Consider the following 67674-nt stretch of genomic DNA (forward strand, 5'->3'; position numbering starts at 1 on the left):
GTGCCTGGATGATAGATCAGGGACTAAAAGTCAGGATTCCTGACCCATTATTAAACTTTGGCACATGTTAACTTACACCAGCCAAAAGACACACTCTGCCCCAGTTCCCTGCTTTCCAGCAAGTGTAAGAGTCATTGCCTGCCCTAGAAAGAGCATTCTCCATTCATGTTTGGGAAGCTCCTGGAGAGCAGGAGCTGTGCAAGTGCAGAGAATTATTTCCTCAGCATCCTGCAAGAACATGCCAGCAACATTCAACCTCCCCTCAAATCCAGTGGCAGGTCACAGCGATTGGCGGGTCTCGCATGTGTGTGACTGTGAGTCACCCAGGATTACTGATCTTCATATTAATCTATTGTTGTAAATGACTTGGAGCTGCCTACAGACAATCCTTCAGAGTACGGAACAATGGAGAACCTGCACATCTGAATAAAGCCTCCTCTGCATGGCAACTTATTGCTATCGTAACCAGCATAAACAAGAGCAATTAAGACAATTTGAGAGCATCACCTCCTCCCTCTGGGGTCTTAATGAGAGCACGCTTAGAAGGGGGCTGGAGCAGAAGCAGCAAGGGCTGGGAGTTAACTTGTGCAGGAAAAGAAGGGTAGGGAGAATGTTGGATCTAGAGGATTGCTCCTCTCCAGTCCATGGTGTAACACAAAGGGCGAGCAGGGGGAGAGGTTCAATCAGCTCTGGGGTAGAAAAGGCTCTGAGAAGCAGAGCTTTCCTGCAGTCTAACTCTCACAGCAGCTGTTGTGACTCTGCAGATTTTGCTGACATATCCAGGTGACCAGAAGTAACCAGAAGGGGTGAGAAAGACACAGGCAGCACACAGAAGCATAACAGGGTTCCAAGCCACAGTTCTTGGTAGAATCAGGGTTGGATTGGACTGATGGCCTTCTAGGAGCAAGGTGTTCAGGAAGAAGCTCTTCAAAAGATGGTGATTATCCATCCCGGAAAATAAATACCAGCCTCCACACAGTGCTGTTGGATTAGTGTACAGGTTGCACATGCTCTATAAATCTTTGCTATATGCTACTGACCTACAAGCACTCAGATGACTGAGAAGCTGTTTGTGGGTGGCTGTGCAGTGAGGAGAGATGGAAAACTGGGAAGCTCTCCTTTGAGGAATCTGTCAGGAGATGAGAGGGACTGACCTGTACAAATACTCCAGGGAAGGAAGGGAGACAGCTCCTATCAGCTTGGTGATGGCACCTCTTTCTTTGGAAACCTGGCCTCTTGCAACGGAGAAGAAATGGATGGGGCTTTTGAGCAGAGCTTTTGTGAAGGTTTTCATAGGATTGAAGGAACTATATAATTTTCAACTGACTTTTTTCAAATGTAAGGCAGGAGTCAAAAACGAGGTTCCTGCACTGTCACAGTGTATAAATAGCCTGATGGAAGCATAGCAGCAGCTCAATTTGGTATGTATCGTGCAGTCAAATAATTTTATAAAAAAACCCACAGAATTCCATCCAGCTACTCCTGCAAGAAGCTCACCAGCTTCTGTTTAATGTGTGTGCAATGACAGCTACTTGTACTTCAGGTGGATCACAAAACTCACCCAAGAACCAAAATGGTTCTTTCTATTCTCTGAAGAGACAGTTTTTCCTTTTAACTTGAAATTTGCTATCATAGATTGTCTGCTAAAAAAAAAAAATGTGGCACATTAACTTGCAAAGAGAAGAAATGAGCTAAATCTGAGACCTCTTATCTGAATCTTCCCAATGCCTAAGTGCTGGATAATTGGAATTGCTGTCTGAGCCATAAAAGGCAGTTTTGCTCAGATGTTGCTAACCCCAGATAGTCTTCTCCTTTCTGCTTCTCCTTCAGAAGCACCCTGGTTCTGAGATCTCAGGAGATACGTGAAATCTGACCTTCAGTGGAGAAAGATCCTACTTAAACTTCCTAGAAGCCAGGAGGACATAAGTGCTTTGCAAAATGAGCAACCCACTTTCTTTGGAGTCAGGAGTATTTTGGAAGCACAGGGTCACTCAGCCTACCACATGGATCAGTTTTCCTTTAGCTAAGAGTTTTGACAACCAGAGTTCAAACCTTCCCAGCCAACACACTTCTTATCGCCAGGTAGGTTTTTAGGAGGGAAATAGCTGTGAAATAGTCACCTATAGGAAACTTGGTCTATCTGCTGTGCTCATTGCCGTGTGCTTATTCTGTGTGCATCACCTTGGATGAGTGTGCAGAGCTGGAGGCCACCTGAAAAACACAGATAACTCTATAAAGAGAAATAACTATTAGTAGTTCCTGATATTCAAGACAAGACAGATTTCCCCATGGATATCTTGTTTGGGTACTGCCTGGAGGGCAACTAGTGAAGACTCAGCAATTCTGAACGCCAGCCTACATATTTAAGAACCTCATGTCAAATGCGTCCTAAAATACAGCAAAAAAAAAAAAGGCCATTTGACAGAGAAAAATGGGGAGATGTGAACAGCTGAATCTGTTCTCTGCCACTGACTCACCAAGGGACAGGGAGCAAACCACTTTATTTTTCCACGATTCAAATAGCCCCTTGCAAAATGAGGCCAACGGCAAAGCAGGTCCAGCCCTTCCCATAGCGCTCAGGTTTGTACCTGCTGCGGTATGTGTGTCAGCTGGGGAGCACCAGAGTTTTCAGTTCACAAGGAAGGTCTGTAGAGAGACATCAGTGTTTGTTCATCCATGCTTTATAATGTTCTGACATCTGGAAGGTCAGAGCAGAATCGTTATTATTTGGATGACGACCACTGTGTCTCTTATTAAGAGGAAATTAAAAATAGGAAGTGGTTATAATTACCATTTTGGACACCATTTCAGTGGCACCATTCTCAACACAGTGCCAGGATTATAAAGTAATAGCCAAGGGAATGTCAATTTACAATTCTTTTTTTCAGTGCGGCACGAGTGTGAGCCAGTACGATCCCTGCTATCTCCTTCCCCGACATCCAGCCGTGCATTTCCCTGTATGGCTCATTGGGCTTTCTGAGGTCCATTGTAACATTAACAAAGGCAGCCCAGTGATATTGTTACATCCAAATGATGGGCAGAGACAGAGAAAAAACTCCCAGTACCTCTAGAGATGAACACAATAATCTTGCACCATTCCATATGGGAAGAGAATTTCCCAGATAAAGATTCACCTGTCTCCTGCTCTAAGGCAAAGTGCTATTGCTCATTCCAAGCTCACTGGCTTTGCTCTCCACTCCACACAAGGAAGCGAGAACCTGACTTTGGAAACTGCTAACCTTGTCCTTCATGGAAAAACCAAACGAGAGCACTTTGTTTGGGAAAGGCTTGCACTGGGATTCATAATAAGCCATCATTGACGTGACAGACCTTGTTGTTGACTCAGAGCCAAATCTTGAGGTCCTTCCCTGAAGGATCAGAAGGATTTGACCCCAGGACTGTTATTAGCCTTGACATCACCAGCTCCTGACATGGGATAGTTTTCCAGTGAACTTGCTTGAGAATGTTTAGAAATGTCAAGTGGCCGAGCCACGAGGACACAAGAACGAGAAGGTATCAAATTCGCCCAATTGAACGGGAGAATTTCAGTCCTCCCCCTGCTCTCACTGGCGATGGCAGCGCTGCTGACAACGTACGTCAGGGTTACACAGCCTCAGCAGGCCCCTCTCAGCCCAGCACCCTTTGTCAGCATGGCCCACGTGCACGATCCCAGCTAAGCGAGAGCAACGGGATCCCAGTGTAGGCTCAGGGACCCGCGAGAGAACTTTTCCAGCACTAATTGTGTTGTGGTGGACAGAGCTTGTACCAAACTGTTTACACAGAGGATGGACACTGTGTGAGCTGGACAAGAGCCTAGAAGTTCTGGTTGTGGTATGGTAGCATTTTGCCAAAGGATTCTGGTGTCACTTCACGCTGAGAACTTTGAGGATGGGGAAGGAGAGGGGCAGAGGAGACTGAAGAAGACACAGAGCTGTAGGCACCAATGAGCTTGTGAGCTGCAGCAACCTCGTACATTTACTTTTACTCCATGTAGACCAGAACTCCATGCTGAACTCCAGCAGAGGAAAGGCCATGTGTTAGGTAAACCTCTATCCAAACTTTCTCCATGCAGGGAATGGCTACAGCACTCATTTCAATACTTGCAGAACAACTTGTCTCACCATGGTTTAAACCAAACTTCTCAACAACCTTTGCCATTTCCCATTGTCTTCTCTGTGTTCAGTGCTGCCTGCTTTCCTTGGATATATCCACAGCACAGTAAATCTTCCTCCTGTGCGCCTTGACTCAAGCCGCCGTTCTGGTTGCTGACATTAGTCAAGGTCTAACAGGATCTACCATTCCATTCACGCCTCCAGAAGATTTGTGCAATCCAGATGTCCTTACTGAGTGAAACTCCCATTGTTTCATGCAGCTAAAATCAGTTCCACTAACAAAAATGACAAGGTGTCAGAAACTGTATCGATCATATATCCACCCATCTCTCTTGCCATCTCTCCGCAATTTCCGCAATCCTTGAGAGCACCACTTGTTAGTGTGCTGCAGGAACTCATCCAAAATGCTTTAAGATCCCTAAATTAATCATGGAGGATTCACCTTCTCTTCCATCAGGGAAAACAAAAGCTTGAAATTCAAGGGGAGGGCTGGAATCTCCCCGGCTGATTGGCTGGAGGATGCCTTCTCACCCACACATCCCACTCGGTAACATTTCCAAATATTTTTGAGCAAGCTGAAAACAATTGTGTTGGAGGGGCAGGGGGGCTGCTAATACCCTATCGGTTTCACATTCTTAGGAGAGTTCCCAGCCCACCAATCTGCCATCCTATATCAGGCAATGAGCCCTCAGCTGGAAACTTTACCCTGGCTCTACCTATTGTCCAATGTTTTCCTTCCTGCCAAATGACTGGAATTGCACCAGTTGTTAATTTTACACCTGCTGTTTGTGAATATCCCTGAGTGACCTTTCCAACAACAGCCACCCCAGGGGATTTCTTGGTGGAGAGATGCACACGCATGCAGGAGAAGATAGAAAGGGAACAGGAAGGGGCCTCCTGATGAATGATGAGGGATTAAAATAGCTCTTGCTGGGGCCATAGTGGGATGTTGGACAGCAGGAATGATGAAGCGGATGTTTAAAACATAGCAAAGTGTCGATCTAAGCACAGAGGGCAAAATAGTGTTAGCAGATCCCTTCCTCTTTCCAGCTCTCTCCTTGTGCCCAGCTGGCTGAGCAATGCAACTCCCAGAGCCTCTTATAAAAGAGGAATGGCTCCCTGAGATGCTGAAGCCAAGGTCTGTAGAGTCTGAAAACCTCAGATTTATTTGGGAATCTGAAAGGAATATTTGCCCTGTGGCCCCATTCATCACTTCTTAGCTTGGTGTAACTGACCCTAAAGCCAAATCTGGAAGGTAACAATCACCCCAAAAGGGATGTGTCAGTACAGCATGGACAGGAAAAACCATTGGCTTCTGAGTCCTGAATTCTAGCTGGTCTGAGGAAGTCACAGGTGCTCAGATATCACTGTGACCAGCTTTAATACTCAGATTAAGTTAAACAGATCTAGCCCACTTTAGAAGTGGATTAAGAGCACTCTGGTTATTAAAAACTATTTGTGGGGCCAGAGATGGATCACAGGAGAAACTGTCCATGGGCTGTAGGAACATAACATCGACATTTCCTACAGCAATCTGGTACTTGGCTGTAGAAAGTGGAGAAATGTACAAGTAGGAGCAGGAGATGGCAAATTTTCCTCTGAAAAAAGACTGAATATTGGATAAATAACACAGTGGTGGATGTCTGCTGAGTGGCAGCAGATGTTCAGGGACAGGCAAGACTGACCCTTATGGAGGAGAAATCAGTGATGTGGACATCAACAGAATTCTGTGTGCACAGTGCTCAGTCACAGGCATCCATCCCCCTGGTACAGCAGGGATCCATGTGCCAAGCAATCCCTCTTGAGAGATCTCAGCACAGGAGAATTCACCCTTTCACTGGAGAATGGCTCTGGCTCAGCCAAGTCTGTTCAGAGATGATGGGGCAAATCTTGCCTCCATCCTCTAACTTGGCCAAGCACAACTCAAATGGAAAAAGCCTTCTGAGATATGAACCCCAGGTCCAAAACGAAGCTGCCCCCAACTCCTATAACTTCTTACTACAGGATGAGGGGACCCCATGCTGTTCTAGAGACCCCCTTGCAAGTGAGGTTTTCCTCACATCTCAGCTAATGATCATCCCACTGTATCTTGTGCAAAATGGGAGCCCCAAGGGTTGGCCACTTCCCAATTTTGAAGAATTTTAACATTCTGACAATCTAAACTCCTGCTTTAACCCCAAAAGACATTGCTCACATCTTCTCCTGATCAAGTGAAGAAGACAGAGCCATTTCTGCAGAAAAACTGTCTAAAAATGCCAGGGGACTAATCCCAACACACCTCTAAAAGAAAGGATGTTCCTAATGCATCATTTTGCTGTGGTGTTCTTGTGAGTCCCTCTTCTGAGACTTTTAGGCCACCAAGCCACCACTTTTAAATACCCTTGGCCCAAAAACTCACTCAAATGAATGGACAGCTGCAGACAACACAACATGCCTTGGGTAGCATTGGAAAGGTCTGCGTGTCAGGTATCTCCAGACTCCTGGGAATCAGGGGAAAAATACTTGCAAGTGTCCAAAAAAACTCCTTAGCTGAGTGAAACCCATGATGGAAGAACAGGGATGGCAGATGAGCTTCTCTCTGCAGCCTCATCAACATGCTAATGGCCATCTGCATCTCTGGATTCAGCTCCATCCTTGGCCAACTCAGTTTAGAAAAGATTTTGTTTTTCTTGGGCTGGTTTTGTTTACAGCTGCTTGACCGAGGCAGAGAGTTCACCAGCAGCTGAGTGCAACCCAGGATCTCCCAAGTGAACATTCTCCAGTGAAACATCTGGTTACAAGGCAAGGTCAAACGGGCCTGAAATGGGAGAGGGCCACAGATTCTGCCCACTGAGATGCAGCCAGCTGGGAAAAAAACAGGCTTTTCTGGGTATGTTGGAAGATTTGGCTGGGAAAAGGAAGGAGAAAATGAAATATACTGCAGAAAAACTGAGGATCAAGAGGCTGGTTCCTTTATTGGTTAAAAATCAAGAGCACCCTATCTGTCACATGAATTGCTGTGTCTTATTTAGCAGAAATTCTAGTTGCTCCCAAACAGACAGAAGGTCTCTTCAAATTCCTCATTTATACATATTTCCAGTGTATGTATATGAATTCCTCTATTCCCCATTATCCTGGGATTACCTCAGACACACATCTCAGAACTTCTTACTCTGCTCTTTCTAATTTTCACCTCTTACAAGGCACTGGAGCCAGAAGGATGAAGACAGATCTGACTTGCAGCACATTGCAAACCTTGATCTCCTAAGTTCCTTGAGACAGGGGACCACCCAGCTGCTTGGTGTTTATCCAGCACCTGCACCACTGGTGCCCAAGCCAATGTCTGGATGCAATAATGACACAAATAACTACATTGTTCAAGACTGGTGTGCTTCTGCAAACCAAAGAAACCATTCAGGAAGCCTAAAGAACAAATCCTTCCATGCAGCCCCAGGGAATTGCTAGCAGCAAATATTTAGGTTTTCTTTGTTTTTAAAACAAGCCTTGTTCCTCTGAACAGGAATCAGAAAGAAAACCCCATGTGAATTGGATGAACCAAGCACACAGAACACCAAGAGAGGAAGCTCATCATGCAGACACAGCAGGAGCTGCTTGGTGAACCGGGATTGATTCATGGACAACCAAACAACAGTGGAAAACACTAAATTCACATTATGGTGTTTATGCAGCATGAGCTGACCAGTCTTAATAACACTAATGCTTAGTACATGACTTTCAGAGAGAAACAAGTGAAGAATAATTGTCTGAGCATGGGACCAAGCACTATTTCTGAGCTGTGATACTTCCTTCTTTGAGACTTTCACTAAATATCCTGACCTGTTTGTGCTTCAGCATCCTTCTCTAAAAGGATAAGGACAACAGCAGTCACTCACCTACTTTGGTGGGTAATAAATGACTCAGATAGCTCTCACCGACCTCAAGTCCTACACACAATACCCGATGTGTCATGCAGTACCTCACGACAGCCAGAAAGCTGTCACCTCTTAATGGGCCTGCCTTGCCAGCTTGACGGGCAGGGCAAAGCCTGTGCAAGGTCCTTTGGCACCTCTATCCAAGCTGGGAATGGTTTGCAGAAGGATCCACTATCCCATGGAAGTGGTAGAGAAGGAAGGGGAACATCTTGAGCAGGATGTGTGCTGACATTCCATGGGGTCCTGCTGGAATCTGGGCACAGCGGGCAGAGGTATCTCTTGAAGCTCAGCACATCAGCTGCTGCCTTCATGCACCAGAAATAAAGGACTCCAAATCCAAACCTGGAAGCCAACCAAAATACCAGAAGATTGTTGTTCTTCTCATGTACATAATCTGATGCCTAATTTGCATGCACCACTTGTGTATCTTAATCCCAGCTTTCCAGAGGATGCTGTCCCATCCCTGATCCCATCAACAGATGGACTCCATCTGCCCAAATGAAAGCTACAGTTTCACCCTGCTCAGAGTTTTCCCACCAAACTGCTGGATGCAGCTGTTACCCAGGCCCCTGCCTTACGCAGCCCTTGGTCTGAATGCAAAAGTTTTCCTACACAAGATCATTACCATTGCAGTCACCCTTCAAGTGGCCTGGACATGAGAGAGCTCTGATCTGCAGTCACTATACTCCAAGAAACTCCATCAACACTTCCAGCACATAGCACTGGCTGGAAAAGCAACCACTGCTTGCTTGAACACAAATGTTGCCTTTAAAAGCTTCCTTAAAATCCTTTTAAAAGCCAACCATGTGATTTTGGCAACTTCACACACCCCTCATGCTGTAGGTAATACTCACTGAAAAGACATGTTGTTCTGACCCCCTGGTATCTGCAAATAGCATTGGAGAGATAAAATGGAACCTGGTCCCATGCTTTTCCCAGAAAAGGGAAAACCAAAGACATATGTGAGGCCCTGGCACAGACTGCCCAGAGAAGCTGTGTCTGCTCCATCCCTGGAAGTGTCCAAGATCAGGTTGAAGCAGCCTGGGATAGTGGCAGGGAAAGGAGAGAGATGACCTTAAAGGCACCTTCCAGTCCACACCATTCCACAATTCTATTATTCTGTTTTTCATTCCCCAAATAACAAGCAACAACAGGAACACAAAGTCACATCCTTATTCCTGTCTCCCAAAACTGAGGCAGGGGAATTAGGAAAAGGTGCATTTGCAAACCCACAGAATTAGAGTTGCTAGGACACATTGAAGAGTTAAAAGGGTAAAAAAGCCAACTGAGAGCTCTAAGTATGTACATGTGGGAAGACACTGTAGAAACTGGGCTTGAGAAGCCACACAGTTAAATGTTGATTCATCCTCATCCCTTTCCTTCTCTTCCGTCTTTTCTCTCATGATGGGAGCAGTCTCTCTAGAAAAACCCCACCGTATCTTTCAGTTGTGATAAAAGAACCTTGCTGCCCACCCCAAACCCATGTCTGAGTGCTTTCAGAGCAGAGTTTTGTCATAAGGTAAAGGGTCAAATAGCTCCCCTCTCCCTTTACTCATTTACCCCATGGTAGGTAAATTTGGATCATTCCCAACCTCTAAGGGGCACAAGGGCTTCTTTGCCTATTGAGACCAAAGAAGCCAGTAAAGTTTGCCGAAGCCTCCCCTCTCTGCTGGGAGGAAGGGAACCACACTGGCTAAGAGAATGTCTGGGACTTGGGCACTTCCCTTCCTTTCAGAAGTGTTTTGATTAAACTAGTAAAACCATTCATTCTCTCTATCAATCCTTAACTTTATTTTTGTTACTTCTAGACAGCCTGGAACACCCTTTCCTAGGTAACGTTCACTAAATCTGTCTCAGAAGCCAAACCTGCTGCCTCCCTGCACCCAAGCAACAGAGACACTCCTGTGCAGTCAGATCTGGCATCACCTGGGGAGAACCAAAGAACCTACACACCTCCATTTCTCTGGCCCCTGGTTCTGGGAGTGCCATCCTCCAGCTGGGAATGATCCCTGCCTCACTCCACATGGCTCTCAGTCAGGAAGTGCCACCCCTGAGCCCCTGAGCTGGGAACAGGGAATGCTGTGGGGACACATCTGTGGCCTCCCCATAGCAGTGGTTTAAGGGTGCTGACTGAAAGCATCCGCTGTGGCCGGGCAGCTGTCCAAGCATGTTGGATGTAAGCTCAGTTGCACTTCCACAGGGATCACCAACTCCTGGATCGCCAGCCCTTGACTGCAGCGGGCAAAATCCTAACGTGGAGAAACTGCCCTTAAAGCTTGTTCCCTCTCTCGTTGTTCACAGCAAGGATAAGTAAGGCCTCATCTATAATCACCTAAAACCATCACATGATTCCTGCTCTGGCAGTACAACAGCTGAGCACGCTGCAGGATACACAGCAACACACATTGGTGATGCACCATTACACACTTCCCCAGTGCAAGCCCTGTTGAAATGCTGCCATCAAATTATTTCAACTGATCAAAGCAGGGAAAAAAATAGAATATTAAAGCCCCAGATAACAAATTAATAAGAATAAAAGCATGTAGGTGAGAATTAAGAAGGCATTAACATTCTGATGGCATCTGCTGCCTAAATTAAACTACAGGGAAAAAAAAAAAAGAGTTCAGCTGACGCTCAGGATCAGGACAAATAGTTCTCAAATGGAAATTACAGTTTTGAAAATTATGTACCAAAAAGGGATCCAAATTAGGACATTTCTGATTTGTGAAGTTCTTTCTCCAGGTGGGGATCTCAGGCTTGACTGGAGGGCTGGCAACATGATTGGCAAGATGCTGGAGTTGTTCAGTTCCTGTATCCCACAGCAGGACCAAACTGGCTCAGAGCCCAGCTGGGACAGTGTCTTGTCACTTCTCTGGTCTCTCTGGGGCTCTGTTCCTTTTTGGACTTGGACCATATGGATATGGTGTGTAAAGTGTGTTTCATTTGTGCAGGCACCATCTTGGATAAAGGGGAGGAATTAGGCCTGGATTTCCAAAGGAGTTCAGTGCTAAATTATGTGAATAACTGCATCAGTAATTTACATGAGCAGTTACTGTGACAACTAATAGTGAACAACTTAAGTAGCCAGTTGAGCATATAATGACCTGAGTTATATGCACCATCATGTCTCTTTGGCACACCAAATTAGGTGTGCATACACATTTTGCATGCCCTGAAGGACTTCTACCTCAGCAACGAGCCTTAATTTCACAGCACAAGCCTGATCTCAGCAGCCCAGCACAGCACAGCCAGTTAATGCAACGCAAAGAACTGGCACAAACTCCACGGCCCAGGTCGGAACAGATCCTCAGACAGCTAATTAATTTTTACTGCTCCTTTGTGAACTGTAAATTACCCTTCATTTCCTAGATTTCTGTCCCATTTTTCGCCTGCCTTTCTCTAGTGAAGCAGTAAAAAGGGAAAAGTGCCAATAATGGGCTCTCGTTGTGATAAAAGCAGCCACGATTCCCTCACGCTTTGAACAATGCTCTGCTTATGACCAGAATATAAAGGCAATTGGGTTTCAAGAAACTGTCCAGAGATAATGACTTTTGCTGTAGATGGGAGGATAGGAGGAATATTTTATAAAAAGAGGGGCGGGAGAAGTGTCCGGTTTTGCAGGAGAAGCACAACCCAGTTCCTCGCCTGCAGAGGGCTAAAAACAAGATAAATAATCGTCACTTAGAGACCAAGTTCATCAGTATTGCCTGCACAAAAGGAGAAGGGAAACTGCTTACAAGGCTGAACTGCCAACAGCCTCCCCTTCTCATTGAGACAGGAAAGAAGAGCCTCTTCCTGAGAAAGAGTGACCTTCAGACCACAAACACTTCCCCCAGTGTCTTCTGAGAGCAGCCCCTGAGCAAACGGTGCTGGGGAAGCATAGGCAGGGTTTTTCCAGTACTGCTGTGATCCTGTGCAAAGACTAAAGCTGCTGATTCCGCTAAATGCAGAAAGCAACACCCTGCCAGGAAAAGATCTACCAGTGTATACAATCCTGCAAGCTGTGGTTCCAGTCTATGTTCTCTGCTGATGTCACTGTTCACAGAATCGTAGAATGGTTTGGGTTAGGGGAGACCTTAACCTCACCTCGTTGCAGCCGCTACCATGGGTGAGGACACCACCCCCTAAATCAGGTTGCCTCAAGCCTCATGCAACCTGGCCTTGAACACTTCCAAACACAGGGCAGCCACAGCTTCTCTGGGCAACAAAATTAATCTAAACCTTTTACCTGCAGCCACACACTGATCAGAGGCAGAAACAGCTGTAGGGAAGAGATCACAACACACCTGAGATGAACTTTGCACTGCTGAAATTCAGGACAGATTCAGCATTGTGAGATTCACTTCACCCTTGTGTCAGGACACCAGCATTTGCATTAAACCCACAAATAACAAAAAAGTATTACTGGAATTTTCATGTGGTTACATCTACCAAATGCCCCTTGAAAGGCCACAGCCGCAAGAACATAGGGAAGATCTCTGGGTCCCAGCTGTTCGGATGCTGCAGGAATGAGAACACGGCACTGCTGGGGTGCATTTATGGGGCCTTCAGCATATGAGATACTTTTATTGCAAAACACCACATTCCTCAGCTCTGACAGAGCCTTTTTTTATCTCCGTGGCAGATTCCTGAGTAGCAGTCGGTGCCAGATGAGGGTGCACAGTGAGTTAACAGCCTCGGACACTGAGCTCCTCTTGCCTCAAGTCACTTACCCAGAGCACCAGTGACGTTATCGTGTTCAGCCCATATTTACTACAGCTACAAACTGATTCAGAGAAACCTGGAGTACAGGATTAATCATTACTCCTGGGATGTTGAAAATGGATACCAGAACGGACTTCCAAATTAGGTATCTAAAAGTCCTGCATCTCCCAGGAGAGCCCCATTACATCTCCCTACTCCTTCTAATGGAATCCATAGTATGTGAGCACGGCTTTGCCTCCCACAAGCCCTCTGTGCATAATTATCCCCAGCTCAGATTGCTGCTTTCTGTAATGGCTAGAGAACCACTTTCTTCAGGCTACTGAGATGTAAAGAGGAAATGTTTATTGCGAAATGCAAGTCAACCACAGCCAGTGGGTCTGGGCCATGGTGGAGGCATACAGAAATGGCTTCTTCTTCTTTTTTTTGGCCTCAGAAATAGAACTCACTAAAAATAGCAGTTCCACAGGAACAAGACTGCCTGAAAATAGCTGTTTCTCAGGAGCAGGGCTGGCTGCTTCTGAAAGAAGTAGCTATTAATGTATAATTGTCCCTGAGGCTGGTTTCTGAGAAAATGCTGTACATACAGAGGGCTGTAAAGAGATATGTTCACAGCAGGGAACACAAGCACCCCTGTCTTGTCAGAGGTCCAGTGAACTCCAGTAGCTTATATCAGTGTATTTGGTTCACGAATCATAGGCACAGTTAGATCCATCACAGCACTGGGAAGTATTTCCATCTGTTCTGGTTAAAGCAGCACTCCAGGATGCTCTTATTACCTAGACCAGTAAATAAGAAAGCCTCCACCACCTTTAACCATACATGCCCTGGTTCCTCTCCCAGGACTGAATAAGCCTTACAAGCTAGAGCCAGCTCTGAAATCCCAGCACTATCTTTCCACAGAAGATCCAAGATCTTTGTTGAATTGCAAGTTGTGCAATCTACTTCCAATTTCCTGCTCTACTCAGCACTTAGAGTTTTCTCGCGCAGATGCTACAGGGCAATAAATCTTCTGAAGAATGGCTCTACATTTCTCCCACTATGGTGTTGCCTTTTAATGAGGAAAGACAAATTGCTTGTTAGATTGGCTGATTGGTTGGTTATTCCCTAAAATGTCTCACTCATCCCTCTCATAACACCATGGGTTCAACAGCTCATTTCTTCTGTCTTCGCTTTCCTTCCCAGCACAGCCAGACAATATCTATATCAAGGCCATTCTCCTCCTGTTCTTCTCCCCTTAAGGAAAAATCCATCTGGCCAAAAGCAGCAGAGATTATAAAAGGTCCAGAAAAGGCAAATTTTGGAAAGCAGCAGCTTTAAGGAAATTGCAGTGGGGATGAAATACAGAGGACCTCGCTGCTGCCATCACTTCAGTCTCACAAGACCAGTGCCAGAAGCCATAGTAACCTCTGCTGGGAGCATCCCTGGATCCCAAAGGCTGTGGGATAGGGCTGGTCATCACAGATTGCTTCTTCCAGGCTGTGCTCTAAATCCTGCTTCAAGTCATATCTCCTCTGTTCACTGGTGACCTGACACTTCAGCATTCCAGTAACAGAAGGCCCTTTCCACAAGAAGTGTATGGCTGAAGTTCCACCCACTGAGTGGCCCAATGCTGGTCATTTAGCTTGAGAAATTATTCTTTCTTTTCCTGACTGAATACCAGAAAAAGAAATGGCACCCTGCTTGTCCTTACACCAGGCTGCAGTTTCCAGCATGAAAACTATTGGTTCCCTGGGAAGGTTCACATTGTGCGTGCAATGAAAATCAACATTCCCAGGCTTCATTTTATCCTGGTTTGCTTAGGACAGAGAACCAGAGATGCTGCAGCCTGCATGATTTCACATGAGTACCACTGAAAAACATCTAAAACACAAAATATACAGTGCCAGAAGTGTGGGGCCTGATGAGGCCCAGTAATACTGGAGCAGGTACACACACCATGCCACACAGCCATGACATCCAACCACACCATTCTGATCTTTCCCTGTTGCCAAGTGGTTTGTTACATAATCTAAACTGCACACATAAAGGGAAAGATCTATAAAATATAGAGACACAAATACGCTCCTTGCCTTTTTTATTTTGCTAAAGTTTTGAAAAATGCCTTGGGATCCTCAAAACCAATAGCCCATGAAAGACAGAGTACTTGATTCCTGTTTGATAGCAGCAGGGTGAGGATTTTTTTTTGCAGCTCAGATCAATTTGATTAAACAAGCATTTTGTTGCAACCGTCATACACCGCTCGTTCAAAAAATACTCTACATTTGTGTAGCATTTATCATCCAAGAATCTCATCATGTTTTACAAAATGTAATTAATTAAACTTTACAACTCCCCCCAGAGAGGGATAAGGAAAACGAAGAGTTGCTTTAATCCATCACTGAACTGCAGCAGGCGCTGGGTTAGAGGAAAGCAGCTTTTCAACAGCACACAGCAGCACTGGATCAAGAAGAGAACATCTCCAGACAAAGTCACCCAGAGAATATATCACACACCTTGTGTTTGCCCGAACCGTGCACTTCCACTAAAAGTTAAATGCCAATTCTTCCAGAGAAGAGGTGGATTTTTCACCCCCACGCCGCTCCCCAGGTTTGTATCTGAGGCACCTGGCAGCACAATGCCTTCCACTGAATGCCCAGCAGTTCTAAAACCCAGGGGCAGCCAGGGTCCAGAACCCAGCAGGCAGAAGATATAAAGCCACAGAGCTACAAATTGCATCTCACAGTCCTGGAATGTTGTGCAAGCTGGGGCTTAAAGTGGAGGGAGGGTAAAGTCCCTTTAATCCCTCGCTTACTTCCCTCTACCCTCCCCATCCGCAAATCCACACCTGTTAAAGGTCACCCTGAAATGAAATACATTTAAATGCTTCCTGCTGCTGCTTGGCTCCCCTGTCCTGGTCTCCTGTGATCCCTCTTAGTATACACTGCAGAGCAGAGGGAAGGAGGGTGGCCACGTGCCCTGCTTGAATGTCAGAGTCTCATGGCTGAAATCCCACCCGACTTTTAGGTGATCTTTAGAGAGGAATCTCCCTCTCACCCCAGCTTTAGGAGCATATAGGATAACATGACCATGGGGCAAGCCTGATTAGACAAATCTGTTGTGCCACTTTCACTGCCTAGGAAACAGCTAGAATTTTATCTGGTGCAGGTTGGAGAGGGAATGCAAAGGATCGCTTTTGTGAGAAGGTATGACAACAAAACTACAGGAATATGTCTCGGAAGAGAATGATGCAAACAAACACACGGGGGGGATAGATGGAGCAGCACCAACTCATTCACCAGTGACCAACACAGCCACGAATCCAATGGCAGCTGCATGTATGGATTAGAGAAGCAGCCTTCATCTAACCCTCCAGATGTGCAAGTACCATACTGGAAGGCCTGGGCAACTTGTGGTGAGACACAACTGGCTGGTGGGGGCTGAGCTGTGGCTCTCCCACTGCAACCCTACAAACCTTCTGATTCCTTTGTGTCTTCCAAGAAGACACTCAGCTCACCCACTGGTACAAGCTGAGGTCTCACTGGCACAGCTGCTCCTCTTGGCTCCTTGGCACTTGATTCAGCTTCATGTCTCCTTGCTGTCTCAGGGGAAGTGACTGCAGCTTTCAGGAAGAGAAAGCCCGGGATACAAACCCTTCCAGTTCTCAATGGGAAGATGTGCTGCGTTGAGACTGGCTGTGGTCTGGGATCTGCAGGAAATAACATGTTGTTTCAACAGGAGATAATAGTGTCCCAAAGTCACCAGTGTCTTTGGTCTGAGTAAGGCTCAATGACACCAGCTGAGCTTCTTCCAAGAAACAAGGTAGGAGAGGGAGAGCAGCCTCAGCTGCTTCAGCTGGGAAGGTCAGAGAGACAATTTCCACATTCATTTTCATCAGACATAAATGTGAGAAGAGAGAAGTACAAAGACTGTGCTGGAGGACCTGACAGTGGATTCAGAGATGGTAACAAGGTGATTCATTTTAAACCTCTGTCACATCATTTAATTAGTCTCCAAATCCTCCCCTGATAATATGAGGCCCATTTGTACATCCCTCCTTCTGGGCCACTCACACTTAGCCAAGCAGACACGTGGATAAGATGGAATTTATTACACCAATTTTCCCCACTAATGAAGGCAGATCACCCTGCCCTTCTGGACTGATACCACCATGCCATTCCGGTGGGTATGTCTTGCCTCTTTTTAGTATGAAGAAATTGGGTTTTACTGGTCCCTGTTTTCATTTTCATGCTTGTCTCTGGGAAGCAGCCTCAAATACAGCTGTTGCTGCAGCAGATTTATCTCTGTAAAAATTCCTGCTTTGGTTTTGCAAGTGTTTTAATTAACGTACATTATTTTAGTACACTTTACTACTGATAGCATGTAATTATCTCCCCACAGGTATATATTTAGCTAACCACCAGGCTGATCAAAGACTTATAAAATAAGATACTTTTGCAACTGACACCAGATACAAGCAAAGGCCAGCAAGATGGGACCAAAGGAGGAGGGAGGAATTCCCCCTCCCCACTCCTAAACCCAGGGCTCAAATTTTACCACTTAAAAAGGTAATCATAACATTAACATATACGTTTTATCAGAGGAGCATGAAGATGCATCAACACTCAAGTGCTGCAAAGGAGAAAAGAACTATATACATGCTAAACTATTAATCATTGTTAAGTGATCTCCTCTGCAAAGTGTTTTGAGGTTGATGAAGGAAAATGGCTCTGTAATAACACAGAGCAAGCAATCTGCTTGTAATCACAGGTTCATTCTCTCAACTGGTTTTGCCATGTCAGTCCCTAGGTATTATTATCTCTGCAAGGCAATTCACCATTTTCCTGAGGAAGTCTGGCCATGGAAGAGATTTCAAACTCCACACCCTTCTCTTATCCTATTCAACACTGGAGTCTGGTTTCCACTGCAAGCACAATTTTAGATGAACGATGCTGAGACCTCAGCAGCTGCTCTGCTCTCACCACACCAGACTGTTCATACAATTAAAAAATAATTGACTCGATGAAGCAACCTGGGGCCATAACTTTTCTCCAAATTACTGGCTGATAAAATGTGCATCTCTCTGTTGAGCTTCTTCAAGAGCTGGTAGCCCATGATTTCTCTTTCTCCTCAATGGCTGCAGCTCCTTAACCTGTGCTAGTGGGAATTCATCAGATTGAAATGAGTGCTTTGGAGCCAAGAGGCATCCTGTGCCAAACCACATGTTTCAGAACCATATCTGGTCCACAAACCACTGAAGGTTTGATCCTTTATTAAAAGCACTGGGTGCTTTGTCATCAGTTTCAGTGGGCACGGGATCATTTAGGTAAATCCTCATTTCTTGACCTTCTTGAAGGTCACTCTGTGCTACCTCACACCTGCAAACACTGTGTCTGTGTATTCCTACAGGACCACTGACCACCCAAGTGAGACCCTGAGTCTTCAAAGAGTGGCACACGGAACAGGAAAAATTATCCCAAATCCTGATGGAGGCTGTTCTGCTTTTTACTTCTCCTTTTCAGCAGCTCAGATGAAGTGTGAGCTTAACTTTCTGGGCCACAACTGAATCTTTGGACTAAAAGCTGCAAAATTATGTGTTACCCTTGTTAGTGGAGAAAGGAAATCTCTTTTGTATCCACTGACGTCTTTTGCAAAATACTCTGTGTTTTTTGACTTTATTTCTATTCCTACTTCTATTATTTCTATGCCATTATTTACAAACTTCACAGCATTTTCTACAGAGGTCTTCACTAAGACGAAAACCTCAGGGCAACACTCCATTAGGCTTTTATTTTTAGAGGTTGGGCTAAACCTTCTTGAAATTGGTAGGTTTAACTGCATTCCTTTATTTAGGGTAGCTGAAGGAGACATTAAGTTTATTGCCACCCACAATACAAGATTGCTTAAGAACCTGAAGGCTCTGGGAGGACTGCTTGGAGTAGGATACTAAAAAGAAAAAAAGGTTACGTGTGGATACTGTGGTTCAGGTGGAGGAAGAGACAGAAAGACAGAGTATGGAAACAAGCAGAGAACTGGAACTTCAAAGAGCCTGAACAATCATTGATATAAGACCTGGACTGAATTCAAGGATTTGGGGCCACATTGCTGCCTGGAGCAGATCTGGAACTCTAAGCAAGGTAACTGGCTCTCAATGTGTGGCTCTCAATCTTCTGTGGTCAGGAAAGAAGGGCTGCGAGAATTCTTGTAAGCAAACAGAAACACATCAGAAACATCCTAGTCACAGATCCTCCCATCTGGATCAACCAACAAGACCCTGAGTTTTGGCCAGCAGCGCAGGCCAAAAGCAGGAAACGTGCAGCAAAACCTCCTGCACATCTATACCATTCCACTCTTCCTGCTGGGTCAGGTTAAGGTGGCATCAAGAGAACAGCCCTGTTCCTCTCACCCTGCCAGCACGGGCAGCTCAGGCCAAGGCTTGAGTCACTGCTGCCTCTAATTGCATTGGAGATGGATCCTCATTAAGGATTTCCATTCTTACCCTAACAACCCAAATTTCCCCAGATCTTGCTATAAGCAGTTTGAGCAGCTTTATGTGCTCTTCTACTTTGCAGGGAACTCCTTAAAACGAGGGCCCCACCACTGGCTTTCTTCCTGTAGGTGAATTAATCTGCCTTGCATGAGTAATCGTATTTAAAACAATAGGTTGCCATGCAAGAATGAGGGAAGCAAGTTTGGAGCATGATTTTCTGCAAGTACAATAAAAAGGGCACATAGTAGTTCATCAGGGGACACTTCAGCCATAAAATGACAGTTACCAGTAAAGTCCAATAATAAAATAAAGGATAATTTAATAAGACTATTTTAAACTCATTTAGCAGGGTCTAAATTTGGAATCCTCTCTTCAGGTGGTATAGACACACTATACTTTTCTAATCTTACTTTCTTTTAATAAGAAAAAAAATTAAAATCAGGCAGCAATTTATTCCTTCTGCTTTTTATGTTATTATGTTGTTATGATGTTATGTTGTGTTATGTTATGTTACATGTTATAGAAGTACTCAGTGTAAATAAATTAATTTTGGTAAAATAGAAGGTGAAGCTAGACACAGAGACCAGCCTCTGATGTGTGACACAATTCCATATATCTTCAGACAGCACAAGTCCCTCTCCTCATTTAATACCAGGTAACACAACCCTGCAGACTCCAAGAATCCTGCAGTGGCATGAGGGAGGAGTATAGAATAAGACTCTGTGAGCTAAGAGAAGTAAAAGCTGCAGAGATTAGTGTTTACGTAGGAGCCCTGTGGGCTCCTTTCAGCGTCCTTAATTCAGTTTTCATCTCTGATCTGCTCTACCGGTCCTCTGTAGGGTGGAGATTTCAATCCAGGAATCCCGGGGTGCTGTTTGACCTGTCAGGAGCAGCGGGGGAACGGCTGCTCGCTGTTTAGCGCTGCAGCACTTTGCTTTTCAGCTTCAGCACAATAAACAACAACAAACCCTGACACTGCTATGAACCTGCACGGGAGGATTTGAAACCTCTAGAGGTCACTACACGGGGGAGCATCAGCCACAGCTGCTGCCTGCGAGTGACACCTGCTGGAGTCACACCTGGTGCCACCACCCTGAGCTGCAGGTGCGCTCAGGGTGAGTCCGAACCCCCCAGAAAGGCTCTGGGAAAAAGGAAATAAATCTGGGTGGCTCTTTCTCGTTTTACTCTGAGCTGGTGTAGTCTCACCTCTAGTTCTGGATGCAGTTTTGGGCACCACAATACAAGATATAAAGCAATTAAAAGGAGGGCTATGAAGATGGGGAAAGGTCTAGGGGAGAAGGAAAACAAGGAGTGGTTGAGGTCACTTGGTTTGTTCTGCTGGAGGAGACTGGGGGGAGATTCATCAGGGGCTGCAGCTCCTCCAGGGCAGCTCCCACCTCTACTCTCTGTGACCAGAGATGGGATTCAAGGGAATGGCTGGAATGTCAAGGGGAATATCAGTAAAAGGTTCTTCCCCCAGAGGGTGCTGGGGCACTGATCAGGCTCCCCAGGAAATGGTCCAAGGCTGCCAGAGCTCCTGGAGTGTTTGGACAATGCTCTCAGGGACACACAGGCTGTTCCATGCAAGGCCAGGAGTTCGACTCTGATCCTTGTGGGTCCCTTCCAGCTTGGAATATTCTGCAATTCCTGTTTCAGGAAGGTAAAATTTATCTTTATCTGCACATTAACTGCTCCACCACTCTGGTTATGTGGGTTTATTTACACCGTATACCCCAACCCAGCCTCCTTATTTACCTTTGACACCCTTCCAGCAGAGCTGGAGTAGAGCACAGAGTATTTCCACAGGGAAAAGTTCTTGGTGGGCACTGAAAAGGGACTTTTTACAGTACAATAAGCAACAATTTCAATTTATGTTGCAGTATATACTGTCTGTGAGCACACATTTGCCATGTTAGAGCTGCAACTTAGGAACACACTGGAAAAGGTTCATTTGTGGGACATCAGCAAGACTGGTGATGGAGACGTGTGAAGATGCTGATGACAACTTGTGAATTTTTCTGTATTTCCTCACCATCTGAGGCACTGCAAGGAGGGCACCTGACATGCCGTAACGTGGGACGGTGTGAGGCGCTGCCCTGGGGGATTGCAGGACATGTTCAGGAGTTGTTTACTGTCCCCTGAGGAACGGTGCAGCTGATGAAGGGACCCGCTGGATGGGAAATGAAGGGAAAATCCCTCAGGTGGCACAGCCCTCTACTAGGCTGGCAGTGCCTGCGGCACCTGGGGCAGCATGTGCAGCCCCCAGTGGGGAATTGGCCCCCAGAGAGGAGATCACAGAACCATGGAATGTTAAGGGATTGGAACAATCATCTAGATAATCTTAAAGATCACCTAGTTCCAACCCTCTTCCATGGGTAGGGACACCTTCCACCAGATGACGTTACTCCAATCACCATCCAACCTGGGATGGGGCAGCCACAGCTTCTCTGGGCAACCTGTGCCAGGGCCTCACCACCCTCACAGGGAGGAATTACTTCTCTATATCTAATCAAAAATTTCCTCACTTCCAGTTAATACCCATTACTCCTTGTCCTGTCCCTAGGAAAGGCAGGAAGGGCTCAAGGCGTCACCGGGACCGCCGCGGTCCCTCCTGAGGGGGCCGTGACACGCCCAACATGGCGCCGTGACACGCCCAACATGGCGGCAGCCCCGCCCCGCCCACGGTCTGCGTTCCCGCCCTTCCCTCCTCCCATGAGCCCCTGCGGCCCGTCCCTTCCGGGCACATCAAGATGGCGCAGCCGCCCGGTGAGTGCGGGGAGATCAAGGTGACCGCGGTGCTCCCTTCTCTCCTTCAGCTCCCGCGATGACCGGGCTCTCTCTCTCTCCCTGCCGCAGTTCTCCTCAAGGACACGAAGCTGATGGACGTGAAGCTGGGCCAGCTGGGCACCTGGCTGGCCATGAGGGACTTCACCCCCGGTGGCATCTTGGGGGCCATGCGAAGAGGTGAGGGGGCTGCGGGGAGGCCCGAAGGATGCGGGTCCCTGATTGCTTCTCCCGACGGAGCCAGGGAAAATAGCACACAAGAATCCCTGGCTGCCGGAGTCGATGTTGCTTGCAGGGGAGTGTCTGACAGCGCAGGGGCTGCTCCATGGCGAGTTTTGCCTTCCCAGAGCAGTTTTTCCATCTATAAATTTATTTTTCTTGTGGGCTTTATCCACCTGATGTTTGTTCTCAGTATTCCTTCTTGTGTAAAAGGGAAATGGGGCACCCTTAGTCCTGAATCTGTCGGCTGAAAACCTTGGGGTTTCGCATCACAACAAAAAATGATTAAAAGGCAGTTGATCCCTACAGATGGTAAAGATGAGACAGAGCTCTAATGGATCACTTGGGATCAATGTCGTTTGCTGTAGGTACAAATGTAATTCAAGTAGATTTAAACACAAAATGTCAAATGCAACTGTCTGCCTTTGATAATACAAGTGTGTATGTATATAATGAATGGAAGAGTTATCTAATTCCAAAGGAGCTTGAGTTCATGAAAGTCCCAATATTTAGGGAAAAAAATGAAGAAGTTGGGCTTTTTTTCTTTTTTTTTTTCTTAAGGTTTAGGTCCCTTAACTTGGGATCAACTTGTTCAAGTAACACACAGGTTGCCTCCTCTCAGACTTGCTTCTGAGACCTTCATATGTTTCATTAGAGCCAATTTCCTAAAGTTTTGTGAATCCAGGCTACTTCTTTCTCTCACAGGGTAACACACAACTCATCTGGCTGCTCTGAAAAATTTTCCTCTTCCACAGGTTACAACAGATACTACAACAAATACATCAATGTGAGGAAGGGGGGCCTTGGGGGTATTTCCATGGTGCTGGCTGGGTATATTGTCCTCAGCTACATGTGGAGCTACAGTCACGTGAGTAAGTAAAAACCATGGTTTGAGTGTGTGCAAGGCAGCTTGAAAGATAGCCTGAGGCATAAAAACAATTACCTGCTGCTGCTTATAGAAATAAAATGAAATATTGTTGGCAAACAAACTTCTTTTAGCTGTAGAAAACTTGAATGCTTACTGAGTATTTTCTTGGCAATGAAGACAGTTCAGACTTTGGTGTCTGTCTGACCTGTTAGCACCTAGAAAATACATGCTCAAGGGTTTCTCAGAGTGCTTTCTTGCCTGTAATTTCAGGTGTGGTGGGTTTTTTTTTTTCTTGTGAGTTCAACAGAATTAACTTGCTGTGCTTTGCTGCAGAGCATGACCGCAGGAGGAAGTACCACTGAAACACCACCAGAAGGTGAAGGTGCAGCTCCTGGCACAGCTACCCTGACAGAAGACATTAGAACTATGGATACTCAATCTGTACTCTTGTGACCAATAATAAAGTGCACACACTTTACATTTCCTGAGCTGACACTCTCCTAATTGAGTTGTTAATTGTACTGTGCGAATAAATTTGTCTTCTGAGACAAATAAATTTGTCCTTGGGGTAAATTCAGAGGGAAAGCAGCTGCTCCTTGGGTTGTATTAGGAACTGAGCGAACTGTTGGCAACCAATTCCTGTTTGATAAAAAATTATACCATTGGATTGCTTCTTCCTGGCCATTATGGACAAGGGGCTGAGAGGATGTATTCGGATTTGAAAGAATATCTGAGTTATGTGTGCCCTGCTGGTGTTTCTGGTTCTCAGTCAAGCTGTCACCAGGGACTGGGGGTGTTTTGGGCAGTTTTCCATCATTGCAGAGCACTGTGAGATGAGACAGGTCTGCAACTCTCCTTCTGTCACTGCCTCAGATAACCCAAAGTTTCCATCAAAACTCTACCTCCTTTCACTGCCAAAGCTGGGAAGTGATTCTGAGTGGGAATAAGCTTTAGACTTTTAATCCATCAAAATAAAGAAAACTTTCCTTCTTAAGTGCAGCTTAAAGGAGTATCTGTGAGTTTGACCCCAGCTCTGAGCTTCTTCCTGCCCCACAAACTCAGCAGCACCTGTAGGTACTGCTGCCCACTTGAACCATCCTTGTCTGAGCAGCAGGGAGTGAAAACCACTTCTTGGGGGACATGAAAAATCTCCCAAGAGCTTCAGTGGTTACAGGAAGGCTTTCAGTGTTGGAAAACTGGTACTGAAGTCCAAAAACTCCTGAACTCACTGGGGAAGGTGATCAGACATGAGTGCTTTAGTTCCCTTTCCACATGCCCAGGAGAAATACATACACATCACACAGCTCAGTCTGAGGGGGGCACAGAGTGTTATAAAAGTGTCTGATGGTCTGTGACTTCAGACTCGAAACTTCCACAGTGAAATAACTGCAGTCATTGACACCAACACAGGCTCTGGTCACTTCTCTTAATCCAGCCACATTTACCTTGCTCTTAAAGAAAAATAAATTCACAGCCAGCTTTTGCTATCAGTACAGTTCAATAAAAACAAAGTATAAAGGCAGGCAGCAAATGAAGAGATGGGGTAGAATCAATAAGGCTCACATTGTTGGTAATTTTTTTTCTTTTAATTCACATTTTGTCATTGGCCCTTCTGAAATAGTCATCTCAAACTAAATGGGGTTTGGGTCAAAAAAAAAAAAAAAACAACAAAAAACAACTGCCTTCGAAGGAATCTCTACCAACACTTTAAAAGCAGTTTTCCATAAGAATATACAGGTCCACTTCCTGGTCTCTAGAGTGTGGGAAGACCTGTTCAGTGTGAGCTGGGTGACAGGGGCTGAGACAAGGCTCTTCTATTCCTACTCCAAGCCGTGCTCATTTCCCTCCTTTCTGCAAGTGGGAAATGAGCACAGATGCAGCTTTCCTATAATTGTTGTGCCTTACTGTGGCTAACCAGAGACGTGCCAATTTATTCTCCCCTTGATCAGTTCTCTCCCAGAAGATTGATTTCTAACCTTCAGTACAGCAAGAAGCACAGAAACAAAGCAAGTGGACACAGGTTTTACTGCCTGATGTACGTGAGGGATTTTGTCAGCCACCAGGACAAGCTCACCAGGCTGACCTGGAAACAGGACTTTACTTTTGAAGAGCTACAGGACAGCAGAATCCCTGCTTCCTCACTGAGGAGAAGACATTGCAAGTGTTTTAAGTTTTTCCAGTCAGACTTCCTGCTTCCACAGGGAGGGCTGAAATGCTGCCGATTCTCCAAAGAGAAGTGGCAGAAGGAAAATACTTTAAAGAAACACTGGCCTAACATGTGTTTACATGGAGTGCTGCACCAGTAAGGATTTGGTTTATCTACTGGCTTTTAGATCTACCTTTCATAAGGGCTCAATGAAAACAGGCAGAGGCCAAAATTGATTTTAAAAAGGTTAAAACTTAAAAGAGTTGGGGACAATTACAAAAATGTTGCTTAGCAGCAGCCAGCCTCTGACCAGTTCTTTCAGTAATGGCATTAAAAAAACAACCTGATTAATAGCTCCAGACATTGTGCTAGGCAGAAACCTTTTTTCAGTGGTAACAGCACCCTTGCACCCTCCTGCTGCTACTTCACTGTCCACTGAGAAAGGCCAGGTGTCCTTTGGTGCATCTGTTGGCATAATGACCTTTTTCACCACACTGAAAGAGAAAGAGAGACAGGAATTATTGCAGAGTTCCAGCTTTTTCCTCTTAGTGACCTTTCTTAAAGCACCCAGCAACTGCTGCCATTTGGAAGCTCTTCCACACATGGCAGATGAAGGTGAAGTGAAACAGGGTGTCAGAAGGGACAGGATTTATGGGCTGCTGCCATTCCTTGGAGCAAAAGCTGCTTCTATGCTGGGAGTAATCTGATGCCATGTTATTCTAAGGCACTTCAAAGGAGAGAACCCTCAGCACACAAGGAGGATTTCAACATTTGAGTCTTCTCAGACTACTCCATGTGATAGGCACCATATCCATGGGGATTCCCCTGATATTCATGAATAAAAAGAGAAAAGCACCTCTGAACTTGAGAAAGTCACAGATTCATGGCTTTGCATCTTAAAGCTATTCAAACACAGAGAAATGCCAGTATCTGGTGCAACAGCCTTCTCCAGATTTGTAATTTACTTGCAGATAGTATAGGCAGCTATTAAAGGTTTACAGTGAAATGGATTCAGCTACTGAATATCCCTATCCAATCACAGAGATTTTCACCCAAACAAGCACCTAAGGCTCAGAGTTGATATGTAAAATGTTGCAACTGTTAGGGCTAAAGGGACAGGAAGATTCTTTGTCCTTTTCTAGTGACTGGGGCTTTTGTGGAAAAATAAGAAGATGGAAACTTGACTGTGTCCAAATTTTCCTGGTGCTCCTCAATGAGCAACCAAGGGAAACAACTCATTCGTTGGTTTGACACCACAGGGTGCATTTACAGCTCAAATACTGAGCAAGCTTTGCAAACCTAATTTCTGTTACTTCCAATGACCTTCCAGGAAATGGGAGAAGAGAATCTACACCCACCAGTGTAAGCAAATCAGCTTATGTGAAAAAAAATTACTATTAACTCTAATTTTGAAATGTGCAGCTTAGCAGTCTCAGTCTTTAGGGCAGGGTTTTCCTGTTTTATTAACAGACAGCAAAGTCCTACAGAATTTGTCATTGTCCCAGCAAGTCCAGGACGGGCAAGGCAACGACCTCAGAACTCAAGGCCAATTCCCACAGCTGTATGCAGGCACCACACAATGTCTACTGAGAAGAGCTCAGAATTCATGAACCTTTCTACACTGTGAAAAAGCCTTTTGCTTTCCCTCCTCAACCCTCCCCTCTGCATTACCTTGTAGCAGGTGACCTGCTCCAACGGCCGGGGTCCTCTGTTCCCACTGTTGTTATTTTGAGATTGCATGACTCCAATGACTTGGGGTGTCCTCTGTTGGGTAGAAGAGTTCTGACTGGTTAAGTACATCCAGGATAAAGATCTTTGTGGTTGTTTTGTTAAGAAGGGAAAAGAGCACCCCATATGTCAAATGATCAATTTTCCTCCAAATCTGTGTGTGGGTGCTCTGCCAGCTGGAGCACCAGAGAGAAGAAATCAAGCACTGAGCCTTACAAAGCCCAGTGATCCTGTTTTTCTCTGGAAAGCAGATTTGGAGAGTAGGTTTAGGCTGCTAAAATATCATTGCCATCACGAAGGGATGTCACCCTGATTACAAAACCTGGCAGACTGCTGCACAACCACATATGATGTGCTTCTCTGTAGAGTGGGAGCGTTCTGTGACATGATCTCCACGTGTAGCTGGAACAATTGTGGGGTTTCATCACTATAATGGCACTCAGCGTTGCTCACTGCTTAATTCTCCCTTCCAGACCCAAGAGCCTGGGTGCCCAATTTTGACCACTTGACAACCTATTCTATTTTAAAGCATTGTGGGAGAGGCTTGAGGGTGGCTGGGGGGGGGGGTGGGCAGGGGATCTGGGTACCTTTTGCTGTGTTTGTGTTGGCTGAGGCAGTGGTGGTTGCTCTGTGGTTCCCATTGGCAGTTCAAACCGAGGACTGGTTTAGATGGAAACAAGAAAATCGATTCTCAAATCATATGCCAACATTTTATCATCAGCTCATTCAAGTAACTCCAAACAACAAAACATTCAGCCAGTTAGGTCTGGCTCACAGGAAACCTCCCCCTCCCCACTTCCCTTTACATATGTGTAGCATATCCCTCAGCCTTCTGGAATATAAAACTATGTGATTTCACTGCACTGATGGCACCTAAACACCATGCCAGTCTTACTGGGAACTCCCCGGAGAGGCCCTGCCCCATATCATAGACTGGTTTGAGTTGGAAGAGATCTCAAAGCTCATACAGTTCCAACCCCCCTGCCGCAGGCAGGAACACTTTGCACTATCCCAGGTTGCTCCAAGCTCCATCCAACCTGGCCCTGGACAATTTCAAGGATGGGGCAGCCACAGCTGCTCTGGGTACCCTGTGTCAGGCCTCCCCACCCTCACAGAGAAGAATTTTTTTCTAATGCCTAATCTAAACCTATTCACTTTCAGCTGGAAACAATTCCCCCTTGTCCAGTAACTACATGTCATTGTAAATACTTTCTCCATCCTCATATCAGTAAAAATTTGGCCCAACTAAACACTGGCAAATCTCCAAACCATTGGGAAGCACGGGAGCACCCTTATTTGATATGAACCAGTCCACAAGGGAAAGACAAGGCTGCAGGGCAGGCCTAGAGCATACTCACTGCATGAATTTACAGGCAGGCCCCTCTGGACAGAATCCTACCAGGTAATTCACACAAATGACTCTCCGAGTGTGCCGATGTCTGCAGAGGGGACCTGCAACACAAAGCTCAGTTCACATTCCATACATCCATATCCCAGCAGATCATGCAAAGATGGAACAGCAACACTCCCCCCTTGATTTCCAGCCACAGGAACAGCAACTCTGGGGGGCACATACCGTGTTTACAGAAGCCTCTGTCATACCAGGGACAGTCTTTGATCTTCGACTCCGGGTCAATGTGCAAGAACGGACATTCCTTGTTACTGCATTCCCCTGTAACAAAGGCAAACACACTTCTCAGTCAATTGTGCAGTTTTGAGATCAAAATTACTCTCAAAACATTACCTGGATCACGTAGCTCCCACAGAATTGTTACCAACATTTTTAAGTTCAGGCACAATAAACAGTCTCACTGCCTGCCTTAACCTTCATGAAGAGCTCCAAGGACTCACCCCTGGAGGGCCAAGTTCTGCCAGACTGGATTATTTATGTTTTTGAACACAATGAGGGAACTAAATTAGAAAGAGCAGTCACGGTAACAAAACCTAAATATTTAGTGCACCAGAAGTGTGGAGAAACTACAAATTGCACACTAACCTCAATCCAAGGAAACCTACAAGACTGTAAGTTTCTGGCACCAAGTTGCCTCATTATGTCCAGATCTTCAGAGCTGGAAAGCAAGTGCACAAAAGTTTTGCACACCCATGCCCTCTGCTGCTCATCAGCTCCCCAAAATCAGTCATGCAAAGACCAGCTGCTCAGCCTACCATCTAATACCCAGAAAAAATGAACTTAAGGCAAAAAAAAAAGCAATAAAAACAGCAGTTTCCCCCCTCTTCCTGCAAGGGACAAGCAGTCAAGTGAAGAAATCTACAATACATCACAAATTTATGTGGATAATAAGGTGAAGCAGATCTGGAAAAATGTCAATCTAACATCAGACGCAGAAGAATGTAATGCTCTGAGGAGGGATCTTCTTCAGACTCTCACACCTGCAAGGAAGGCTAAGCAGGAGCTACTTACCAAATTTGGAGTAGAAGTAACACTCAGGCATCTTGGTCATATCATACTCGTGCAGGAACTCGCACTGGTCTCCCTTTTTGCACAGTCCTCGTAGCCAGTGTTTACAAACAACTGTCTTTTCCCCACTGATGTGTCTGAATGGGCACATGCCTCCTGTGGAAGGATGGGTGGGGCAAGGAGAAGGGAAAAAAGAACAATTAAAATGTGTCACACAGGGCAACAGCAACCCCTCTGCAAGAGGGGTTTCAGAAGACACCACCTATGATTTCAGCCTTAAGTTATAACAGTAAAACAGGGAGTTCCCAAATAGTCTTGTGACACCCCTAATGAGCTTCAGAACAAAGTATCCAGCTCTTAATACTGGCAACTACAAACCACAGCAACTAATAGGCAGATCCAGAGGAAAGTCTGCTTGTGGTTAGTTCCCACCTTCCTTTAACAGTAGCTTTGCCTATTTACTTCCCAGCTCCCTTTAAAAATACCCCTGTTTCCAAATGCTGCAGATATCCCAACAACCTTCAGTTTTCTCTTCTATCTAAGGTTATCCCTTCAGTTTTACAAAACAAGAGCACTATAAACAGTGCTGGAAAATCTGTTTTCACCCCCCCCATCCTGTGAGAACAATTGCCTTTCCCAATATCCCACACAACTTGCCTTTTCCACATGCCGCCTTTAAAAAAAACTCACAGACAGCTGCGCCCGATTCTGTGGAGAGAACAAGGAAACATTATTTATTTTAACAAAGCTTCGTGGCAACTTTTACAATATGTCCTTCCCTAGGAAAAAAAAAAACAAACTGATCACTAGCATCAAGAGGAAAGTAACATTTTGGTTTGGGGAATTTGTTTTCCTGCAGGAACTCCTTCTTAAAGACTGGCACTCAAAAACATCTGTTTTCTTCTTGAGTGACATCAAGGGGAATTTGCAGACTTGGAGGTGCTTGTTTTGCTTTTCAGCTATTTAAGTTCTCAACTGGGTTTTCCTCTGCTGTTAAGTCAGTCATATCACAGAATATCCTGAGCTGGATGGGACCCACAAGGATCATTGAAGTCCAACTCCTGAACCCTGTATTTGTAGCCATGACGTTAGAAGTCTTCTACTTCTTTACCAGAACTGCCTGAAACAACCATTAGCATGTTATCCCTTGCTGATTCTGATGATGGGGAACATTCAAGGGAGTTAAACACAAGTTTTGTAGCCCAGTCAGAAAAATTCAGCAAACCGTACGTCTCCTGAGTCTGTGTCAGAATGGAGGGAAAGATTTAGAGTCAGCCAAGGATAGACCTAAAGATGATTACTCTTCCCATCCAAATGCCTCATCTACGAAAGGGGAATGAAAAAGGAAATACAAAGTACTGTGCAGGAGAACGATGTTTATTTACGGTAACATCTCAACTTTAATTTTCCAGCCTGGCTGGCAGTTACTACGAATTTCACTAAGGAGAAAAGAAAAACATCTGGATTAAGACAGAAAGCTCACGGGGAAAGCGGAAGTTGGGTGGATCTACGGATAAGACCTGAGGAAGACGCTCAGATCCCTGGAAACCTCTCGGGCACCACGGCCCTGCCCAGCCCGGCCCACCCTCCTCGGCCCCATGGCCCCGGCCCGAACACCCCGCGGAGGAGAGAGCCCACACGCACTGTCCATGCCAGGGAAGGGGAGCGGCTGTGCCCCCAGCTGCTGCTCCACGGCCAGCTCCAGGTCGAACGTGATGTGGTCCACGCTGGCGATGAGCTCTTGCATGGTGGCAGCTGGGGGCCGCCGGCAACGGGAAGGTAGGGGCGGAATGGTGGCGGTGTTGGTGGCGGCGGCCGGGCGGGCCCGGGCGGGCCCGGCCCGGCCCGCTCCGCTCCGCGCCGGCAGCGCCTGCAGTGAGGGGAGGCGGCGGCGGCAGCCCCGTGGCTGCCCCGCGCCGCCCGCCCGCGGAATGACGGGACCCACGGTGGGCACGGCCGCCCGGCGGGCAGCGCGCGCGCTCCGGCCAATCAGCGGCCGGGACACCACCGCCCGGCGGGCAGCGCGCGCGCTCCGGCCAATCAGAGACCGCGCAGGATACGCCCCTTCCGTGCGCGCAGGCGCCGCGCGTCGGGGGCGGTGTGAGGGGGGAATGGTGCGGGCGCTGACCCGGTCCCTCTCCCTCTCCCTCTCCCTCTCCCTCTCCCTCTCCCTCTCCCTTTCCCTTTCCCTTCCCCTTCCGGGGACAGCGGGTACATCATGGGCTCCTTGCGGCTCCTCATCCCCCGCTGCTGCCGCTACGCCTCCCCCGCTCTGCTACAGGCGCGCTGCGCAGCTTCCAGGGTTGGATCCGGGCAGGCGCTGCTCCTGTCTCGTTCCCCAGGCCAGGGCCCGCTGCCGGGCTGGAGAACGTGCAGCTCCTCCCAGGCCTCCTGCAAACTGACCGGTAGCGACCCGAGAGAGACCAGTGCTGGCAGCTCCGCTGGAACTACCGAGGAGCAGAAGGATGATGATGATGATGATGAAGGTGTGGAGTTCGGGACTCTGTCTGATAAATTTTCTTCTAGAAAATATTACCACAAAACCAGACCACGCTTTCGAGATTTAAAACTTCAAGAAGAAGGAGAAGAAGAGCCAGAAAGAAAACCTCGACGTGGCCCTAAGAACACTCCATACTGGTACTTCCTACGGTGCAAGGCCCTCATCAAAGAGGACAAGGTTTGAGCCCAGCTCTTCTCTTGTTTTTAATAGCACTGAAGGAGGATGTAGCTCTGATGAGTCTATCACTTGGTATCTTTACAGAAAAAATTAAAGTACGAATTTTTTGTAGAATCATAATAAAACAGTTTGGGTTGGAAGCAACCTTAACGATTGTCCAGTTCTATCCTCTGCCATGGGCAAGGGCACCTTCCCCTATCACAGGCTGCTCCAAGCCCTGTCCAACCTGGCCTTGAATATTTCCAGCGATCCAGGAGCAGCCACAGCTTCTCTGGGCACCCTGTGCCAGGGCCTCACCACCTTCACAGGGAAGGACTTTTTCCCAATATCTACATAAATCTCCCTTCTGCCATCTTAAAACTGTTCCTCCCCCTTGCTCCTGTTACCACATGCCCTTGTCCAAAGACCCTCTCCAGCTTTCTTGTGAAGAACCCCACACTTTGTAGGACTTGCACTACAATCTGCCCACAACTGCATATATTAATGTCTGTTGTAGTTGATTCTTTTGCTGTCTCATAATGGATTTTTCTTGTCCTTGTAGCTGGCAGAGGCTCTGGAGCTGTTTGAGGTGCAGATGCTGAAGGAGGAGCGTGTCCAGCCAGAAGAAAGCAATTACACCGTTCTCATTGGTGGTTGTGGCAGGGTTGGCTACGTGAAAAAGGCATTCAGGCTCTACAATGATGTAGGTTTGACTTCTCCCTCAAAGTATTTTCTAAGCTAAAAGCATTTCAGGTATTGTCATGTTACTTTGTCTCCAAAATGCCTCTGTGTTAGTGTTGAAACACACCTTATTAACCTGAAGCTCTTTAAGAACAAGATAAAAAATTCAAGCTGTCCTTTTGCAGAAAGGCCAGTTCAGATCCTTCTTCTCTTCCTTTAGATGAAAAAACGAGGGTTAATCCCCACAGAGGCCACTTATACAGCCCTGTTCAACGCCTGTGCTGAGTCTCCGTGGAAGGACTCAGGGCTGCAGAGCGCCCTGAAACTGCGGCAGCAGCTGCAGAGCAAAAACGAGGAGCTGAACCTCATCACCTACCACGCCCTGCTGAAGGTCTGTGCCCTCTGCTCAGACCTCAAGATGTGCTTGGATGTACTCAAGGTAAATGGGTTGCTTTTCTCCTATTAAACCTATTCTGTGCTGTGGTTTAAGCACCTGGGAGTTGTCGTGTTGCATCAGGCTTTAATTTCATTTCCATCAGAGATAATTAGAGATCATGTGTTTATATTTCACTGATTCTTACTGTCATACAGTGAAACTGTGTGTACCAAACTCTAAGCTTAATTATCTAAAGAAGGCAGCTTTGGCTTTAAAACTGGCTGGGTGTGTCCAAAACTTGTTACAGTTATCCCCAGAAGATGAGAGTGGTGTTTGAGCTTCACCACACAGGGTAACCTGGAAGTTTAATGCTCTCTCTGCTCTTTGCAGGAAGTTGTGCAGAAGGGCCATGTCCTCACAGCTGAGACCTTCAGCTTCCTTCTCATGAGCTGCATAAAAGACAGCGAGCAGGGCTTCCGATTTGCCTTGCAGGTTTGTCCTCGTGTTCTGAGAGGGGGGAAAGTGCTGCTGCATTGTAACTCATCACGTTGTTACACATGGAAAGCAGTGGGGTGGTGAAATGGGAGGAGTTCAGCTCCTCCTAGGACAAGTTCTGAAAACCAGACTTTGCTCAGGACATGTGGTATGCTGGTAAATAACCCTGGATCATCTCACAGGGCTCTCCAGCTCAAGGTTCCTGTCCTTGTCATGCTGTAAATTCACTCCTTCTCACACAGATCCCATTAACAGATGTACTTAGAGGCTGTTAGATAGGCTCCTATTATTTAATATCCATGCTCCCCTCTTCAGGTTTGGCAACAAATGAAGAAGCTGGGAATAAAGGCTGACAGTCACACCTACAACCTGATGCTGCGTGCAGCCAGAGACTGTGGGATCGGCAATCCTACTGTGGCCTCTCAACTCCTGCTCAGTCCTCCTGAGAACTCACCTCAGCTAAAGCTGCCACCTGGCAGGTGGAAGGAAAAGGTGAAAAATCAGAGGAAGAAGGGATCAGAGAGTGCTGCTGTCCAGCTGGATGTGGAAGCTATGGAGAAGCAATTATTTCAGGAGAGTTTGGTGCAGCCCGAGGAATGGATCCAGCAACAAAATAAAGATGTGGCTAGGGCTGAAGCAGAACCAGCTGCTCCTGACAGTCCCAGTGTCACTCACAGCAGGGCTGGAGCTTTGATGAGGAGAGACCAGAATGAGATGGAACAGAAACAGCCACACCTAAGCCAAAAGCTGCCTTTCTGCAACCTGCCCAACTTGCTGGATTCCAGGATAGCTGACACAGCTGTGGTTTCCCTGGGGACAGTGGCCACACCATCCCATAGACTGGCTCTGATGGGGGACGTGGAAGGATTCTTGAACAAAATGAAAGAGGACAATGCAGAACCCAACATTAAAACCTTCACGTTACTGGCTGAGCTGGTGGAACCCCAAAGCCCCTCAGAGTCCTCTTTGCTGGCACTGCTGGATGATCATAAAGTAAAAGTAGATGTGACCTTCTTTAACACTTTAATGAGGAAGAGAAGTAAACAGGGAGACTTGGAGGGAGCAAAGGTGAGAGAAAAACCTCAGAACCAGCCCCATCACCACCTCCTTGTTCACAGGCCTCTCTTTTGCTGAGACCCATTTCTCTGTCCACAGTAGAAACTGAGATCTCACACTGTTTCCCACAAGGTGGTGCTTGGGTTAATTTCTGAGTATTTATTAGTATTTATTATTTATTTAGGATTTTGTTCTAGCACATCGAGCTGCTTGTCTGGAAAGCTACAGTAAGAATTTTTGGGAAGTGATGCCAACACTTTTATCTTGCAGAGCGTGCTGCCAGCTCTGGTGAAGAGGGGACTGTCACCTAACCTCCAGACATTTTGTAACTTGGCAATTGCCTGCCACAAACAGCAGGACGGACTGCAGCTGCTCTCGGATTTGAAGGTAATCAAAGAAAAATTCTCTGCTGCTTGGGGTCTGAGCTGTAGGAAAAGGCAAAGTGAAGTGTTAATGCCTTTTAAAGACCTGCTGAGGCTTTTGTGACAAGTGGTTTTGTTCTCTTCCCACAAATGCGCAGCTCCAGAGTAGCTGGAGCTCAGGTAGCCTGTCCTGCACCTGTGCTGGCACTGCACAAGCTGCTTCACAGGTCCTGTGATGAGAGCTGTGCTCCGTGTGTGAGAAGTGCCTCTGCCTTTTCCTTTTGCAAGTCCTGCACTAGCCAGCAGATACACTTACTTAACTGTAGCATTGGTTCTTTCCAGAGATCTGGAATAACTCCCAACAAGTACATCTACAGCACCCTCATTGCTGCTGCTGTGAGGCGTCTGGATTACAGTTACCTCACAGAGATCCTGCGGGACATGAGGAATAACCAGGTGCCTCCCAACGAAGTGATCATCCGGCAGCTGGAGTTCGCAGCACGGTACCCTCCCAAATTTGACAGGGTAAGGAGCCAGGAGTGCCAGGCTGTGAAGGCATCACAAAGGACACCAACAAGAGAGGGGAATCATAAATATGATGATTTAATGTCTGCCTGAGTTTCCTTTGGGTTTGTCTGGTCTGGCTGATGATTACTTGATTGCTGTTCCATCTTGTAGCTCTTGCAGGCTGGTGCTGAAGTGAGCTCTCAACTAATAGAAACTTGTTCTGTTGGTTTTCTCTTTGCAGTATAAGTACAAAAACCCATACCTGGAGAAAATTGATGGTTTCCGTGGCTACTACTACCGGTGGTTAAAAGTTATGGCTGGAGAGGAGACCCCCCACCCCTGGGCCAAATACAGGACAGCAAAGCCTCAGGGGCAGGACAGTGAGGGAGAGGCCGTGCAGGAAAAGGGAGCAGGATGGTGACGTTTCAAGTTTTTCCAGCGCAAGGAAGATGCATGACTTGCTTCTTTAAACTGGCTTGAAGTAAAGCTGCTATGTGTATCCCTAACCCCCAGTTCTTGCAATAGTTATATAATAAAATAATTCCTTTTGTTTTAAGGAGGAGAAAGTACATTTTCAGTGAATTTCCTTCAACTGCCAAGGATTAGATGAGCTGTAGTTTAGCAAACCCTGTGCAAAACAAGGAAGAAGCAAAATCAGATTTAACAGGGATATAGCTCAGTGCTGGTTTTGTATGTGTCCTGTCACTTCACATGTGACTTCTAAGTCTCTAGACTGCTGGCATTCCTGAAGGGATCTGTGCATTAGTTCCAGGTTACAATCCTCAGCAGAAAATTCCAGTGAAATGCATGTGCATCTTCCATCTGCACATGGTCAGTGAAAAACCTGGACTGGACATTGGGAAACTGTGTTTCCTTTCTACATAGCCTTTTAAACATACTTATTTGAGAAAAAAAAAAAAACAGAGCAGCTCACAAAGTGCAGAGCAACCTTCAAGCACCCAAAACACATGCAACAGAAGAGGGACACAGGAATGTTTGACCAGAAGATCACACCATTCTCTCAGGTAGTCAAACTTTATTTTAAAATAAATGGCTCCACAAAACCCAACTCCAGTCTCTCGCCCCCCCTCCCCCCCCATTTATGCATGATCCAGGTGATCATGCTGCTGCTTTAATTATTATACAGAAACATCCCATCAACAAAAGTGGCTGTAATTGCACTCATAGTCCATGGAGGAGGAGGACATCCCTCAGAGTTCAAAAAACAAGTTTGATGTCAAAAGGCTTCACCCAGAGCAGCCTCTGCATCCACAGTGAGTGCACTCAATAATTCTGCCCTGAAAAACAAACATGAGGAGAGTATTACAGCCAAGCCACAGTCAGAGCAGCAGGCTTGGACCTCAAGGCAGGGAATGGGTCTGGGTGGGAAGAGTTTCCACAGTTTAATGTTATTTCCCATACTTCTAACAACCTTAAGTGAATGCCAAAGCTGACTAACTTTAGCACCAACTGGACACCAATTCTACCAGCAAAGGCAGAGGAAATTACCAGGAAGAACAGCACTACTCCCTCTGCTGTCCATGAGCTGGGAGAAGTCAGAACAGCTACTGCAGAGCAGAGGAACAAGCTGGAGACTCACCACTTCCAGCTTGCTTTTGGGGACCCTGCAGATGCAGTTGGTCCCAAAGTTGGTGTCCCGAGTCTGGATGCAGCGCAGGCAGCAGAGGTTCTCATAGCCCTGCTTCTTCCACTTGGCAATCAGGTTTTTGTCAGCATATCCCTCCTTAATGCAGTACTCATAGAGCTCTGGGGAGGAGCAGACACTGTCACAAGTCTCACTACCAGGAGTTACCAGCTGTAGTAACCAGCAGGTAAAACCAGGCAGCTTCCAAGCCTTCCCTCCATCTTCCTTCCCCACCAACCTGATCCCACCAACTCCCAGTTCAGTGGCATCCACAGGGGAACACTTCACTCACCCCAGTTTTCCCCTGCCCTCACCTCTGCTGATTGCTTTCCTCTTGTAGAAGAGATCAAAGATGTAACGTGTTTTCTGGTGGTGGATCCTGAAGATGGGCCAGAGCGACTCCACTTTCCTCTTCCCTTCGTGCGGCTCCGTCTCCGCTGGGAGGGGACACAAACACCAGGTGACCAAGTGCTTCCCTCAGTCACTTTGCAATGAACTGTTCCAAGAACGTTCATAACTTTAATATGTGACAGGGATAAAACTGAGATTAATGGGAGGAAACTCAAAGGAGAGGGACCTGACCTCGAACAGCTCCTTTAGGATACAAAACCAATGGCAGTGGGATGACTTGACCCACACTGGAATCAGGGGTGATTTCATGCCCACAGCAACAACATGGACAAGAACTACCATCTCTTCCACGCACCCATGAGCTTTATCCCTAAACCGGCTGTAAACAAAGCTCTGTGCTCCATAACCCCATAATTAGGGGTTGCCCAGCATGGCCCAGGATCAACCTGCAGCACCACTGGAGGCACAGACACAAGAAAGGTCCACCTGTATTCATGGAGCAGTTCTTGTAGGCTTGTTTTGGGGTCCCATCCCTGAGAACACCCACTCACCTTCTCTCATCTTCTGATCCAGCTCATCCAGTGTGGGCTCAATCAGCTCCCAGCCATCCGGGGGAGGCTTCCTGCTCCTCTTCACTTTGGGCATTGCCTCGGGAACGAGAGGGGCAAAAGGCCAAGGGAACTGCCAGCACTCCCTCAGAATCACTGGGAAAAACGAAAGGAGAACAACTGTCAGATATATTTCTCCTAGGGATTCTGTGTCCCCTTCCCGTTTTCCACTTCAAGGATAAAAATAAGCTTTGCGGATCTCGTGAAAGAAGTGAAAGCTCTGTGACTACTGCTCCAGTCAATCTGTCTCCTCAGCGGCAGCCACTCTTTTTCCGAGGTGACAACTCCGGTCAGATCCCTCTGATACAGAGACCGCCCGGCCCGGCCCCGAGAGTCCCACAGCGGAACCCTGCGGGGTGAGGGGAGGCCGCAGGTCCTGGTTCCGATCCCTGTTCTGATTCTGATCCCGATCCCTGTCCAGGTCCAGGTCCTGGTCCTGGTCCTGGTCCTAATCCTGATCCCGATCCCGGCTCCGCTCACCTCCCGCTCCCGTCGCGTCGCCGCCGTCACCCAGGGGCCTCTCGCAACCGCGCCGCCCGTGGCCCCACCCCTTGGGCTGCCCTGCTCGCTGCCTCACCAAAACGCTCCCCGCCACCCGCGCTGCCAGCTCGAGAGAGGAGAGAAATCCCCCGGGGGGAATCGGCCCCGCTCCCCCTGCCCCCGCGGGAGCACCGGGAGCGGCAGCGCTGAGGGCAGCCCAGCGGCGGGGGCCTGGCGTGGGGGCGGTTCCGGTTCCGCTTCCGGCCGCCGCTCGGGCCGGGGGGGCCGTGCCGCCATCGCCGCGATGCCGAAAGGTTGTGGGGGCCGGGCCGGGCCGGGCCGAGGGTTCCCCCGCGGGGACCAACGGCGGGGGGAAACGGGGGACAGAGAGGAGGGGGCTGAGGGGGTGTGCGGGCCGCCCGGCCCCGGCGCGGGCAGGGCTCGTGTTCGCCCCCGGCTGTGAAGGTGCCGCGGCGGCTCCGTTCTCCCCGCTCTCCGCGGCCTTACGGGAGCCTGCGGGAATCCCTTTCCCCCTCACCAGCGGCCCCCGCGGCTGTGGTTGGGCTCTGGGGGGAGTCTCGGGTTCTCTTTCCTCCCACTCTATTCTCGGGGGCTCCGGGGGTGCCTCGCCCCTCGCCGCCCCCCGAGGGACGGCGCGTTCCCCACGCCCTTCACCGAGCCGGGGCCCGTTCTGTGCCCCCCTCCGCGGCAGAGCATCGACTCCCGGGGGTGTCCGGCCCTTCGCGGGACCCGGCTGGGCTCCATGTGCTCCCGCTGGAACGGGAACCGCGGCCGGTTCCCCTGGGACGGGCGTGGGGCTCTCGGAGCCCCGGGGAGCTGGGTGCAGCCCCACCAGGGATGCCGGGGGCTGGCGGCCCGGGGGAGCCGAGCGGGCGCGGAGGGGTCCCGGCCCGGGGTGGGTGGGGGGTTCAGGGGCTCCAAACGCGGCTCCTTTGATGTGGCTCCGGCAGCGCCGCGTTTTGGGTGTTCCGGAGCGGGCACCGACTTGCTCCTCGTGTGATTCAGGAGCGGGGATGAGGCACTGCCGGCCTGTCACGGATCCACCCAGAACCTTCTCTACATGCACCGTCTGCATAATTGCCTCTTGCAAACCCCGGTCACACACCAGCCCTCCTCATTCCTCTTCCCTGCAGTTTGCTCTGCTTTATTTAATCAGCATTTCCCAGCCTTTAGCTCCAAACTGATTTCCTTGCTTAGATTTTATTTAACCACTTCATTTTGGGTCCATTTGCACAGTGACAGGGGGATGGGGCTGAAGCTTTTACATGGTTTTTGTGAAGGCAAAGAACCGTGGTGGGTTATAACCCTATTTTTTGTATTTAAATGCCACGTAACTTCAGGATTTCCTGCTCTTTATTTCATTGTACAGATTTAAATGTTTGATTCAAACATTTTGCTTTTTGGAACAAGAGGAGTCTTTGGTTGTTTTCCCCCAAGTCAGTGGGAGTTGTTGGATTGCTGGCAGAAGAGTGGATTTTGGCACTCACTGTTAAAATAAAAGGGAGGAGCATTAACAAGCTACTAATAAATTTTTACAGGATTATTTCAAATTAATTTCCTTTTTTTTCTTCCTAATACTTTGATTTTAAAAAGAAGAGATTCCATCAGTATCATTCCATTCTCTTTCATCTGAACTCCTTAATTAGGCTGTTTAAAGGTGAAGACATATATCTGTGAATGTGGGCCTGCCTGGGCAGCACTGGGCTTTGCTGCAGGTGAAATCTGCAGGTGATTCTGTTTTAAAGAGGTGGAAAAGGAAGTGTTATCCCTGTTTTAAGATGGGGAAAACTGAGGCACAGGGCAGGTCACTGGCAAGATGTTGGACCAACTCCGTGTGTCTGATGTGAGATTTGATCTCCTTGTGGGAGCAGAGCCCTCTCCCTCCACTGTACTGAGCTCTCAGGGGCTTCATTCTTCCATTTGCTTCCTTTTAGGCTTTTAATGTAAAATAATTTCTCCTTAGTTTCTCTTCTCCCCCCCTTATCACCACTGTTTATTTGCAGTTTGTGTTCCTTGGTCCTGAGCCCAGTGTGGAATTCTGGAGCAGCTGGATGAGGAGCAGGGAGCACAGTTTGGTTATTTGGGGCTCCGTGTGTCACAGATGTCACTGTTGTTCCCTCTGGGGTGATGTCATCTGCTGGGCAGTGAGATAATGTCTTCCCAGGAGCATTCCCATGGCAGATCTCCTTCCAGAGGATGTCAGTGTTCCCACGTGGGATGGGTGGGAACAGAAAAACAGCAAACACCTGTGTGGCTGCACCAAAGCTTTTGGTTGTGCTTAGGGTTTGAGAGCCCATTGGCTTCCCCAGCTGAATCCAGGGAGAAGAATTTGGTCTCTGCACTTCCCCATTTCTTTTTGAAAAATATCTCAGGGCTTTCTGTAAAGCTTCACAGTGGGGTTTTGGGGCAGAACTCGGACATTGTGAGAGTTTGTGCGTTGAGGCAGGAGAACTGATCAGGAAATGTTGGATCTCTGCAGCTCCCAGTGCCTCCCAGTCCAACAGCACACAATGAGAGAGCAGTGGTAGATCTCCCATGGATCCCACACTGCCAAGGAGGGAGGGATGATCCCACATCCCTCCCCATTGCTGTAAGGTTCCCATTGTCCTCAGCACGTGAAGTGGGGAGGATGAGAGACATCCAGTGATTCTTGCTCCTTCCATGGGACTTCCAGTACTCCTGCAGTGGCAGAGAGTTACTTTGCCAGAGTTGTTTGCTTTTTGCCAGTCTCCCTCACTCAAGGCTGGGGATTGGCTCTATCCAACTTGCTTCCCAATTTTTTGGGCTGGAAGAACATAACCAGAGCAGTGGCTTGAAGGGAGCATTAATGGCTTCAGCAGTTCATTAATCAACAGAACTTGGGGCAGTGCCAGCCACAGTGACTCCCCTTCTTGGTTCCTAGAGCTTGTTTTTATTTTTCCTCATAAAGCAGTTTAAACATGGAGGCTCCTTTTACTACTTCTTCAGCTCCCATTGTACTTCCAAAGCTTTTGTCCAATTAGCTTCCTATTTTCTCCTGGCACAGTGAGAGGGGTTAAGGAGCCAAGCTTGTTGGAATGTTGGTTGTAACCACAGGAACACACTGTGATTCCTCCTGTGTATGAAACCAGGATCTGCTGTGGGACTGAGCTTCTCTTGCCAGCCTGGGAAGGGAATTGCAGAGGTCACAAGCACAGGCAGGGAATGGTGATATCAATAATCCCAATTCTCTCTGCATCTTACCTAGGAATCTTGGACCATTTCACCCAGATCAGTGGGGGGGTTTTGTTGTTTGAGGTCTATCAGAGAAGCTGTTTTGGTTTGTCCTATCTGCACCTAAAATCCAGAGAGTGCTGCAGGAGGAACAGACCTTTCTGGAAGTTACCACTAAACCATTTGTTATTTTTATTATTTTGTGCAGGTAGAAAAGGAGGCCACAAAGGCCGAGCAAGGCAGTACACGAGTCCTGAGGAGATTGATGCCCAGCTCCAAGCAGAAAAGCAAAAGGCAAGGGTATGTTTGCTCCTTTGTGTACTTTCTGTCCTAATTCCTGCCTTATCCAGCCTGGTTATTCTCTGTTCAGGAGCAATGGCAGCTTAGCCAAGTGCTGCAGTTCATTCCAGCACTGATCACAGTATGGATCCCAACTATCTCCAGCTGGGGAGACTCCAGGGTGTCACCCAGTCTGGTTCCTGAGGTCTGGGAGACCACCCAGGGCAGAATTTGAAGGTTAAAGGATGGGGGAGCTGATTACACAGCAGCTCTGGAGATCTTTTCTCCCTATATTTCATCATTCCAGTCTCCAGTGTCAACTCATTTGTTCTACAGCATGGCTTTGGAGAACAAGAGCCACATCTTGGCATGTTGAAATTACTGTACTTGCCCTTGTGGACCAAACTCCTTTGACTTCTTTCTGCACACATGATTTTCTTGTTTGCCTCTGACTTGAAGGGAGAGAGAAAAGAGTTTTCTGGTGTGGGGTCTCTCTTGGATATATTTCTGTGCCCCAGCACTGGACTGTAACAGCTCCTCCCACTTGCACCATGTCCTGACTGCTGTCATAAAACCCTTGGCTGCTTTTTGGGGCTCTTGCTGTCTTTATTCCCAACTTATCACAGCTCTGGTAACACTCTTAATATTTTTTCGGTGACTCTCTGAAAGTGCTGCCTCAGCCCAAATACACAGTTCCAGCTGAGGCCTCACAGCACTGACCACAGGAGGATAATTACACCCCATGTAGGAAATGCTGGTGAATACCTCTGAGATGACTCTCTCAAGCAGTTCTGAGCCATAGCATTGAGTCCTTTTTAATGTTTTGCCCAGCTGGAACTCAAGATGATTGTTTGGTTTGCTGCTTAGCCACATATTCCAGCTTCGTGTTGGATTTCTTCTTCCAAAGTGTAACTCCTTTTGGTTAGTTTCTGATTCCACCTTCTTGGTTTCATGCCATATTTCCAGATTCTGAAACCACTTATGAGTCTCATCCTGTTTTCCAAAATAATTCCAACTCCTACTTGTGTGATGTCATTCACAAACTGTATAAGTGTTCTCTGCTTCCATATTTGTAATAAAAATACTAAATGGAAATGGAACAGAAAAGCAGGACCCACTTGAAGTGTGTGTCTTGTTTCACAGCAAACCAGAGAACTGCTCTTCGAGAAGGATTTATTTTTTTGTGATAACACATATCACATAGTGATGGTTACATCTAACACTGATTTATTAAGGAAAGCTTAAAAAAGCCCCCCCACAATTAACAAAATTACTCATCTTACTGTTCCTTGCTCATCCACTTTGTGGGTTGCTTGATGAGAGATGTTGGTAGTGTAAGACAAGCTGTTCACACCCATGCTGGTTCTTATGATTCAGAAATTAATTTCCAGGTTTCTGACTGATGGAAGCTCAAAAGGCTGTAATTCCTTGGATAATAATGTTGTGGTTGATGGTTGTCAATTTTCTCCTTTAGGTGTTCTTATTTATCCAGTCCCAGGATGGGATCCAGCTCTAAGCTGCATCCATGGTAGTTTTCAGGGTCTGAGGTAGTGTGCACTGGAAATTCAGGCCAAAATTCTTCTGGAGAGCTTTCATTTGGGGAGCATAAAGTGCCAGTGGTGCCTTTTACAGTAATTTTCCTGTTAGAGGGAGAAGCAGAGTTGTTTGGAGGTGATGCTGCTGCTGAGGGGGAGCGCTCATTCTGTGACAGCCAGACCTCCCTGGTGGCACAAGGCCACATCAGGAGCACCAGTGCTCAGAGCTGAGCTCTCTCATCACTCCAAAATCTGATTTAGAAATTTTAGACTCAAGAGCTGGGTGGATTTTTAGTAACATACATTTCCTCTGATTTTGTAGGAAGAGGAGGAGCAAGAAGAAGGAGGTGAAGGAGCGACAGGGGACCCTAAAAAGGAGAAGAAATCTTTAGATTCAGATGAGAGTGATGAAGATGATGAGGATTATCAGGTACTGCATTCTCAGGGCACTTAATGCACCTAATACTTGGGTTGGGGGGGAGATGCACACTCTGATTCTGAGCAGAGCATTTTTTTATAGAACTACTTACAGAAGCCAAAAAATACTCACTTGACAGCATTTGCCCTCAGAATGAAAACTTGTGAATATTTACAGATGAGATACAAAGGCAACAAGATTTTTTAAAAGGCTGAAGATGTCTTGGTTCATAAAAAGTTTTACTGGCTAGCAGTAAAATCTTAACTTGTGGTTTTGGGATGCTTTGCAGTGTGTTTGGGGAGCTCTGGTACAACCAGAGCTGGGTGTGAGAGTTCCTCAACCTCTGAGGTTCCTCCTCTTGTTCTTGACCCTCAGCAAAAGCGCAAAGGAGTGGAGGGGTTGATAGACATAGAGAACCCCAACCGTGTCATTCAGACAACCAAAAAAGTCACTCAGCTGGACCTGGATGGACCCAAGGAGCTCTCACGACGAGAGAGGTGAGTGTTCCCTGCTGCACCCCTGGAATTTCAGCCTTGATGTGGCAGCAGCTTGATGCAGGGAGTTGTTTCTCCTGCTCCCTGTCAGTGTTTCAGGGAGGCCCTTAAAAGTGTGTTACTGCCTAAAGCAGGCACTGAGCAGCAGCAGCAAACTGGGCTGACTGTGCCTCAAAATATGGTTCCTTAGAAACTTCACAGGAGCTGTCTGTCCTCTGGGGGCAGCTGTGGCTGTCCTGGTGCCAGGCAGCCTGCCCTGGTGCTCTGAGAGAAAGGGATTTAGGCCATTCCTTTCCTAAGGTTTTATGCCAAAAGTCAGACCTAACTGAAACCCTGAAATCGTACTGGTGTGAAAGGGATTTAGGCCATTCCTTTCCTGAAGTTCTATTACAAAAATCTGAACAGAAATCCATTAACCAGAGGTCACCCTGAATCCACTTTAATCTTGCTGCAGAAGGTGCCCTGGTGACAGGTAGCAGTTTCCCAGATTCCAGATATTGTGGTGAAATGTTTATCTGGTCAGATGAATAACCTGAAAACCAAAGTTTAATCTTCTAGTTTCATTTAGCAATGGTGAGGTTTCAAAGGGAAAGTTTAATCTTTGTTTGGGATAGATTGCTTCAGCAGAAGGTGAGGGTGAGGCAGGGAAAAAGATGTCACAGTTCTTATGGTGTGGAGCTAATTCATTTGACCTCCGTGTGTGTTTGTGTCCTTACTTAATTGAAGGAAGATAGAAACAGTCTCTCACCCCTGTACAAACCCTGCAAATAGTCAGAATCTGTGCTTGAAAAGTGGTGAAGGACCCCCAGTTTTGGGTTTTTTCCTGGTTGGAAAGCCCCACTCTGCCTGTTCCCCTGGGCTTGTCTGGATACTCTGGTGACTGGTGTGTTTCCTTTGGGCAGAGAGGAAATAGAGAAGCAAAAGGCAAAAGAAAGATACATGAAAATGCACCTAGCTGGGAAAACAGAGCAAGCCAAGGCAGACCTTGCCCGATTAGCCATCATTCGGAAGCAAAGGGAAGAAGCTGCCAGAAAGAAAGAAGAAGAAAGAAAAGGTTAGAGAATAATTAATCATATTCTCCTACCTCTCCATGCCGTGGCTGCTGTGCTAAGAGGCACACGTCCCTCATCTGAGCCTGTGTGGTGTTGCTGAGTGTCATCAATTCCCCTCAGCAAAGCCAGGCTCAGCTGTTTCCTTCTCGTAAAGTACTTGCTTTATAAACAAGAGCTTGGATCCCAGAGCAAAGAAAGAGAGGAGGGAATTCTCCTTGATACCCATCATGTCCCCTGCCTCCTAGGCAATGCTGCCTCCAGTTTGGGGACTTAGCAGGCTCCTTGTGCTGGGTGATTTGTTTGCTTTGCATATGGGAATCTGAACTGCCGAGGGAGTTCACATCACTCCTTCCCTTCCTGGCCTTTCCCTAGGAGATATGAACCAGAAGTCTGAACACAGCTCCTTGGTGACTTCCACAGAGATATTTGGGCATCAGGGTGATTTGTGGACACCTGGAGAGGGGTCAGGGATAGAAGGGAACATACAGCAGGACCTGTGCCTCTTACCTCTGAGAAATTGGTGGGAAGGGTGGGATTTTTTCCATTACCCAACTGGCAGGATTCTGGTTCCTGGGGCTGCCAGTTCCCCCCCCCCCCCCCCCCCCCCCGCCCAGTCACTGATCTGCACCATGAAATGATGAAACTCTGTTGTTTTCCTCCCCAGCAAAAGATGAAGCGGCCATGGCAGGTAAAAGACTGCAGTCACTATCCCTTAACAAGTAAGCACAGGCCATGCAAGAGGAGGAAACGCCAGGGAACTGTGCCTGGTCCTGCCAGGAGCTCTGCTGTGTCGCCTTCCATCGATGCCACGCAGGGCATCCTGCAGCATTGACCTCACCTCCACCTCCAAGAGACACTGACGATGTGTTTGTCCTCATCCTGGCACAGATTTCCATTTGGGGTTAGGGGCAGCTGCTCTCTGCAGTGCAGAGCTGTGCTGGACAGCAATTCCCTGTAACAGTTTGGAAACATGAATGTTTTTGCTGTTTTTAGGATCAAGAACTCTTAGACGGTGGGAGGGGGGCAGGGTGGGAGGGGAGGTGCTTCAAATACTAGATTGCAAGAAAATAGATTGTGGGGGTCGTTTTGGGGTGGGGTGTGGGGTGGGGAACTGACTTGGTTTGAAATCCCAAAGGATAATGTATCTGAGGAATCCAGTTGGCAAAGAGCCCATCAAATTTTGCTGCAGGGCGTTGCGGTATAAGCTGGGAGCCTGACTTCATGGACATCTGGAGTGCCGTTCCTTCCCAGATTCATCCCTCCTTTCTTGCAGCCAGTCTCCCCTTTTCCCTCCTCTTCATTTTTTTTTTCTCCTCCTTATTAGGGATAGTGCCAGTTTTTAACCACATCATCCTTTGTTTAAAGGAGAAAATCCAACAAAATTTATTGTGTCAGATCCAGATGAAAAAAACCAAAAAGAAAAAAAAAACAAAAAGAAACTTGATCAAGTTTAAAAACCACCAAAAGAACTTGTATATTTGGCTGATTAAACTGTAAGTTATCAGAGCTGCTGCGGCCTTGTGTGTGTGGGAAGGGCACAGCTGGGGGGTCCTGGGGGAGGCACAGCTGCAGCTGGGGGCTGCTGGTTGTGGTGTGGAGTTTGGCCCTGGGTTCAGGAGCTCTGTCAGCACGCACAGCCTGGAGAGAAAAAGCTTTTCCTGCTGATTCTGGTGAAGGTATTGCACAATCTGTTTACCACGGTGGAGGAAACCATTACCCTCAGGCCACTGTCTGGCCTAGTCCCCTGTCAGAAGGGCAGTCACTGCCCTGTCACTTCTCTAATGGCTGTGGAAGGGAGATGCTCCAGCCTGCTGTGCCTCAGGGGGGCTGGGAGTCCTCTTCAGGGACACCAGTGCTTCCCATTCTCGATTCCCAAAGGTTGGAGGAGAGCCAGCCCCGGGGCTTGGAGCGCTGAAAGGCACTGGGAGAAGGGTTGCAGCTGTGGAGAAGAAGGGTGACAAGTGGGGATTTGTTCCATGGTACCCTGGCCATGTCTGGCTGCAGGGACTTCGGCACAAGGGTGTGACACAGGACTGTGCCCCCAGGGAATGTCACTGCGAGCTGCTCAAACCACAGCTCGAACCAAGCCAGGATTTGGTGTAGGAAATACCCTCAGGGAGGTGTAGAAGATGAGCAAGTGCTGCCAGGAGAGATGCCTGTGCTGTTAGCTCCAAGAGGGAGGGACTGATGTAGGGACAGCCTGCTATGGGAAGTTTGGGTGATGCTTGGAGCACAGGGAGGTGGATGGGGCATGACAGGGGTAGTTTTTGGGCTGATGCCTGGGATGGAGCAGGGCAGGAGCCACAGGGGAAGAGGGTTGAGGTTTGTGAAGACATGAAATGGGTGGAAAAATCTCCAAGTAACACCTCCCACTAACTGAGGGCTGGAGCAGAACTCAAATGTCACTGTCTGTCTGCCAGCCAGTGCTCCCTTCCCAGGCCAGGGGAAGGTGCAGGATTAGTTGGGCAGCCCAAGGTCTCTGGGCTGGCTCCAGGTTTGGGAATTGCCCAGCTGGTGGGACTTCACCGGGGAAACCTGTGCTCCCTGGCCACTTCCATCATCTGCCCTCCCTTTTCCCTAACATCAATCCTGTTTAGAAATAGTGCTGAAGCATGGAATGGAAATGTGGCGTTCCCCTTATCCCCACAATCCCAATTCCCCCGCTGTACTGGTGCCAGAAAGGATGTGACCACCTGTGGTGAGATATGGCACAGCACTGTGATCTGCCCTGATCACACCTGTGTTTGCACTGAACTTGTTCTTAAAAAGAACCTGTTTTGATTTATCCAGGAAAATCCTTTATTTGCAATTTCTCCAAGCAATGTATGACCAGCATCGGGAAGAATGGTAAGAAAAACGGTAAGAAAAATGATTTTCTTTGTCTGGAAACAGCCACCAGGGCTGGCTGGCAGCGGGGACAGGCACTGGTGGCATCGGGGCTGGGTCGTGTGGCACGGGCTGGGGGTAACAGAGGGCAGCACGCAGGGGGCAGAGCAGGCGCAGCTGGAAGCCGGGATGCCCTTCCTGGATGGCTCCTTCATTTGATCTTGAGATCCTTCAGCGCTGACTCCAGGCTCTGAAATAAAACAGGAGGGTGTTAATCAGCTCATTGCTTCCCAAAGAAACTGGAGGTGGTTGGGGAGCTCAAAGAGGGGAACTGGGAGGGAAGATGGTTCAGTGCTGGCTAATCCCAGCCTGAGGGATCCATGGGGATTCCTTACCTTGACATCCCAAATGCTCATGCCCCCATCCATCCCCGTGGTACAGAACTGGGAGCACTTGTCCTTCCCGCCTGTCAGCACTGAGATCTGGCTGTGGGTGCAAAGAAGGAGCAGGAATCAGTGCCAGTGCTGAGCCATTGGAGCTGCCTGGCAGCCAGGGCTGGGAGTGGGGCTGGACCCCTTCATCTCCCCTACCAGCGCAGAGAGGCAGTAGGGATGGACAGGGATGCTTGGGGATACCCAGGAATGCTTGAAAATACCCTGGGAAACTCAGGGATACCAAGGGCTGTCGCAGCTCCTGCTGCTGGAGCCTCAGTCTCTCCCTCCCACTTGCAGGGATGCTCAGGGACATTTTGGGGACATCTAAGGATTCTCCAGAGCTGTCCCAGCTCCTGGGCAGGACAGCAGCACACCCAGAGGATGCTCAGCAATTATGACCCCCAAGGAGTCCCCGAGGTGACCCCAAGCCTGTCCCTCTCCGCCCTCACCCCAGCCCACACCTGATGCTGTTCTTGTGCAAGGTGTCCAGGGTGGCATTGGCTGTGTCTGAGCTCGCTTTCTTGTCCAGGTTCTGGAAGCGCTCGCGGGCAGTGAGGCCACGCTGGGAGCTCTGCTTGGGGACATCCAGCTTCCCCCCAAAGGTTAGGGTGCCCTGGCTCTCCTCATAGGTGAACAGCATGGGGCAGCAGTCATGGCCCTGGGGAACGAACAGGGCCTGCTCAGCACCCTCCAGGTGGCTCCAGCCACAGCACCCAGGCCGTGCCCCCAGCCGGACTCACCGCGGCCACCAGGCTGTTCTCGGTGATGAAGGTGACAGCGAGCAGGGGCAGGGTCTCAGTGCACAGTGAGGCAACACTGCCAGGTGTGAACAGCGAGCTGAGCTTCAGCCTCAGCCCTGAGACTGGCACAGCTCCTCCACCCATGGTGATCTGGGGATGTTCCAGGGGTGTCCCAGCTCCTGGGGCTCAGCCCTCTATGTCCCATACCCATGAACAGGGATGCTCTGCGGATACCCAGGGATGGGCAGAGACACTCCAGGGAGGCTTGGGGATATCCAGGGCTGCTCCAGGGCTATCCCAGCTCCTGAGGCTGAACCCCTCTACCTCCACCACCCAAGTACAGAGATGCTCAGGGGATACTATAGATGCTCAGAGATGCTCCAGGGATGCTCTAGGGCCAACCCTTCTCCTGAAGCTGAACTCTTCCATCTCCCCCACCCACATGCAGGGACACTCTGGGATTGCTCTTAGCCCAATCCAACCCAGATACCTCCATCCCCATATAAGTTAGGGGATCAACCCCTCCTGCCACCCCCAGCACAGCCCCACCCAGTCCCCCCCGAGCCCCCTCCTGTCCCCAGCCCTGCTTACGCCATCTTCTTGCCAGCATCAGCGAGGCACAGGGTGCTGTCATGGCTCACCCAGGCCACGCGGGAGCCACTGGCCGAGAAGCAGATGCTGTGCACCCACCCACAGCTGCTGCTCGACTCAAACATCAGCTCCCCAAAGGGCATCTTGGAGCCCCAGGGTGTGGGGCTGGGCCTCTCCTCCACCTCCTTGATGTAGGCTGAGAAGATCCTGGGAGAGGGAGAGCCATGTTATGTGTTCCTGGATGCAGGACCTGTGCCATCTTCATTCCTGCCCCTTGCCTCAGTTGTAGGACTCAGTTTCTCTGGTAGAGCAGGTGGGGCACCTCCCCTACCTCCCATGGATGCTTTACCCCTGGGATAGCCCCCAGACCTCCCTGCATCTCTCCTGTACTCCACTCCCTGCTCCAAACAGCACCCAGGGTGAAGCCTGCCCACCCACCCATCCTTGGGGATCCCCCTTCATCAGGGCCCCCAGTCACCCAACCCCTGCTCCTCACCTGCACTTGAAGTCACAGGAGCCAGCAGCCAGGAGGACATTGTTGGGGTGCCAGTCGAGGCTGAGCACTGTCGAGCGGATGGGCTTCTTGATGTGCTTGCAAACCCACCTGTGTGGACAGGGGGTGGCACCAGAGGGGCAGCATCCCCAGAGCCCCCCTGGAATTCTGGGGAGCTGGCTGATGTTGGTCAGGGCTCCAAGTGCCCCAGGAGCTGCCCTGGGCCACTGTCTTGCAGTAGCAGCTTGGGCATGGGGAGTTCATCCCTCCATTTTCCCATCTGTATCCACCTCCAGCTCTTCCAGTCTTTTATTTCCCAATACATCTCCCATCCATCCATCTATCCATCCGTCCCTCATCCATCCCTCCCCTCTCTTTTTCCCTCAGGACAGATCCACTGGGGCTGTGCCAGAGTCTCACCAGTCGTTCTCCTGCTCGAAGTAGCAGATGGAGATGAGGCGGGAGCCGCTGCCCACGGCGAACTTGTTCTCCTTGGGGGACCACTTGACGCAGCGGGCGGCGCGGTTGATGCGCAGGATGACCAGGGTGGGCTTCCAGACGTTGCCCTTGAGGGTCCACACGTAGGCGTTGCGGTCGGTCCCACACGTCACCAGCCGGTTGCTCTCAGGGGCCCAGTCGATTCCTGGAAGGCAGAGGAGGATGATGGTGGCCCAGGGAGCCACAGGAATGGGAGTGGGGAGGTGGCACTCAGGGCTGGGGGATGTCTGAAGGTTGTTCTGGGTGGTCTCTGCTCCACAGTCCCTCTTTGCCCCACATCATCCCTTCCCATCCCTCCCACCTCAAAAGCATTCCATGTCAACCCATCCTAGCCCAACCCTCTCATCCATCCATCTCATTCCAACCCACCCCTTCCCATGCCTCCCACACCATTCCATTCCATCCCAACCCACCTCTCTTATATATCCATCATCCATCCATCCCTCCCTCCCTCCTTCCTTCATTCCACCCTACCCCATCCCTTCCCATCCATCCCACATCATCCCAATCCATCTCTCCCCATTTCTCCTGTTCATCCATGTCCTTTCCCATCCTCCCTCCTTCTCTCCACTTCATCCCTCTCCATCTCTCCCATCCCATCCATCCCACCCCTGGCTGCCTTCAGCTGAACTCAACCTGCTCCATTCTCCTCCACCCCTGCACAATCTCCATCCACTGGGTGCCAGTGCCATGAGCAGGGCTGGGAGCAGCTCTGGGACAGGCTCACTCACCACCCATGTCCCTGTCCCCTCTGCCAGCCAGGACTCACCTGTCACCTGCCCATTGTGCTCCTTCAGCTCGTGTACCTTGCTCCACTTGGCCCCATCCTTGCGGTAGATGTGAACCTCGTGGTTGTTGGGGCACAGGGCGATCTCTGGGGGTGACAGTGGCCAGGGCAAAGCCCTCCCCTGGGTCACAACCAGCACCCACCCACCCCTTCCTGGGCCCCAGGTCCCCACTGAGCCCCAGCTGCCTGGAGGGGTCCCACCAAGTCCCCCAGCGCTGGTCTTGCACTGCCCCGATGCTGCAAATTGTCCCTATGGGAAGGGAGAACCCCGCACCCCCCAGCCCAGTGTCCTCCCTTCTCTGCAGTGTGGTCCCACGGGGCTGGTGGGATGAGACAGGACAGGATGGGACAGGATGGGACGGGACGGGACGGCTGCGGGTGCACAGCTCCCAAATCCAGCCCCATCCCGCCCCGCCTGCCCGGAGAGCAGCAGAAAAAGCCCTTTTTGTTCTCCCACATCCCCCGGGCCGCGGTCGGGAAATGCCATCGGCCGTGAATCACCCGGCTCTGCTCCCCGTCCGTCCCTCCCCTGCCGGTGCCTCGGGGCGGGCGCTGCGCTGGCCCCGCTGTGCCAGGCTCTGTCCCGGCACTGGGACCGGGGGACACAGGGAATGTGCTGTCCCGGACCCCAGATCTGCTTCCCCAAACCCAGCTCCAGCCCAGCTCTGCTCCGTCCCGGAACATCGCCTCCCCAAGGGGATGTTTAGTCAGGATAATGCCTGGGGGTGTCCTTGGGAATTTCGGGGTGCCCCAGGCGTACTCACGGGTGCGGTCCTTGTTCCAGGCATGGCAGCTGATGGGCTCCAGCAGGAAGCTGTGGTAGGCCATGGCTCACGGGCTGGTGACAGGGAGAGACCCCCGGGCTGTCAGGACACGCTGCTGCAGCCACAGGGACGAGGTCCCAGCTCCCAGCCCCACAGAATGATCTTCCCCCTGGGATCAGACCTGTGTTCCAGCCCACTGTGTCTCTTCTCTGCCGGGGAGAAGGCTTTCCTGAGGATCTCCAAGCTTAGGAACTGTCCATTTCCAGGAACTTCTAAACCCTCCTGGCTGGGCACACAGGGACCCTGGTACCAGCAGCCCCATGTGCACCCCTGGGGTCCCACCACGGGCAGCACCTCCTCTCTCCACCCCAACAGGGCCAGATCCGCTCACTCCTTCCACACATCTCATTTAGGAAGAGCCAAAAAGCCCCATGGAGGCACTCCCATCCCATCAGTGCTCAGCCCTAATGACTAATCCCTTCTCCTGGCTGAACTCCCTCCATTCCTGCCGGTCCCCCGTTGTCATGGGATGGAGTAGTTTGCCCCAAAGGCCCCTCCAGGTGCCACGGGACCGGGAATGGGCTCCGTGCAGTGTCACAGCCCCTTGGCCATCCTGCAGGGATGTAGGGAAACACCTCGCCAGGGCGTGGCAGACCAGGGAATTACTCACAGCCTGCTCTCGTCTATTTTGGGAACTCCCTGAAGGCGTCCCGTTTTCTTTGGCAGCCAAAAACGTTACAGGGGAAGGGGAAAAAAAAGCTCTCTTAACAGACCTCCAGCCCTGGACTGGGGAAAAGAAAATCTAAGGAGCTCCATCACCTGCCTTCTGCATGTGGAGAAATTCCAGCGCTGATGCAGGGCAGGAGCTCTGCTGTCACGCATCCCCTGGCCAAGGACATGGGCATGGATGAGGAGGCAGCTGCCCTCTCCAGCCCCACCGATCCCCCTGGGATGCAGCACAGCGTGTCCCAAGGAGGGTACAAAGCTGCTGCCCCCATGAGCCTCTCCCTCGAGCCCTGGGGATGGAGCAGCACCACGAGGGAGGGACAAAATCATCAGCGACAGGGACACTTGTTGTCGGCATTGCAAGAGAACAGGAGAGGAAAAATGTGTGGAAAAGGGATTTGGCTGAAATGGGCACCCGGCTGAAGGGGCTCCCTGGAGGAGGGACGGGAGGAAGGACACACCGAGGTTCTTTCTGGCTTCAACACTAAGAAAACAGCAATACTTTGTCCAGGTGGTTTGGGAGTTCGGAGGCATAACCCCCCTTCCTGGAGTCCCTGCTGCTGCCTTGCGCCATCCCGAAGGGATATCCCCGTGCCAGGGACGGGAGCCTTTGCCAGACACGGCAAGGAGTGAAGGCTGCGAGGGCCTTGGGCGCTCCCTGCAGCGGGTAATGTTTTATTTATCCCCCACTGCCCCTTTACAGCCATCTCCCTGCTGCTGCCCCGCTGGCTGAGTCCTGCTCCCTCCCGGGAGTGACCCACGGCGGCTCGGCAGCCCCTTCCCCAGATGGGAAGAGCATCAGAGGAGCTGTGGTTACATCCCCCAACCCCTCCCACAACCCAGGGGCTCTTGAGGGAGGAAAATGGGAAATTTCCGAAGGCCAGACAGGGCGGGAGTGGGAGCTGGAACAGCTCCGTTATCTCCCCGGCCAGTCCAAGCAGTTCGGAAACATCCTCGGAGGAGATAACCAAACCTTGGCAGAGCCCAGCGCCGGGGGCTCCTCCCAGTCCCGGGAGGAAGCCGCACACCAGAGGAGCTGGAGTTTGGGTTTTCACGAGCCTGGCGGGGCGGTGGTAGGAGGTTTGCACCCAATGAGGATCCTGCTGGGAGCTGCGACCCCCTGAATCTCTTCCCTGGACCCCTGCACCACCAAGATCCCAATTCCGACCCGCGGGGGCCCCTCTGCTCCCTGCGGCAGCTGAAGGTGTCACCCCCCCGTGTTCCTCCAGCCAGGTTGGGGACACCCGTCCTCAGACCCCAGTGCTGGGGGGGGGGTTCCCCATGAGCCCAGCCTGGCCCTGATGGGCACCCCCGTCCCAGGGCAGAGGAGGGCGGCTCTGACCCTCCTCTTCCTCGCCCCGGGGCAAAGCGGGGAGCAGCTGATCCCGAGGAGGAGAGGATGGATTGCGGCAGCTCTGCCTCTGCCGGCACCAACCACGACGGGACCCCCACAGGAGAACTCTTTCCACCCCCCCAACCCCCCCCCATCCTCCCCAGAGCTGTCAGACCGCCGACAAGAGAAAAAAAAAATAAAACAAACTCAAACTTGCTGACAAAACTGTGAGAAAACCCGCAAACACCCGAAACGCAGCGACAGCGAAACTCGCAGGGGGCAGGGGGCTGCCTGCACCCCCCAGAGCCAGCCGGGGGGGACTCCCCGAACCCTGGAGCAGGGTGTGAGCGCCAGGAGCGGTGACAGCCACAGCCCCACGGGACAGCCCCAGGTCCTGGCAGAGTGGCGGAGCCCATCCTTACCTTGCCGGGTAGCGCGGGCAGGGCTCGGTTCCTGGACGGCGGGGCTCGTTCATGGACTCTGGGCAGTCGACACGAACGGAGCCCGGAGCGAGCGGCGGGAGCTGTGCCTGCCCCGCCGAGGCAGCCTGACTTCCCTTTTCCTCTCCGAGAAATGCAACCACTTCCTTACGTGGGCGTTGGGGGAGCGCGGAGCAGCTCTGCGGCCGCCCTGCCCCTGTGCCTGCGGGCCAGGCCGCTCCGGCACCGCCGCCCGTGGACGGGCCCCCGGCCCCGGGATGCTCCCGGCAGCTCGGTGGGGCGTGGGCAACTCGCCCTGGGTGCCCCAGGGTAGGACACAGCCAGGAGAACCGAAGGGAAGGATCCCCGCCGTCTCCCTCTGGTAGCGGGAGTGTTGTTCACCCCCGGCCCACGATGCGTTTTGGAGGACTGGGGACTCCCCGATGCCTGTGCTGGCCCCCACCAGGGAACAGCCGTGCCTGGAGCCCGCCCGGGGCCAGACGCCCGTCGGCATCGCCTCCCACGGCCGGGGAGATCCGCAGGACCCCGCGGAGCCTGGATCCTGCCGCCCTCGGCAGCAGCTGCTGCTCGTTCCTGCATCCCACAGAGCCCAGTGGGACCCGGTCCCAGGCTGGCTGTGGGCACCGTGCCTGTATCCCCACGCACCAGACATCCAGCCCTCTGGTTTTATCACCTCCTGCTTCGGAGGAACTGATTTTTGTCCCATTCCCGCCTGGATGCACTCACCCCTTCCCTCTCTGAGTGAGGGAAGCACTGGGACAGCAGAACGCCGGGGTCCCTCCCGTGCAGCGAGGGCAGGATCTCTTCTCAGCTGCAGGATTCGGATACAATATCCTGGAATTCAGGGATACAATAACCTGAGCTGCAGAATCGATCCCCACAGGAGGAGCTGTAGGTAAAAGGGCACAGAGTGGGCAGCCCCTCGCTGCTGCTCCTCATCCATAGCTGGGCTTCATTTCATGTGTGTTGCCATGATCCCTGCAGACACGGGGAGATCCTGAGATGTCTCCCAGGCAGGGATGGGAATGAACTGTGGGTCAGTTTGAACTTCTGCAGGAGAATTTGGGATATGTTACTAAGGGAAGGAAGAGGACAGTGCCTGCCATGCCCTTTCCTCCTCGCTCCCATCTCCAGGCTGCTCCTGCTTGAACCTGTGCTAACAAGTGCCATGAGCTGCCTCCACTGCTTGTGAACCCTCCTTGGGGCTCTCCCAGGCTCCATGGGAGGAAAATCTGGCACTGTGGAAAGTCAGGGATGGAGGCTCTGCCCTGCTGGGCCTCTGCCAGACCCATTTAATGTTTGCCCAAACCCTTTACTTGCTTTTTCTTCCGTTTCTGAAATGGGAACATCCTCCTGCCCCGCAGCACGTCACGTCCTCAAAAATGCTGTAGAGGAACTGTCCCACTGCACAGACACTGGGGACATGGGGACACTTCTGGTGGGGTTTTCTCTGGGGTTAGGGAAGTGCAGATGATGAGCAGCAGCTATTCTGTGTTCGGGGAGTGTTGCAGGCAGGCTCCAGTGAATATTCCCTGCTTCCCAGCCCATCCATCCCAGCCATGCTACCCACCTTGATACCGTGACTGAAATGAAATACTCATTATTTTATGTTTAGAAGGGAGAGGAATTTGCAAAGCCAAGCCTGACTGCTAGGGGAGAAGGTGGGAGACACAAGGAAACCAGAGAAAGGTCCAGCTCTGTGATGGAGAACAGTGGCTGCCACTCAGAGCTGATCTTCCACCCTCCCCTTTCAGCCCCAGCCAAACTGAGAATCGAGCAGGGTGTGAAACAACTCAGGTTCCAGAGGAAGTGGTAAATTTAGTAATTGGGGTTTTTTTTAAGACACTTCTGCATTTTCTGCAAAAATGACCATCTTAAGCTTTGCAAAGCAATGCCCTGAGCCAGCTAATCCCCTCGGAGCACAGCAATGCAGCAACACGGGGAGGAGGAGCTACACCCTGTGAATAAATTGTGTGCAAATGCCTCCATGAGCTCCTGGGGCTCCGAGCTGAACTGCAAAAGGTACCTGGGGACAAAGGATCAGCACAGAAGCCAGACCACGCTGACACCTCTGGTTGGAGCTCCATTTGCTCACCAGTCATTATAAATACAGGATTTTACAGGCTGGGAACTCAGCTCTAACAGGACACTATAACCCAGAACCCCCGAGGGTGGAAAAAACCTCCAAGCTCATCAAGTCCAACCTGTGACCAATCCCCACCTTGCCAACCTGCTCAGAGCACTGAGTGTGTGTCATGCCCAGGCATTCCTTGAACACCTCCAGGGGTGGTGATTCCCCAGCCTTGAAGTTTCATGGACTTACAAAGTGATTTGCTTTTAATTTCTTCCCCAGATGAGGCTGAGCAGATTTTTGTCTCACCTTCCTCACAGAGCTTTCCAACCCCTGGGCACTTCCCTGGAACCAGTCTCAAAGGCAACTACAAATAATTCTGTTCACTCACCTTTGGAAAAATGTGACCCACTGAGCAGACAACAACAACAAAAAAATCAGGTTAATTTGCTGTTGTTATGGATTAAATGCAAGGCAGACAGAATGAAGAGAAGTAGGATAAAATCATTAATCCTCCAAAATCACCTCAAGGGAAGAATTCCCCTGGAAGAAGCTCATCTGAATCTTCACATCCAGATCATCAGAACTCCAGGTCTGTCAACTTTAGAACCTTTCAGTCCCCTGTTTTAAGGCCACAAAATATCAGTGCAGGGTTTTTCCCCACTCTGTCTCTCTCCCAGTTTCCTTAAAAGCCCTTTTTTAATCAATAAGCATCAAAACAAAGAATCAGTTTTTTATCTTTTTTATTATTATTATTATTATTATTTCTAGCAGACAATTTACATAAAATTCCCCTTTTAAGTTAGTGATTCATAACTTCCTGCAATAAACTACTTAAGGAGCAGCTTTGGTAAAGAATGGAATGAAACAACCAACTGAAAAAAAAAAAACAACCAATCACAGCTGATTTTGAAACCAACACAATTCACCAAATTTAGATTCAAAAGAAAATCTGACAAGCTGTATTTTCTCAGTGTTTCCAAATATTTCACCTTCCTCCTCCTCCTCCCTTTTCAGGTTTGTGCAGATGTGGGAGCTGCATTCTGTCAAGCAGTTTGTCCTGCTAGATCATGGAAATCCATCTTTACATGATTCGTAGCCCTTGGATGGAGGACTCTAAAGTCTTAAAGGAGAGAAAAAAAATAATTGTAATTATAATCTGCTGCAGTAGCTGGGGTTGAATAATTCAGTGTAAATGCTAATAAAAACAAGTAAAGAATATTAATATTTGAAATGAGAATCAGTCACAGAATCCCAGAATGGTTTGGGTTGGAAGAGACCTTAAAGATCATTTCGTTCCAGCTTCTGCCATGGCCAGGGACACCTTCCACTATCCCAGGCTGCTGCAAGCCCTGTCCAGCCTGGCCTTGGACACTTAGAGGGATGGAGCAGCCACAGCTTCTCTGGGCACCCTGTGCCCCCCTCTCACAGGGAACAATTTCTCCTGTAAGTAAAGGATTTCTTCCTAATGCAAGAACCAGAGCCCACAACAGTCATTAATTTCAAACTCAGGCATGTACAGGCCAATGGTACAGACCTGAAACTGCACTAAAGCAGCACAGAGATCACCTCAACTTATGTTTGACTCCTGTCCCCACCAGAGCACTCTGGCATCACAGAACACGGACAATCTATTCTTTCCCTAAATCAGAGCCCATATGCCAGTTTTGGGAAGACCAACAGGGACCTCTGTTGGCCAGGCCTGAGCAAAGCAAGCATGGACATTAACACATCCTTTTAGGATTTTCAGTGTTGTATTTTCCAACTGTTAGAGACAACTTCTTACTCCTTGAGGACAGGACCATGTTCTGCACCAGGACAATGAGCAGAGTCCCAAGGGATGGAAGAGGCAGGGGTTGTGTTGTTCCAGCCCAGCTGTAGCTGAGGATGGAGGGTGAAAGAATTAAGGGGATTCCTACAGGGACATTAAGTAACTCTATTAAAAAATAAGTCTGTATTTGCACCATCTGCTTAACAAACTGCATCTGCATTTACGCAGATTCTTGGATCAGCTTTTTTACGGACTTCGCTAATGGTTTTGGATATTCCAGTCTGGATTTCCTGCTGCTACTAAAATCTGGCTTGGGGCTTAGCCCCAGGAGTTGATATAAGGAAAAAAAAAAAAAAAAAAGCAACAAAAAACCCAAAAACCTCACCACCCCAGCTAGTTCACATGAACATGGTAGTGAAAGCACATTTTTACCTTGAAATCCCAGATGGTCATTGCTCCATCGATGCCGGTGGTGCAGAATTTCCGACAATCCCGTTTGTCTATCTCATAAATAGACACTTGGCTGCAAACAGAGAGTGAGAGCTCCAACACCCATTCCAGAGAGCCAGAAAAGTGGGAAATTTGGGTTGAATTCTACTCCTACTCTTTCAGATGGAGACATGACTATAGCAGAGCCTACACTAGATTCTTGGTAGAATGCCTCAGAGAAATAAGCCAAGAAAAAGATGCTGAAAGCTCTTTAATGGCTTGGTGAGACTAAATGTTTTCCTTGAATAAAGAGAAATTGCTCTACATCCTCTGGGATCACATTTTTTATTTTTTTTATTAATGCAAAGGTATTTTACCCAATTAATCTGAATGAATCCTTTTGATTAACAGAATCATGGAATGGTTTGGGGTGGAAGGGACCTTAAAGCTCATCCAGTCCCATTCCCTGCTACAGGCAGGGATATTTTCCACTACCCCAGGTTACTCCAACCTGGCCTTGAAGGCTTCCAGGGATGGAGCAGCCACAGCTTCTCTGGGCAACCTGTGCCAGGGCCTCCTCACCCTCACAGGGAAGGTTTTTTCTGCATGTTTAACCTACATTTCCCCTCTTTCAGTATGAAAACAGTGATACATAATAAATAAATACACATGGCAGTAACACCCGAAATGGGAAACTGGGATGTGGATTTCAGGTGGATTTTGCTGACTGGATTTTGCACAATGCCACCAGCCTCTTAGGAACTACCCACATATTTGGTAAGATAAGCCGTGTCCAAGGTACACAACACATTAACCATGAGCAAACAGCTGTAGCCATGTCAATGATTAACTCCACCAGCACCCACGTAAATCCCAGAAACGGAGAGCTGCAAGGGAAGAAGCACAAGGAAAAAGGGACACCAGCTGCACCCTGCTGCCACAGCAAACCCGAGGGTTTGCTGAACACCCTGGGAAACCTACTGGGCATGGAGAACATTCCCTGCCCTGCTCTTGGCAGCAGGACACTCACGTTATACTGTTTTGGTGCAGTGTCTCCAGGGTGGTGTTACGGTCTTCCGTGGTGGCTCTTTTATCCATGTTCCGGAAGCGCTCCATGGCGGAGATGTTGCGCTGGATGCTCTGTTTGGGAATGTCTAGTTTGGAAACGAAGCTCAGCAAGCCACGGTCGTCACAGTTGAAGAGCATCGGGCAGCAGTCGTGGCCCTGCAACCAAAAATTCATCAGGAAACACCACCTCAGCATTCCTACCCTGCCCTTCCAACAGGCAAACACTGACACCAGGGCAGGAATTGTTTATTATTATTATTATTACTACTATTAACTGTGCAAAATATGGAGTTTCCTCCCCCTCCAAAACACGACAAAGCTCTACAAGGAGGAAATAGCAGACACTTACAGCTGCCACCACGCTGTTCTCAGAGACAAAGGACACGCTCAGGAGTGGGAGGAACTCTGTTTTCAGCTGCGAAACCCTGAGCACAAGGACATTTGTTAGAGGGATTCACTGAAACCTCTCATTTTTGGCTCTAACAAAAAATAGGCACCGTTCCCACGCAAGGATGGTTGGAAAAGTCAGGGTAGCTCAGCTGTCCTGTGGTGACAACAGAAGGTTGTAATTTGTAATGAAAAATTACAGCCTAATGAAAGTGTGCTGGAAGATTTATAACAAAACCAAGTATTCCAGATGAAAGGCTAACGTTACCAAAATTGTGTGCAAACAGGGCCAAGAGTTTAAAAGGAATACCCCCCCAAAAGCATCTGTAAAGATGAAGATATTAATTCCATTTGAATAGTAAAAAGCACTTGAAGTTTTGATGCTTGACATCTTTGCAGAGAGGAAAAGCCCTTTAGGTTCATTTAAGTTTTTGTGATTTAATGACAAATAAAGAGAATTTTTAAATACTTTAGAATGAATGATATTCCCTGCCATGTACTTATACAACTGTAGTGATCAGAAGCACAATTCAAAATGAATCCCAGCAATGCCTGGATGACCCCCAAGACTTTTGCTACCGAAACATATGGAAACTCTCATCCTTCCTGGTTGGAATACCAAGGACGCTGCAAAGTTATGCAGATCAAGAGGAGGAGCAAAAGGAGCAACTGTTAGTAAAATATTTTGTTGGACTGGAAGGTGCAAGTTGAAACCTTGCATCAGCATCATCTTAAGGACAGAGGTTGGAAATAATATTCCATGAACAACTTATTTTCCAGAGCATGGTTGTGGATGAGGTCTTAGTTATGGAGTAAGCATGTTTCTGGATTCTCTTTGAATCAAGACTACTGTTTGGAATATCTTGTATTGCAAATATTATTTTGGAAAAGGAAATATTGTTTTCCTGGTTACTCATTTATTTTGCCCAAACGCCTCTTTTCTCCCCCAAAAATGAATTGGCTATACCCCCACCAAAGGATTCTTACAAAGAACTTAAATCACGCAACCTAAAATTCACAGAAACAACCTTACATACAGAATATTTATATTTACACAAGCCTCAAAGAGACTCCTGGAACCCACAGTAAAACAGGCGACAGAGGTGCGAGCCCAACATTCCACGTAGAATCACGGAATCATTAAAGTTGGAAAAGACCTTTTAGGATCATCAGGCTTCACGACAGCAGCAAGGGGATACTCACATCATGTTTTTGGAGGCATCAGCCACTGACACGGTGCTGTCATGACTGACCCAGGCCAGGCGGTTGCCGCTGGCGGAGAAGCTCACGCTGTGCACCCACCCTCCGCTGCCCGCGCCCCCAAATTCTGACATCAGCTGCCCAAAAGGCATCTTGGAGCCCCAAGGTGTGCTGGCTGGCTTTTCATCCACTTCCTTAATGTAAGCAGAGAACACCCTGCAAATAAAAAGATTTTGGTGTGAACAAAGAGAGGACAAAGCCCCTGGGAGCACGGGATGTGTTTCATGTTGGAAGCGGAGAGATGTGTCCCGATTCTTCCAAAAGAAAATATTTTGGTGTCTTTAAAGAAGCCTGGCAGCAGCAGTGTGCAGAGAGAAAGCACCAGTACAAAGGGTGTAAAGCACACAGGTTTCTCATAAATGCTGTTCTTGGTAGCCCTCTCCCTTTTTTCCAGAAGATGGCACAAAAATACACGTTGTCAGTGCATTTTTCCCCGTGCCAAGATTTCTCTTTCATCTTTTTGCGCTGCTAACAGATCTCCTGAGTCAATCCTTTAGTTAGAGAAAACCCAGGAATGGCACTGTATAATTAGAAGCTAATACAAACACCTAGGAAATTATCCACTTTTTAAGAACATTCCCATTTTAGCAGGATTTCAAAGAAAGAAATGTGATGTTCTAATGCCAGCAAAGGAGCTCTGAGCCACCTTCATCCGGCTCATTATTGCAAAAATGCCTTGAAAATGAAATCCTGTAATATTTTTATGTTTTTTTTTTTTTCCCAGCACTACAATTTTCAAGATATGTTTAAACAGAAAGCCTCCCCCTTTTATCAAATTCCTTCTGCATGATTCAGACATGCCACAATATGGTGCTCTTGACTGTTACCATGGAATTCAATGGGATGTCACAACCATAGGATTTGAGTCCATTGAACAGGAGGGGAAGGCAGCTACAACATGTTACTACCAGAGGGGAAAAAAAAATAAATCAGTATAAATTAAAAACTACGATCAAACATTCACGGTTGCAGTCACACAAAAAAGGAATTTTTTTATAGTGAGTTTAAGGAAATGTAGCTCCTCCCTTCCCTGTTTTTTATACCTTTTGTATGTGTGGGGTAAGCACTTCCAAAGGTACCTATATTCAGCTTATTTCAATAAAGCTGCTCATTTGTAATGAGAAGGGTTTAACTTCAGCTATATTAGGTACAGATTTTCAGGGAATTAAGTATGGATATATATTAAGTACGGATATATATTTGGCTCTATCAGGTTAAATATAATCTAACGATAATCCTTTAAAAATCAGAATTTTATAGAGCTACCTAAAAGGATGGTCTCTTAATGTATGGAAGTAGGACAAGATGTTTAAAGCAACAGCCTTTGACAGAAGGCAGGAAAATCATACCTAAGTAGTGAATACCTTGAATTTAACTGTTAGTTAAAAATATAAGAAGTCTTTACCCTTATTAAAGTCTCTCTGTCTTTTAAAAGCAAAATCACCTCATCTTAAGGCCCCAGCCTTCAAAGAACATTGGGAAATGACTTTCATTCCCTCAGCAAGAACATAAAATCATGCTTATGTGGTGCTTGTAGCTACAGATACATATATATTTCAGATGAATATAAAGGGAGCTCATTTATCTTGGCCAAGCACCAAAAATTACTGCTGAATACCCAGGAATTTGCAGCTTCCTGCCCTCTATTCCTTCCATAAAATGTTTCCCACATAGCTGCTTACCACATGGCAGTGGCTCTGGCAGATCTGTTTTTCCTAATTTCCATCAGAACAGGTGCACACTTCAGGTATCTTTATTGTTTTTAATATGGAACTGAAGGGAGGAGAACTAGAATTCTGTACTCATCATTTACAAAAGAGAATAGTTTTGGGGAAGGAAGAGAATTCTAGAATCCCAGAATGGTTTGTGTTGGACACATACACAAATTTCAGGTGATCTATGTCAAAGTCCTGAGGGCCTTCATGAACCCAAATTTTAAAAATTCCACATGTGAAAAGTAGCTATTTCTGTTTCACACCACTTGTTTTGTGACAGGAAGTGAATGCATTCAGTTTATCTAATCAAAACTGGAAATAAGGCAGAAAAGGGGAGACAACTTTCCCCTCTCTTTCCCAGCTTCCATTTAACATCTCTCCTTACATGACAAGCTCTCAAAGGATGGGGTTTAGATGCAAGGGTTTCATTCTGAAATAAGGACTGCAATAGTCAGCCCTACCTCCCCCCTCCCACTCCTCCTTAGTCATTTTTAGTACACACTTCCAAGCTTAAAAATTGCCCTATTACATAAAGAATTTAAGAAAAGAAACTTTCATTATCATTCAAGGTACAAGTGATTAAGACAATATGGATTCAAGTCAGGCCCTGCAGACTTCCCTGCAGTGACCCCAATCACTCAGCACAGAGCAGTCTGCAGGGCCCATCTCTCACCCTGTGATTTCACAATCAGTTGCAAAGTCTCCCTCATCCATCTCTCAGCCAATCTGCCTTTAACAGTCTTTTTTATTTTTTTTTTAATGGTCTTCAAAAAATCTCTTCTATTGTGTTGAGTTGCAAGTGGATCAATTCCTTGACACTGCTCCCCACAGGCAAAGGGGAGGAAACAAGGAGCTCAGGTAACTAAAAGATGGGAAAACACCTTTGGAAATGGCCAGTTACTCTGAATTTTGGAACTGCACCATTAGGATATTGCTTTTTAAACTCTAACTAGCAGTGCTGGTGTTCTACAAAATGACACCTGCTAATCCAACTTCAGCCTAATGACCAGCTCTCAGCCTAAATGCTGTGCAATGCCAGGAAGGAACCCACCAATTCCCCAAATTCAGGTGTGTCCCTCAGCACATCCATGCTGGCTGTCCAAAGTCAGGAAACAGCAGCACCAAAACCAACATTTCTCAAGCTGGATATTTTATTTTGGTACCAACAACAGTACACAATGAGCTACCTTCTATAATAACAGCAAGTGCAAATACCTGATCAACATGCTCAAGCTACTGATTTGATCCAGTAACCCAAACTGTAGATAGATGTTTTAGTTTCTCTTACCTGCACTTGAAGTCACAGGATCCTGCAGCCAGCAGGACATTGTTGGGGTGCCAGTCCAGGCTCAGGACAGTGGAACGAATGGGTTTTTTAATGTGTTTGCTCACCCACCTAAAATAAAACCAAACCAAAATAAAACAAAACTTATATGAACATATTTTACCTGATTCCCACAAATCCATGAAGCACTCTTCAAAAAGATCACTCCTTCTCAATGACTAAACACATCAGTTTTGGAAAAATCTTCATGTCCAAATCTTTCACATTCTCTTGTGCAATCTGTGAACTTTATGGTTAGCTTAATTAAGCTTCCAAATATTATGAACACACTCATTAAATATTTATCTCCTCAGACAAGTCCTATTCCCCTTCCAACTAATTTTTACAATGCATCAGATAGAGCTTCTTGATATGAATTTTGCACAGGAATTGCCAGGTCTCTTCCCCCAGTGAACACAAGGTCAGCTGTGACTGTGACACTGAGCTAAGCAGCACTGTTTTCATGATCACCAAGTACAAGTCCTTCTCCAGTCCTTCCAACGAGTTTTTTAGTCACATCTCTTGCCTATTGACTTTTCTACTGTTTAAAAATACAATAACTATAAAACACAACAAGAAAATGGGGGGACTGACAATGACTCAACCAGTGCATTCATCTCAATTATCTGCAGTGCATTGCAAAGTGGTCCTGCTGCTGAATGCATCAATAGTGGCCTAAATATGTCTCAGCAGATTTGGTTTATCTGAACTATTTACAAACTAGTAATGAAATCTATTATTCACTTCATGCCTTTGGAATGATGGTGCTTTTTCTTTGATTGTATTTCCATCAGGCACAAGTTTTAAGGCTCACAATTTACAAGTTATATTTTTTTAGCATATGGAATCTTGATTCTTTTTCAGACAAACGAGGCAGAGAAAAAACATTGATAAGTGAACATGCTAGAAAGCATAAAAGTCCAAAACAATCTTTAAAATGTATTTTGCAGGTGGTGTCATTGTTTTTCATCTCCACATGGCAGACTGCACACAGGACACCTGTGTTTTTGTGCCTGTTTATGCAACCCAAAGTAAGAGATACTCCACACACTGATTTCAGCTACAGATGACAGAGCACATGTAGCTCCAACATGTGCAGCTACAAAGAGAGAAGATCAGAAGCATTAAGTTTAGATGCTAAAATGAGAAAAATGTTAATGGTGGAAATATCCTTGTGATATTCCTATGTGAAATCTATAAACTGTGATAAAAGTACATGACAAAATGCAGAACAGGTCGATGACAAGCTCAAACATTTTCTAACATCACCCTGGAGATGTGACAGACTCAAACCTCTAATGACAGGAAATGGCCCAAAATGATGGACAAGGAAGAAAGACTTGAGTAGATTTCTCCATTCATTCTGGCACAGAGAGGGGGAAGGAAATATTTATCTTTTCTCAACCGTATAGTTATAGTAATGAAATCTTTACTCTGCAGAAATTCTTGCACTTTTAGAAAAGCAACATATGTTTATGGCAGCCAGGCAGAACACATCCATGCCAACTTGCACTGTCTGAAAATAGGCAAAGGCCTTTAGGTGCTACAGCAGAGTGAAGAAGAGAGAGAACCTTTTTCCCCAAACGTTAAAATCCACAAAAGAACTGATGAGGCCATCCTTCTACATTTCCTGAACATTTTAGGAATTAGTAAAACAGTAACCCAGTTACTAGCATTAAACAGCTTCAGCTTTCACATGCAGACCTTAAAGATATAAAACCAGCTCACCAATCATTTTCAGACTCAAAGTAGCACACAGATATGAGTCGAGCTCCACTTCCCACAGCAAATTTGTTCTCCAAGGGAGACCACTTGACAAAGGTGGCGGCACGGTTGATCCTGAGGATGACGAGGGTGGGTTTCCACACGCCGTCCTTCTGGCTCCACACGTAGGCGTTGCGGTCAGCGCCGCACGTCACGATGCGGTCGCTTTTGGGAGCCCAGTCAATGCCTGAAAGTGAAGAGCTCTCAGGAATTCATTTGTTCCTCGTGTTGTTTGCTTTACAAGGCAAAAGAGAGATCACCTCACAGCCCTCTGTCGCAGAAACCCAGAACGGTTTGGGGTTCTTAGAAAGGACCTTAGAGATCATCCAGTTCCAGCTCTGCCAACTCCCATTCGCTATCCCAGGGTGCTCTGAGCCCTGGCCTTGGACACTTCCAGGGATCCAGGGGCAGCCACAGCTTCTCTGGGCAATCTGAGCCAGGGCCTCACCACCCTCACAAGGAAGAGTTTTCCCATATATCTAACCTACATTTCCTCTCTTTCAGTCTGAAGCCACTCCTCCCTGCCCTGTCACTGTAGTTCCTGACGAACTGACCACTGAGACAGTTTTACTGTTATGCCATTCCCCTTCATCTCTTATTCTCCAGGAGCTATTTCAAGCTGTTAGGGATACTTGTTTCTCCCTCCAGCTTTCACCAAAACTGCAGATCCCAGGGATTTGCAGGCTGA

General features: G+C 48.2%; 7 protein-coding genes across 15 annotated transcripts in view; 3 read left to right on the forward strand and 4 right to left on the reverse strand.

Annotated features, from left to right (window-relative positions):
* Positions 1-21927: 21927 nt before the first annotated feature.
* Positions 21928-23552, forward strand: ATP5MF (ATP synthase membrane subunit f). The gene is made up of 4 exons (XM_062503963.1): positions 21928-21959; positions 22050-22157; positions 22952-23068; positions 23398-23552. Exons 1-4 carry the CDS (start codon positions 21944-21946, stop codon positions 23424-23426), a joined length of 270 nt encoding a protein of 89 aa, XP_062359947.1. The 5' UTR covers positions 21928-21943; the 3' UTR covers positions 23427-23552.
* Positions 23553-25499: 1947 nt separating this feature from the next.
* On the reverse strand, positions 25500-31260 carry CPSF4 (cleavage and polyadenylation specific factor 4). Of its 3 annotated transcripts, none has more exons than XM_062503961.1 (8): positions 31002-31260; positions 30015-30065; positions 29361-29513; positions 28515-28610; positions 28297-28390; positions 27534-27598; positions 26882-26985; positions 25500-25704 (listed from the first exon to the last, which is right to left on the reverse strand). In XM_062503961.1, exons 1-8 carry the CDS (start codon positions 31102-31104, stop codon positions 25636-25638), a joined length of 735 nt encoding a protein of 244 aa, XP_062359945.1. In that variant the 5' UTR covers positions 31105-31260; the 3' UTR covers positions 25500-25635. The 3 variants fall into 3 exon arrangements, with proteins under 3 accessions (XP_062359945.1, XP_062359944.1, XP_062359943.1); XM_062503960.1 differs by having other exon boundaries at positions 26882-26974; positions 27526-27598; XM_062503959.1 differs by having other exon boundaries at positions 26882-27029; positions 27506-27598.
* A 315-nt stretch (positions 31261-31575) lies between these two features.
* PTCD1 (pentatricopeptide repeat domain 1) lies at positions 31576-36113 on the forward strand. Its single transcript, XM_062503958.1, has 8 exons — positions 31576-32034; positions 32576-32716; positions 32915-33133; positions 33461-33562; positions 33881-34633; positions 34892-35008; positions 35326-35508; positions 35732-36113. The coding sequence occupies exons 1-8, from the start codon at positions 31576-31578 to the stop codon at positions 35909-35911; spliced, it is 2154 nt and encodes a 717-aa protein (XP_062359942.1). The 3' UTR covers positions 35912-36113.
* A 488-nt stretch (positions 36114-36601) lies between these two features.
* On the reverse strand, positions 36602-38708 carry BUD31 (BUD31 homolog). Its single transcript, XM_062503962.1, has 5 exons — positions 38575-38708; positions 38038-38190; positions 37450-37572; positions 37091-37257; positions 36602-36788 (listed from the first exon to the last, which is right to left on the reverse strand). The coding sequence occupies exons 2-5, from the start codon at positions 38129-38131 to the stop codon at positions 36738-36740; spliced, it is 435 nt and encodes a 144-aa protein (XP_062359946.1). The 5' UTR covers positions 38132-38190; positions 38575-38708; the 3' UTR covers positions 36602-36737.
* Positions 38709-38810: 102 nt separating this feature from the next.
* PDAP1 (PDGFA associated protein 1) lies at positions 38811-46581 on the forward strand. 2 transcript variants are annotated; one of them, XM_062503964.1, is made up of 6 exons: positions 38811-38888; positions 41996-42087; positions 43924-44031; positions 44395-44516; positions 45416-45567; positions 46230-46581. In XM_062503964.1, exons 1-6 carry the CDS (start codon positions 38879-38881, stop codon positions 46286-46288), a joined length of 543 nt encoding a protein of 180 aa, XP_062359948.1. In that variant the 5' UTR covers positions 38811-38878; the 3' UTR covers positions 46289-46581. The 2 variants fall into 2 exon arrangements, with proteins under 2 accessions (XP_062359948.1, XP_062359949.1); XM_062503965.1 differs by having other exon boundaries at positions 38823-38891.
* A 1793-nt stretch (positions 46582-48374) lies between these two features.
* ARPC1B (actin related protein 2/3 complex subunit 1B) lies at positions 48375-55334 on the reverse strand. 2 transcript variants are annotated; one of them, XM_062503449.1, is made up of 10 exons: positions 55180-55334; positions 52699-52772; positions 51917-52021; positions 51070-51292; positions 50653-50760; positions 50157-50363; positions 49566-49641; positions 49287-49483; positions 48787-48877; positions 48376-48641 (listed from the first exon to the last, which is right to left on the reverse strand). In XM_062503449.1, the coding sequence occupies exons 2-10, from the start codon at positions 52760-52762 to the stop codon at positions 48603-48605; spliced, it is 1110 nt and encodes a 369-aa protein (XP_062359433.1). In that variant the 5' UTR covers positions 52763-52772; positions 55180-55334; the 3' UTR covers positions 48376-48602. The 2 variants fall into 2 exon arrangements, with proteins under 2 accessions (XP_062359434.1, XP_062359433.1); XM_062503450.1 differs by lacking the exon at positions 55180-55334 and having other exon boundaries at positions 48375-48641; positions 52699-52793.
* A 2660-nt stretch (positions 55335-57994) lies between these two features.
* Positions 57995-67674, reverse strand: part of ARPC1A (actin related protein 2/3 complex subunit 1A) — a 15894-nt gene continuing 6214 nt past the window's right edge. For all 5 annotated transcript variants that reach the window (XM_062503479.1, XM_062503481.1, XM_062503482.1 and 2 more), the window contains 7 exons: positions 66951-67173; positions 65187-65294; positions 62127-62339; positions 60886-60961; positions 60499-60692; positions 59472-59562; positions 57995-58391 (listed from right to left, as the gene is read on the reverse strand). In XM_062503479.1, coding sequence (XP_062359463.1) covers positions 58353-58391; positions 59472-59562; positions 60499-60692; positions 60886-60961; positions 62127-62339; positions 65187-65294; positions 66951-67173 — 944 coding nt within the window. In that variant the 3' untranslated portion in view covers positions 57995-58352. The remainder of the gene's footprint in view (positions 58392-59471; positions 59563-60498; positions 60693-60885; positions 60962-62126; positions 62340-65186; positions 65295-66950; positions 67174-67674) is intronic.

The sequence above is a fragment of the Cinclus cinclus genome, chromosome 16 (genome assembly GCF_963662255.1).
Source record: "Cinclus cinclus chromosome 16, bCinCin1.1, whole genome shotgun sequence".
NCBI classification, from domain to species: domain Eukaryota; kingdom Metazoa; phylum Chordata; class Aves; order Passeriformes; family Cinclidae; genus Cinclus; species Cinclus cinclus.

Coding starts and splice junctions, on each gene's coding strand:
- ARPC1B (XM_062503450.1), bottom strand. CDS start 52,762: ATGGCCTACCACAGCTTCCTGCTGGAGCCCATCAGCTGCCATGCCTGG. Junction 52,022..52,698: donor CTGGAACAAGGACCGCACCC/GTGAGTACGCCT, acceptor TGTCACCCCCAG/AGATCGCCCTGTGCCCCAAC. Junction 50,364..50,652: donor TCCTGTGACTTCAAGTGCAG/GTGAGGAGCAGG, acceptor TCCCTCTCCCAG/GATCTTCTCAGCCTACATCA.
- PDAP1 (XM_062503965.1), top strand. Junction 44,032..44,394: donor AAGATGATGAGGATTATCAG/GTACTGCATTCT, acceptor CTTGACCCTCAG/CAAAAGCGCAAAGGAGTGGA. Junction 45,568..46,229: donor GAAAGAAGAAGAAAGAAAAG/GTTAGAGAATAA, acceptor TTTCCTCCCCAG/CAAAAGATGAAGCGGCCATG.
- BUD31 (XM_062503962.1), bottom strand. CDS start 38,131: ATGCCCAAAGTGAAGAGGAGCAGGAAGCCTCCCCCGGATGGCTGGGAG. Junction 37,258..37,449: donor GAGGAAAGCAATCAGCAGAG/GTGAGGGCAGGG, acceptor GCTCCTCCCCAG/AGCTCTATGAGTACTGCATT. Junction 36,789..37,090: donor CCAAAAGCAAGCTGGAAGTG/GTGAGTCTCCAG, acceptor TTTGTTTTTCAG/GGCAGAATTATTGAGTGCAC.
- PTCD1 (XM_062503958.1), top strand. CDS start 31,576: ATGGGCTCCTTGCGGCTCCTCATCCCCCGCTGCTGCCGCTACGCCTCC. Junction 33,134..33,460: donor TGTGCTTGGATGTACTCAAG/GTAAATGGGTTG, acceptor TGCTCTTTGCAG/GAAGTTGTGCAGAAGGGCCA. Junction 33,563..33,880: donor GCTTCCGATTTGCCTTGCAG/GTTTGTCCTCGT, acceptor TCCCCTCTTCAG/GTTTGGCAACAAATGAAGAA.
- CPSF4 (XM_062503959.1), bottom strand. CDS start 31,104: ATGCAAGAGCTCATCGCCAGCGTGGACCACATCACGTTCGACCTGGAG. Junction 28,391..28,514: donor CAGAGGCTTCTGTAAACACG/GTATGTGCCCCC, acceptor TTTGTGTTGCAG/GTCCCCTCTGCAGACATCGG. Junction 27,030..27,505: donor GTACCCAGATCCCCTGCCCA/CCCCCCCCCCCA, acceptor AACAAAACAACC/ACAAAGATCTTTATCCTGGA.
- ATP5MF (XM_062503963.1), top strand. Junction 22,158..22,951: donor CTTGGGGGCCATGCGAAGAG/GTGAGGGGGCTG, acceptor CCTCTTCCACAG/GTTACAACAGATACTACAAC. Junction 23,069..23,397: donor GTGGAGCTACAGTCACGTGA/GTAAGTAAAAAC, acceptor GCTTTGCTGCAG/AGCATGACCGCAGGAGGAAG.